The sequence below is a fragment of the Eumetopias jubatus genome, unplaced genomic scaffold, assembly GCF_037043125.1.
Source record: "Eumetopias jubatus isolate StellerSeaLion01/CBP00866 unplaced genomic scaffold, mEumJub1_p1.0 scaffold_14, whole genome shotgun sequence".
NCBI lineage: Eukaryota > Metazoa > Chordata > Mammalia > Carnivora > Otariidae > Eumetopias > Eumetopias jubatus.
In genome coordinates, this window is record NW_028274820.1 from 9,848,095 (window position 1) to 9,912,184 (window position 64,090).

General features: G+C 39.8%; 1 protein-coding gene across 1 annotated transcript; it reads right to left on the reverse strand.

Moving 5' to 3' along the window:
• Positions 1-748: 748 nt before the first annotated feature.
• Positions 749-58,785, reverse strand: BLVRA (biliverdin reductase A). The gene is made up of 8 exons (XM_028108958.2): positions 58,529-58,785; positions 52,159-52,191; positions 35,411-35,532; positions 33,499-33,618; positions 32,268-32,365; positions 8,506-8,613; positions 6,419-6,590; positions 749-1,127 (listed from the first exon to the last, which is right to left on the reverse strand). Exons 2-8 carry the CDS (start codon positions 52,168-52,170, stop codon positions 869-871), a joined length of 891 nt encoding a protein of 296 aa, XP_027964759.1. The 5' UTR covers positions 52,171-52,191; positions 58,529-58,785; the 3' UTR covers positions 749-868.
• Between the last annotated feature and the right edge of the window lie 5,305 nt (positions 58,786-64,090).

Sequence of the window (64,090 nt, forward strand, 5' to 3'; positions counted from 1 at the left end):
CCTGACCACACCACTCCCCCTTTAAATAACACTCTTCAATGCCTCTGCACTGCCTAATAAATAAGACCCCAGCTCCTTCACCTGACTTATAGGGATCCCACAATCGGATTTACCTCTCTGGGACTCCCTCCTCCAGACACAATGCTCCAGCAACACTGTTCCAGGGTACTCACCAGGCTGTTTCTCACTTCCTTCACTTTGCTCAGGTCAGTCCTCTGCCAGAAAAGCCCTCCTCTGACCATTACACAGCTAACCTAGTTATCAAGATCTGGTTTGTAGGCTTTTCCCTCAACCTTCCTCCAGGTGACCGGGGGCATATCTCTTTTACCGGACCTATGACATTACAATGACTGGTTGGCGTGACTTGCTTCCTTTTGACACGGTGAGTTATCAAGGGCAGTGGCTACGTCTTACTCATTTTTAGAATCCCCAGCACCTACCATAGTCATCCAGTGAAAGTTTGCTGAGGGAAATAAAATTCCTTAACGCAGGGAGGCTCCAATACACTATTTTGCACGAGTGGGGTTTAAAGGCTGGTTCTGCTCTTTACTATCTGGGTGATTCAGACAAGATTTTCCAACGTACTAATGAAAACAAACCTGGTAATACCCATCTGATAGGGATGTTGGGAAGAGTAAATGAAATTAGGCATATGAAGCATTTAGCTCAGTTCAACCAAGCGTAGTTCTTTCCTCATCCCTACAACACCTGCCCCCAACTCCCAAATATCACTCCCAACACAGCTCGGGACAGTAAACAAAGCCTGTTTACCCAGGATATGTTTAATTGTAAGAATCGAGATAAAGGTCAACTCTTAATAAAAAGGAAACTATAGTCCCATCTGAGAAGTGCCGCGTGCATTCTTCTCTTACTTCTTTGAGGAGCAGTACTTCTGGATTTCTTCTGCGAGCCACAGGCAATGCAGGATGCGCTTCTGTTCAGCAGCTAGTTCCTTTTCAGAGAACTGGCCCAGGAGTTTCTGGACAAATATATTTTGATCTTTCAGAAAAATATTCTTATTGACTCCGACATTTGGCATATTCTCCAGAGACCCAGATTTAAAATGGAAGCTTAAATGTCGGTTCCGTTTTAGACCGGGCCCTTTCTCTTCAATCCATGTGAGTGGACTGTGAAGACAAAAATCATAAATGTCAGAGATTACAAGGAGGGCAAGCGGATGTTTGCTGGCACCCGGGAATCTGGTAACAGGCTTTCATTGTGCACCCATCTTCCCTGAAGCTGCTGCTCAATGGAGTGGCTCAGGTGGCATCTTGACCTCCACCAGCCTCCCAAAGGCCTTGGGTGATTGTTCCCAACTTTACTGCCAAACAGTCCTTCATCAAATTTTGCCATCAGGCAAGGGAATTCATTCAATGATTTTTGTGGGAACATCAGTTTGTTTGTTTTTTCCTTTTGCGACTGGCTTATGCATAACTTTTTAAAAAAGTTTTTATTTTAATACCAGTTAGTTAATATACAGTATTAGATTAGTTTCTGGTGTACAATATAGCGATTCAACAATTCTATACATCACCCGGTGCTCATCACAACATCCTTCATCCCCATCACCTGTTTAACCCATTCCCGCAACCCCCTTCTCTTCTCTTTCTCTCATTTGTTTTTATCCTGAGTCTCATAGATACAGAGAGCCAGATAAGGGCTACAGGCAATCCATGCACCACCTGAGATTTGTGTGCAAAACTGTTTTTTCCAGGTGTATGTGAATTTTAATGGAAAGAAGTGCTTTCATCACATTCTCAAAGAAGTCTATGAGTCCAACACACATGGCAGAAAACACCAGTGTATCCCTGCTGATTAACAAAGCACCGGTTTCTGTTTCAGAATCTGCCTCCCTCCAACTTCCTGCTAAGGTCAGCACTCACAAAAATCTAAAATCCAAATAGGACAGGCTCCACTTCTGTAAAGTCCCTCCTTTCTCTAGGATTATCTTTTCTGTCTTTTTAGCAGGTCAGAGCTGTGGTATCTGCTTAGTGAAACGTGGAGAATCCTCCTAGGTAGGCTCTGACCTAAAGTAAGAAGCTTCATTGAATAACATGACAGAAAAAACATAAAATCTGCTTTTAAAAATACATTCTAAAAGCAATACGGCATTGAATTTAGGGATGTTCTAAATGAAAAAAAATTCCGCAGTTCTTTCACCTAAATAAAAGAATCTTCAACTTGAGACAATCCTTTCGGATTTTTGCCTATTGGCATACAAATCAAAGTATAGGTAATTTTTGATTATGCTGCTTTTACTTATTTTAAAATATCTGTATGATCCTATAGTGTTGTTTTATTTTTGTCTGCATACCATGCACAATTGATTATATAATTTAATATTTTATTATTGCCAAATATTTAAGCCTCTTTCCAATTTTAAATTAATATGGGTACTCTGCATTCAACATTTCCACACATATATACTCGCGTATATAGTTTTCCCCTCTTCTTCTTAGAACAAATTTCTGGCTTGTGGTTGGCCTCTGGCTACCTCTCTTTGCTTTCCCCTCCCTTTTCTTTTCCTAAAGGGATGAGTCAGGGTGAAGGACAGAGCAATTTTGTTGGACTATTGTGCTAACTGATAAAGTTTTCAGTGTGAACACGGAAGGTGTTAAATCTTGAGTACACTTAAAGTTCTCTAGCCTTTTCCTCCCCTGCCACCATTCCTCAAATTTCCTCTCTCCTGTTCCTTTGGGCTGCAACAGGTCAGGCCTGGGGTGGGCAGGTTAGACCAGTGTCACTAAGGAAGAAGGGAAGCTACCTTTTGGGTTTTTCTGCCTCTAGACTGATGGTCCCTGATCAAGCTTAAGATTTAGGTGTGAGGTTACAGGAAAAGGACCCAAGCAGGTCCCTTAAGAATGTTTTGGGTGTTGGAGGGAGCTCAGGGCTGCCTTCAACCTCGGTAAAGGAATCCTCCCCTTTGGCTAACCTAGCTTACCAAGACCTACACTAGAGTGTGGAGGTGTATGTTTAAGAGGAAAAGATCTGAAGTACATAAAGGGGGAGCCATGCCAATAGCCATATATGTAGGGAGACATCAAGGGAAATGCTGATAGAATAACTTCCTTATTTTGTGGTCCTATCTGCTAAAAACTTGAAAAGTCCCAGTTTCCTAACCTCCTAGTCATGTATTTAAGTGAGGATATTGAATGTTGGCACTTTACTGCCAACTGAATGGAGTAGGGCTGAGGATGGCCCTGGTCCACTCAAGTTCTGAGCTTGGACAACACTAAGCTCCAGACATCCCAAACAAAAACACAAGCTTTAAACTCACAGACAACTTCTCCACTCTTCCTCTCTGTGAAACTTTCATTTGCAAATATTTGTATTTGCCAACTTGGGCATGGACTACCTACAAAAAAGGCCTTTTACTGCTCACCTTCTCCAGGGAGGTGTTCAGCCACATACACATCCCTAGTATCAGCATGTGTTTGCAAGCCCGGTGGAGGTGGTGATTTCTAACACTGCTCTCCCCAGGCCCTGAAGGATGAGCAGGCAGGGGAATGCATGGCTTCGACACTATTCCTAGAAGCTGGCTTCAACAGGAGAGCTGAAACTTGTAACTCTCCTATATACTGATTAGCCACGTAAGATTTGGATTAAAAAAGTATTTTTGTTATTTTTATAACGTGTGAAAACTGCTGGTAAGATGGAAACAACATGGGCTGGAGAATCAGCTACACGGGAATTTCCTGGATGACTTGGGATCTAAGACAGTGACACCTGCCTCGCCGGCAGGTGAGAACCACCATAAGGGAAAGACAAGGCCTGGTGTGTTTTCTAGGATACAACTCTCTTGTGCCCTTCCCATGCACTTTTGGGGAGAAGCTGTGACAATCTGGGGACAGGAGACAGGCTGCCTAAGTGTGATTCTCACACAGTTCGTGCCCTTAGCAAGTTTCTTAACCGCTCTGAGCCTCAGTTTCCCAGGTGATAGTAATAACACCCACTTCAGAGAGTTGGTATAAAGATTATGAGAAAATCCTTGTTAAAGGGCTATGTGCCTCACACATAACAAGCACTCAATAAACATTCACTAACCCTAGCATTGGCACAACGGGGATTCAAGTAATGATCTCGGTCTTGCTAGTCCTTTCATTGTAACTTTTCAAGATCATGCCTCCTCTCCTCCCCGACCCCAGCTATGGTTCTGCTGTATTCTACTGTGTTGTTTGAAGGTAGTTATAACTTAAATTGTGTCTGGAAACAACTGGCAGAGTTTCCTAATGTGTAGTAATAACCCTAGAAGGACATCTTCTTGTAGCTTTAAGAAAATGTGGCCTGCAGACTGAGACAAGGTTTGGGGGAGAGAGAAAAGCAGCCCACAGATCCCAAGCATTCCTCCCGGGTACTGTCAGAAGCCAAGACTGCATTCACAGGATAAGATAGCTTTTCTTTATCACAGGGCACACTACACCAAGGGCTGTGTAAGCCAAGCAGGGACCCATTTGCTTTGAAGAACTGCAATTCAGCCAAGTTTTCTATCCTGGAAGTTATTAAAATGATTCATGTATGAATGCGTGATAGCCTGTAAATCAAAAATTCATATTCAGGTCAGACAAAGAATCTAAGAGACAGTAGTTAAATTAGTAAACTACTAAAACGAAGGTGTTCAATCTATCTAAAAATTTTTGGTTATGACTCAGATTTTTAAAAATAAACGATCTTTACAAACTCGTATCAAAAAGTTGGTCTCACTTCTTAAATATTCATTTCCATGGCTAGTTTTGTTTAACTGAGGTATAGTTGACATTTAACATTGTACTAGTTTCAGCCCACAGCTAGTTTTTTTTTTTTAAGATTTTTATTTATTTATTTATTTGAGAGAGAGAGCGTGAGCAGGGGAAAGGGCAGAGGGAGAGGGAGAAGCAGGCTCCCCACTGAGCCAGCTGGGAGCCCGATGTGGGGCTCGATCCCAGAACTCCAGGATCATGACCTGAGCCGAAGGCAGATGCTTAACCGACTGGGCCACCCAGGCACCCAGCCCACAGCTAGTTTTAAAAGCACACAGGCTTTAAAACATTTCATAATGTGATGACAAAAATTAACATTAATGCTGTTTATTCACTGCTTTAACACTGAATACAAATAAGTTTGAGATATTCAAAATACTCTGATCCACCTAAACAGTGAACATGAATAAGAAGTGTATCACTTTCCCTATGCAGTTGTGGTCGTGTGAGATTAAAAGTACAATCTGTGAAGTAGAAAGTATTATATGAAATTAAGAATTTATTATAATATGATGTTTGCCATCTGCCCCAACCCCTCACCTGATGCTTGCCTCCCCTTTGCAATAATGCAAGTCAGTCTCTGCTTCCCTCACATCTTGTTTCCTGTCTGACTCCTACTCAAATTTCAAGACTGAGCAAAGCACCTTTTCCTCTGAAAAGCATGACCTGACCTCTCCAGGTTCCCCTTTCCTCTGCTCCTGCAGCACCTTGAGCGACCTTTAGCTCTGCCTACAGGAGACTGCACCTGTCTGTGGGGATGGTCGGACCATAGCTGCAATTCTAACACAATGCTGGTGGTCAGAGCCAGGGTCTACCAGTGCGATTCCTCCAAATGCAGCACTTCGAAGCTCTGCATACTTGACCTTCATCTGTGACTTCTGCCTTTCCCTTGCAAAGAGGAAACTCCTCAAATGGTCATAGATCAGGCTTCATTCAGGAACTCAAATACTTTTCTCTTTTTGTAAATGCCCACCTGTTTCTTTTATTATCAAGAGACCCACCTACCTGGGAACACATATAGAAACACCACAAAACACTTGCTGTTTTAAATATTTTACAGAGCCTAAGTGCTTTTTAAGGAAAACTATGAATGTGCTTTTGTTTTAAAAGCCTTGGTATAAAAAATAAAGAATTAGAACATTTTGGGAACAGTATGACAGTATGATATAAAACTGAGAAACAAAACTTTAAATTTTGGTCACTGAGGGATGAGATAATTGGCCATGTGATAATAAACAAGCAGGGTAAAATGTCAACGGCAAGATCTGGGTAGTAATTTGGGTATGCACGGCAAAATTCTTCCAACTTCACATACTGTATGTCTGAAACTTTCATAATGAAATGCTGGAAAACATTCGGGTCACGGAGGTAACTGGATTTCTGCTACCACCTCTGGTACTGCTTACTTGTGTGGCTTACACAACCTGCCCAAATTCTGTAAGCCTCTATTTACTTCCTGGCAAGGGGCTCATGTTTGTCTTATTTACCTTCCAAGCTGCTGTGAGGATGAAATGAAGCAACATAAGTGAAATCGCAGCACCTCTTCTGTCTACAAAAGCAGACAGCCCTTCCAGAGTCGGGGGTGGGGGGAGTTTAGGCCCTCTGGGCTTTGTCTAGATTCTCCTTTGGGAACACAGGACAATGTCTTCAAGTTTCCTGCTCCTCAGTTTCTCGCAACCTACCGTTTGTTCTCTGTCTCCAAGCACACAGTCATTTTCATATATTGATCTTCCTTTCGCTCTTCCAAAGTGGCGGATACAAGCGAGAGCTCCCCAAACAGGGAGACCAGCCAGGTCAGGCGAGAAATGCCACTAAACGCAGGGAAGCCAAACCGCTCTTCTTCTAATGGGCTAGCTGCGGAGAATCACAAATACCATGGGAACTGGGAAGTAAGGTGGAGGGCAGAGGGAGCTTGTGGGCAGGGTGGCTGTGGTAGGGTGACCTTGCCTCCCCACGTGGTGTGCAAGATGACTCCGAATATTTAGGTGCCTGAATGGAAACTCTCATAAAAGCATCTCTCTTTTTTCTTGTTTATTTAATTCAATTTTGTTAGGAAAATAAGACCTTTTATTGGAAATAGTAGTCCATCTAGCCCACAGGATAATAAAAATATTTCAGGCTTCTAATATATATATATTAGATATACCCATATATGATGTATAGTTTACGTATAGTAAACACATGTACACTTATATATACAAACATCAACACCGTCTTCAGTCAGTGATTTAAAGAAGTCTTGTGCAAGAAGAAGAATCAAGGTATTTCAGCCCGAGTCTATATTCTGATAAATACCGTGTAACTATCTGTGTAAATGACAATAGGCTGAAGGCCCCGTGAGAGCTATGAAGGAAACAGCAATGCCTCCAAACTATGTCAATATCAATGGAAGTGATACAGTGTCGTGTTTTCTCAGTCTTCATAATCTCCTATATCAAAGCACATTCAAAAGAATATTTGTGTGAGAAATACGTGTGGTCAAGATATTGCTCCTGACTGTCCCCGGCCCAAATTTTAAACACAATCCAAATTTAAAAGACTACATACCTGTTACATTGTTTATAAGCCAATGATTTCTTATAAATTTGATACTGACTTCAAATTCATAATTATGCCTATGCTTTAAAAAAGGTTAAGTTATAAATAAAAGCCAACAAAATTATAAGTCTCATAGGCAACATGGTTTGGAAGTGCTAGGACCTAGGTATCGAACTCACAAAAGAAAGGTTTCCCCTCGGCCGATTACTGTTTGCTCTTATTGTTCAGAGAGGACACAGCGGCCATCAAATGTCTGAGCCATGAAGTCAGAGGCCTGAGCTCCAACCTGGCCTGGCCACTTGGCTGTTTTTGTCAACTCTGTGAAGCTACTCACATCTCTGATCTTCCTTTTTTTCCTGTATAATGGGGGTATAAATACACACTTTATAGGACTGTCCTATGAATTAACATGAATGAGTGCATGTCACATACTTAGCACAGTTCCTTGTATAGATTAGTGGTTATTATTTGTTACAACAACCCTATCATCAGTTTAAAGGATGAAGGTGGATTTCGAAATGATGTTCCACTGTTATTTCCTGGAAGTTCATGAGATGAATGGTTTTGCCACTTAACAATGCCTGGCTACGTCAGGGTTTTGCTTTCATAAGGAGAGCCCTCAGGAGAGGTGGCCCAGATACCCTAGCCAAATAAGGAGTCCATACAAAGGTCACCCCAAGAGCAGGAGCCTCAAGGATGCTCATTTCCTATTGCTAATGGAGCTACTCAAATAATGACCAATATAAATAATCAGATATACAGTAGGTCAAATATTCTGGCTGCAGCCAATGTCCTCGTTAACTTATTGGAGGAAGAAAGGGGCTATGCATATTGTTTGCTCTGCAAAGAGGATAAAAATGTTCTCTCCCCAAGAACCTGTCTCAGTCCATTTTGAACCTCCTACGGAAAAATAATCTCCAATTTGTTAAGATTTAATAAGGAAAATTCTACACCTAATAGGTTGGGATGGAAGCATTAGTAAATTTAAAATCTCTAACATACTTTTTACCTAAGGCCCACAAAAGCACTTAAATCTCATTTGAAGAAAGAAGAAAAATAGGTATTTTTATTGTTTGTGGCAGCATGGGCAGATAATATTAAATTGGCCTTCAGTCCGAGAGTCTTTAGCGACAATGAATCCAAACTAACATCCTAGAGAACTAGGAAAGAACCCAGTTAGCCTACCAGCCTCCCCCGTTCCACATGACCTGCGATCCCACCTCAAACTGACCTGTGAAGAGAAGAGAACCTTTCAGCAGGTCTTTCCCCACCACTTCTTTTTTCAGGAATGCAAACTCCTCCATCAAGAGTTCAACATGCTCCTCATGCAAGACCTTCCCTGTCATGACAAAAAATGGGGGTGAAAAAGGCAGTCATCATCAGCTGTGTATAGATGTGCATCCCAGATTCCAGGTCTGTCTTCCCCCAGCACAGGGTACAGAGGCCGCAGAACCACCCGTGGTACCCCTGCACCCTTACATACCCCAGCTGAAGGTGGTGCCAGGGCCAGGCTTGAAAGAGAAATCAAAATCTAAGAAAGCAAGATGGCATCCACCTGCCCCAAAGGCAAGATGAGATCAGGGAAGTGTCTGAGCCGAGTGTTAAGTTCTCTTCTAGCCAGAAGGGGACAGCACAGCATAAAAATCTAAGAAACACGAAGACTAGGAACTGTGGGGACTGGAGAGGAGCTAAAATTAGACTATTTCAAAGAGCTGGAAGAACCAAGTGATTTTTCTCAAATTACCCAGGTTGAAGGGAAGACAAACAATATATTCATAACCAAAATTTTGGATTATAAAATAAAGCTGTTAAAAAGTTTTGCTCTGGTGGCTTTTTCCTATTAGGCTAGAAGTTTCACAAAGTACCAGAACTATTTTCCCCCCTCTTTGATAGCTCTTTATTTTCAACTAGTCTCACATGTCTATTTTTCTCATACACATTCCCCCCATACTACTGACCTCTTTTGTTTTGTCCACAAAACAAAAACAAAACCACCAAGAAAAACTTAAAGTACAATTAAAGCTCTTTGGTTCAAGTATGCTTTGCTTAGCGTTTCCCTTTTAATTTATTTTTATATTTTTATGGCTTATTTACTACTTGTTATAAGTTTGTACCCTTAAACTTTATAAATATTACCCCCACACACATCCTATCCCTTGTTAATCACCATTTCATTGGGTTTTTTTTACAGGTTTGACTTTCTAGACTCCACATATTAGTGATATCATATAGTACTTGCCTTTCTCTGACTTATCTTACTTAGCATATTCTGCTCAAGATATACCCATGCTGTTGTAAATGGCAGGACATCCTCCTTTCCCGTAACTGAATATTCCACTTCATGTATGTACCACACCTTTTTAAAATATTCATCTGTTGATGGGCATTTGGGTTGTTGCTATTGTGAATAATGTGGTGATAAATGTGGGAGGGCATATATCTTATCAAAATCCCATTTTCATTTTCTTTGGATAAACACCCAGAAGTGAAATTGCTGGACTGTATGGTAGACCTATTTTTAATTTTTTGAGGAACCTCCATACTGTTTCCCACTAACAATGTATATGGACTATCCTTTTCACCTTTTACCAGCACCTGTTGTCTCCTTTTTTCTTGCCATTCTAACAGGTGTGAGGTGATCGTAACTCATTGTGGTTTTATTTGCATTTTCCTGATGATGAGTGACATTGAGCATCTTTTCACATGCCTGCTGGCCATGCTGATACCCTCTCTGGAAAAAATATCTATTTAAGAACTATTTTGTGATTAAGTATAAAGTGTGTTTAAGATCTATACTTTCACATAAACACAGAGGGAAATCTGGGACACTGGGAGGTGCTCCTGGGATATTGGCCATTGTTTATCCCAGCTTCACAGAAAACTGCAGAATGGGGTGGGCTTGCTCTTGCACCTTATGAGTAAGCAGGCACATCGCCTGAATCTCCACAGAGTTAGGTGTGTGGGAGAGTGAGATTCCTTCCGCCCACTACCTAGCCCATGAATATGGCAAAGAAAGCTTCTTACAATAAACAGAAGCTTCTCCCCTGTGGTGGTTTTATCCATATTTACATGCCTATGAGGGGACTTGGGCATCTGGGAAGTTGGACCATGCTATATTCTCTCCAGAACTAGTTATATATTTCCATTTCTATATTTCCATATCCCTGGTCATTAAAGAACTTTTTTATCTTTCAGATCGCCTGAGTAGCTCAGTTGGTTGAGTGTCTGACTCTTGATTTCAGCTCAGGTCATGATCTCAGTGTTGTGGGATTGAGCCCCACATTGGGCTCCATGCTCAGCGCAGAGTGTGCTTGAGATTCTCTCTCCCCACTTCGCTGCCCTCCCCCCCAACTCATGTTCTTTCTCTCTCTCTCTAAATAAATTAATTAATATCTTGAAAAAAAGACTTTATCAAAGATGTGGTACACACACACACACACACACACACACACACACATATATACACACAATGGAATATTACTCAGCCATCAAAAAGGATGAAATCTTACCATTTACATCGACATGGATAGAACTGGAGGGAATTATGCTGAGTGAAATAAGCCCATCAGAGAAAGACAATTATCATATGGTTTCACTCATATGTGGAATGTAAGAAACAGCACAGAGGACCATAGGGGAAGGGAGGGAACACTGAATGGGAAGAAATCAGAGAGGGAGACAAACCATAAGAGACTCTTAACTATGGGAAGCAAACTGAAGGTTGTTGGAGGGGAGGTGGGTGGGGGGTGGGGTAACTGGGTGACCGGCATTAAGGAGGGCACATGATGTGATGAAAACTGGGTGTTATATGCAACTGATGAATTACTGAACTCTACATCTGAAACTACTGATGTACTATATGTTGGCTAATTGAATTTAAATAACAAATAAATAAATAAAAGCCTTTACCTTTCAACTGAATCTTTACTTATTTTTCTATCATTCACTCAATGATCTATTGTGATAAACACATGTGGTAACTACAGCATACATACATACACACAGATTCATATACACATATTCCTAGATCTCTTTATTGATCACACCTAGAGTACAAATCTTGATATCAAAATAGAATTTATTGCACTGATGCTGGGAACCTAAACTGATGCAGCCACCATAGAAAACAATATGGAGTTTCCTCCAAAAATTAAAACTACCACATGATCCAGCAATTCCACTACTGGGCATTTATCCAAAGCAAATGAAAACACTAATTCAAAAAGGTATCTGCACCCTCATGTTCACTGTAGTATTATTTACTAAGACAAGGCAACAACCTGTCAACTGATGAATGAATGGACAGAGAAAATGTGACATAAATATACAATGGGATATTATTCAGCCATAAAAAAGAAGGTAATCTTACCATTTGCAACAAAATAGGTGGACCTTGAGGGCGTTATGCTAACTGAAATAAGTCAGAGAAAGACAGACAGCACATGATCTCACTTATATGTGGAATCTAAAAAACAAACAAACAAAAACAAAAAACCCCAGCAAACTGACAGATACAAACTGAGCAGATACAGAGAACAGGTTGGTGGCTGTAAGAGGTAGGGCTAGGGGCTGGGCAAAATAGGTGAAGGTAGTCAAAAGGTCCAAACTTCCAATTATAACTGGAATGATAATGTCATGGAAATATAATGTACAGCATAGTTACAATAGTTAGTATTGTACTATATACTTGCAAGATGCTAAGAGAAGTGATCTTAAAAGTTCTCATCACAAGAAAAAAAAACTGTGTGGTGATAGGTGTTAACTTATTGTGATGATCATTTTACAATATATATAAATATGGGATAATTACACTACATACCTGAAACTAATATAATGTTATGTGTCAGTTATATTTCAATTTAAAAATTAAAAAAAAAAAAACATTCACCACTAAATGAACCTTAGCTCCTTGGAGAAATGGCTAAGTGCACAGCTGAGGCAGAGAAAGCACACAATGAACACAAACCAGTTTATGCCGGAAAGCAAGGAACTGCTCAAAGAATAATGGAAATACGATTAAATGACACAAGAGCTAGCAATAAAAAGGTCCCCACTAATCATATATGAAACAATTTTAATATCAAAATAAATAAAGTAGATTATAATACATTTAATTAAAAAAAGAAGCCATGAATCAATCCATACTGATATAAATTCATAAATGAATAATCAGAAAGTGTGATAAATAATGGGTATTTATCAAGTTTCAAACTACCTCCCCACAAAATAATCATTAATACAAAGTGGGAAAAAGTAACTTTCAGTGTAGAAACCTGGCAGACACCACCTTAATCCTAGGATATAATTATGAATGGACAAGTTGAATTGGATGCCACTTCTTTCACTTAGAAGAACACAGCATCAGAAAGATGGCGGAGGAGTAGGGGACCCTATTCCAACAGTCCCCTGAATTTAGCTGGATATCTACCAAACCATTCTGAACAGCCACAAAATCAGCCTGAGATGTAAGAATATACATCGGGATCTCTACAAGCAGAAAAACATGACCTGTCCCCAGGTATGAAGCGCGGAGCTGTGATTCTGCGGGCAGACATTGGAAGATAAACAGAAAGGGGAGGGAGCCGCCATAAGCTGGCGCTGGGAAGGTGAGATAACACGGGAATGCAAAAGCATCCTGCACTGGGGACCGGGCACAGACTCACAGACGGGTAGCAGCAGGGAAAGGACTTTAGTCCAGCCCCCAGACAGGATCCAGGAGCTGCAAGTGCGCACGCACGAACCAGGGGTGGCTCATGGTTTTAGAAGCACAAAGGGCAGAGATGTGCCTGGCCCTGGGATCGACCTATGGGAGTATTGCTGTGGGGCACACAACAGGGGAGGCTAAGGTTTTTAGCAGTGCAGACAGACACAGAGACTATGAGTCCTGGAGAGCTGAGTGGAAGAGCAGACTGCAATTACTCTGTTCTGAGACAGAGGTTTAGATGCAGTTACTTCTGCTCTGACTCTCGTAGGAGACGTGGAAAACCGCCAGGGAAAGCCGCAAGAGAACAAAAGCCCCAAAAACCAGTTTTAACTGATTTAAAACTCCTCCTAACAGGGGGCAGGACAACTCTGCCCAAGCAGGGTTGCCTGAGTAACATCGCGGCAGGCCCCTCCCCCAGAAGACAGGCTGGAAGAACAAGAGGCAGACAGCCCTAAGGTCCCTACAAAACAGGTGCATCTTGCTTGGGTCCTGGTTAATACTTTGGATTCTGCACATTCCCTCAACCACACCTCAACAGAATGACTAAGAGGGGGAAGCCCCAACAAAGAAAAGAATCAGAGACTGTGGCTTCTGCCACAGACCTAATGGATACGGATAAAAGCAAGATGTCAGAGAGAGACTTCAGAGTAGAAATTATGAAGTCAACATCTAGGTTTGAGAAAAATATTAGCGACAGTATAGAATCTCTAAGGGCAGAAATGAGATCTAATCAGGCTGAACTTAAAAATGCTATGAATGAAATGCAGTCTAAACTGGATACTCTGACTGCCAGGGTAAATGAGGCAGAAAAATGAATTAGTGAGCTAGAAGATAAGATGACAGAAAAGAAGGAAACCGAGGAGACCTGTGAAAAACAGATGAAAGCCCAAGAGATCAGACTGAGAGAGGTTAATGACACCATGAAACGTTCCAATGTCAGAATACTGGGATCCCTGAGGGGGTGGAGAGACAGAGAGGTCTAGAAGATATACTTGAGCAAATCGTAGCTGAGAACTTCCCTAATCTGGGGAAGGAAACAAGTATTTGTGTCCAAAGGCAGAGAGGACCCATCCCATGATCAAAGAGAACAAATCAATGCCTTGACATATAATAGTAAAACTATCAAATCTTAAATCCAAGGAAACAATCCTGAAAGCAGCTAGGGGGAAGAGATTTCTTACGTACAGAGGGAGGACCATCAGAATAACATCAGACTTGTCTACAGAGACCTGGGAAGCCAGAAAGGGCTGGCAAGACATATTCAGGGTACTAAATGAGAAGAACATGCAGAATACTTTATCCAGCAAGGCTGTCATTTGGAATGGAGAGACAAGGAGCTTTCAAGACCAGCAGAAACTGAAGGAATATGTGACCACCAAGCTGGCCCTGCAAGAAATATTAAGGGGGGGGTTTCTATAAAAGAAGAAAGACCCCAAGAGTAATATAGACCAGAAATTTACAGAGACAATCTATAGAAACAAGGACTTCACAGGCAACATGATGGCAATAAAATCGTATCTTTCAATAATCACTCTCAACGTGAATGGCCTAAATGCTCCCATGAAATGGCAAGGGTTGCAGACTGGATACAAAGACAGGACCCATCCACATGCTGGCTATAAGAGACTCATTTTGAACCTAAAGATACATCCAGACTGAAAGTGAGGGGATGGAGAACCATTTTTCATGCCACCAGACCTCAAAAGAAAGCTGGGGTACCCCAAAGATACAAATGTAGGGATCCAATGGGGTACGTGCGCCCCGATGTTTATAGAAGCAATGTCCACAATAGCCAAACTATGGAAAGAGCCTAGATGTCCATCAACAGGTGAATGGATAAAGAAGATGTGGTATTTATATACAATATTATGCAGCCATCAAAGAAATGAAATCTTGCCATTTGCAAAGACAGGGATGGACCTAGAGGGTATTATTCTAAGTGAAATAAGTCAATCAGAAAAAGACAAGTATCATATGATCTCACTGATATGAGGAATTATTAATCTCAGGAAACAAACTGAGGGTTGCTGGAGTGGAGGGGGGTGGGAGGGATGGGGTGGTTGTGTGATAGACATTGGGGAGGGTATGTGCTATGGTGAGCGCTGTGAATTGTGCAAGACTGTTGAATCACAGACCTGTACCTCTGAAACAAATAATACATCATATGTTAATAAAAAAAAAAGGGGGGGGCGCCTGGGTGGCTCAGATGGTTAAGCGTCTGCCTTCCGCTCAGGTCACGATCCCAGGGTCCTGGGATCGAGTCCCGCATTGGGCTCCCTGCTAGGTGGGGAGCCTGCTTCTCCCTCTGCCTCTGCCTCTCTCTCTCTCTCTCTCTGACTCTCACGAATAAATAAATAAAACATTAAAAAGAAAGAAAGAAAGAAAGAAAATGATCCAGAACAACAAAAAAAAAAAAAAAAGAAAAGAAAAGAAAGAAAGAAAGAAAGAAAAGAAAGCTGGGGTAGCAATTCTTGTATCAGACAAATTAGATTTTAAGCTAAAGACTGTAGTAAGAGATACAGAAGGACACTATATCTTTCTTAAAGGGTCTAGCCAACAAGAAGATCTAACAATTGTAAATACCTACACCCCCAACATGGGAGCAATCATCTACATAAGCCAACTGTTAACCAAAATAAAGAAACATATTGATAACAATACATTAATTGTAGGAGACCTCAATACTCCATTTTCAGCAACAGACAGATCATCTAAGCAGAAGATCAACAGAGAAACAAGAGCTCTGAATGACACACTGGACCAGATGGACCTCATAGATATATACAGAACATTCCACCCTAAAACAACAGAATACTCATTCTTCTTGAACACACATGGAACTTTCTCCAGAATAGACCACATACTGGGTCACAAATCAGGTCTCAACCGATACCAAAAGACTGAGATTATTCCTGGCCTATTTTCAGACCACAGTGCTTTGAATTTTCAGACCACAATACTAGCGACAGTATAGAATCTCTAAGGGCCACAATGCTTTGAAACTGGAACTCAATCACAAGAGAAAATCTGAAAGGAATTCAAACACTTGGAAGCTAAAGACCATCCTGCTAAAGAATGTTTGGGCCAACCAGGAAATTAAAGAACTTAAACAACGCATGGAAACCAATGAGAATGAAAACACATCAGTAAAAAAACCTATGGGATACTGCAAAGGCGGTCCTACGGGGGAAATACATAACCATCCAAACCTCACTCAAAAAAGTAGAAAAATCCCGAATACACAAGCTAACCTAATACCTAAAGGAACAGGAGAAAGAACAACAAATAAAACCTAAACCATGCAGGAGAAAAGAAATAATAAAGATTAGAGCAGAGATCAATGAATTAGAAACCATAAATACAGTACAGTAGATCAACGAAACTAGAAGCTGGTTCTTTGAAAGAATTAATAAGATCGATAAACCACTGGCCAGACTTATCCAAAAGAAAAGAGAAAGGACCCAAATCAATAAAATCATGAATGAAAGGGGAGAGATCACGACTAACACGAAGGAAATAGAAACAATTATTAGAAATTACTGTCAGCGACAAATTAAGCAACATGGAAGAAATGGATGCCTTCCTGGAAACTTACAAACTACCAAGACTGAAACAGGAAAAAATTGACAATCTGAATAGACCAATAACTAGTAACAAAATTAAAGCACTGATCAAAAACCTCCCAAAAAACAAGAGTCCAGGGCCAGATGGCTTCCCAGGGGAATTCTACCAAACTTTTAAAGAAGAAATAACACCTATTCTTCTGAAGCTGTTTCAAAAAACAGAAACAGAAGGAAAACTTCCAAACTCCTTTTATGAGGCCAGCATTACCTTGATCCCCAAACCAGGCAAAGATCCCAACAAAAAGGAGAATTATAGGCCAATATCCCTGATGAATATGGATGCCAAAATTCTCAACAAGATCATAGCCAACAGGATCCAACAGTACATTAAAAGGATTATCCGTCACGACCAGGTGGGATTTATTCCTGGGATGCAAGGGTGGTTCAACATTGGCAAATCAATCAGTGTGATAGAACACATAAATAAAAGAAGAGACAAGAACCATATGATCCTCTCAATCGGTGCAGAATAATCATTTGACAAAATACAGCATTCTTTCCTGATTAAAACTCTTCAGAGCGTAGGGATAAAGGGAACATTCCTCAATTTCATAAAAACCATCTATGAAAAACCCACAGCGAATATCATTCTCAATGGGAAAAAGCTGAGAGCCTTTCCCTTAAGATCAGGAACATGACAGGGATGCCCACTCTTGCCATTATTGTTCAACATAGTAATAGAAGTCCTAGCATCAGCAATCAGACACAGAAAGAAATAAAAGGTATTCAAATTGGCAAAGAAGAAGTCAAACTCTCCCTTCACAGATGACATGATACTTTATGTGGAAAACCCAAAAGACTCCATCCCCAAATTACTAGAACTCATACAGCAATTCTGTAATGTGGCAGGATACAAAATCAATGCACAGAAATCAGTTGCTTTTCTATACACTAACAATGTAACTGTAGAAAGAGAAATTAGGGAATTGATTCCATTTACAATAGCACCAAAACCCATTAGATACCTCGGAATAAACCTAAGCAAAGACGTAAAGGATCTATACTCCAGAAACTACAGAACACTTATGAAAGAAATTGAAGAAGACACAAAAAGATGCAAAAACATTCCATGCTCATAGATTGGAAGAATAAATATTGTTAAAATGTCTATGCTGTCCAGAGCAATCTATACTTTCAACGCCATCCCGATCAAAATACCAATGGCATTTTTCAAAGAGCTGGAAAAAACAATCCTAAAATTTGCATGGAACCAGAAAAGACCTTGTATCGCCAAGGAAATGTTGAAAAAGAAAACCAGGGTGCCTGGGTGGCTCAGTTGGTTAAGCGACTGCCTTCGGCTCAGGTCATGATCCTGGAGTCCTGGGATCGAGTCCCACATCGGGCTCCCTGCTCAGCGGGGAGTCTGCTTCACCCTCTGACCCTCTTCCCTCTCATGCTCTCTGTCTCTCATTCTCTCTCTCTCAAATAAATAAATAAAATCTTTAAAAAAAAAAAAGGAAAGAAAACCAAAGCTGTGGGTATCACGTTGCCTGATTTCAAGCTATATTACAAAGCTGTGACCACCAAGACAGCATGGTATTGGAACAAAAACAGACACATAGATCAATGGAACAGAATAGAGAGCCCAGATATGGACCCTCAACTCTATGGTCAACTAATCTTCGACAAAGGAGGAAAAAATATCCAATGGAAAAAAGAAAGTCTCTTCAATAAATGGTGCTGGGAAAATTAGACAGCTACATACAGAAGAATGAAACTCGACCATTCTCTTACACCATACACAAAGATAAACTCTAAATGGATGAAAGACCTCAATGTGAGACAGGAATCCATCAAAATAGGCAGTAACCTCTTTGACATCAGCCACAGCAACTTCTTTCAAGACACATCTCCAAAGGCAAGGGAAACAAAAGTAAAAATGAACTTTTGGGATTTCATCAAGGTAAAAAGCTTCTGCACAGCAACAGAAACAGTCAACAAAACAAAGAGGCAACCCACAGAATGGGAGAAGATATTTGCAAATGACACTACAGACAAAGAGCTGGTATCCAAGATCATAAAGAACTTCTCAAACTCAACACCCAAAAAACAAATAATCAAGTCAAAAAAATGGGCAGAAGACATGAACAGGCACTTCTCCAAAGAAGACATACAAATGGCTAACAGACACATGAAAAAATGTTCAAAATCATCAGCCATTAGAGAAATTCAAATCAAAACCACATTGAGATACCACCTTACACCAGTTAGAAAGGCAAAAATTGACAAGGCAGAAAACAAATGTTGGAGAAGATGTGGAGAAAGGGGGACCCTCTTACACTGTTGGTGGGAATGCAAGCTGGTACACACTCTGGAAAACAGTGTGGAGGTGCCTGAAAAAGTTGAAAATAGAGCTACCCTATGACCCAGCAATCGCATTACTGGGTATTCACCCCAAAGATACAGATGTAGTGAAAAGAAGGGGCACCTGCTCCTCAATGTTCACAGCAGCAATGTCCACAATAGCCAAACTGTGGAAGGAGCCGAGATGCCCTTCAACAGATGAATGGATAAAGATGTGGTCCATATATACAATGGAATACTACTCAGCCATCAGAAAGGATTTGCATCGACATGGATGGAACTAGAGGGGATTATGCTAAGTCAAATAAATCAAGCAGAGAAAGACAATTATCATATGGTTTCACTTATTTGTGGAACATAAGGAACAGCATGGAGGACATTAGGAGAAGGAAGGGAAAATGAAGGGGGTTGGAAATCAGAGGGGAAGATGAATCATTAGAGACTATGGACTCCGGGAAACAAACCGAGGGTTCTAGAGGGGAGAGGGGTGGGGGGGATGGGTGAGCCCGGTGATGGGTATTAAGGAGGGCACGTATTGCAATGAGCACTGGGTGTTATACGAAAACAATGAATCATGGAACACTACATCAAAACTAATGAAGTACTGTATGGTGACTAACATAAAAAAAAAAAAAAAGAACACAGCATTAGTTCTATAATATTTCTATGAAAGATGCATACCCTGAATCTAATCATGAAGACACACCAGACAAACCCAAAGTTAGAACATTCTACAAAATAACTGGCCTGTAACCTTCCTAACTACCAAGGAGAATAAGGAACTGTCCAGAGCAGAGACAATGTGATGTGTCAAGTGAAGACATTATGTGGTTTTAAACTAAATCAGTTTGGTATAAAAAATGTTGTTAGGAAAAGTAGGACAATTTGAATGGGGTCTGAATCTCTAATCTGAGGCTTAGATGATAGTATGTACCAATGTTAATTTCCTCAATTTTTTTCATTTTTTAAATTGAGGAGTAACAGTCGCATATAATTATATATGTTTAAAGTGTTGGTTTGATAAGCATATACATTGTGGGATGATTACCAAGAGAAAGATATTTAACACATCCATCACCTTGCACAGTTAACTCTGTGTGTTTGTGATGAGAATGTTTAAGGTCTACTTTCAGCAATTTGCAAGCATATTAATTATAGTTACATGCTGTACATTATATGTTCAGAACTTAATCTTTTTTTTTTTTTAAAGATTTTGAGAGTGAGCAAGAAAGAGAGAGAGCAGGAGCACAAGTGGGGGGAGGGGTAGAGGGAGAAGTAGAAGCAGACTCTCTGCTGAGCAAGGAGTCTGATGTGGGGCTCGATCCCAGGACCCCGAGATCATGACCTGAGCCAAAAGCAGATGCTTAACCGACTGAGCCACCCAGGTGCCCCAAACTTCATCTTTTTATAACTGAAAATGTGTACCCTTTGACCTATATTGCCCTATTTCTCCCTCCCCCAGCCAAGGCAACTATCATTCTAATCTCTGTTTCTATGAAATTGGCTTTTTCCCCCTTTTTTAAAAGATTCTGAATATAAGTGAAACCATACAGTATTTTTTCTCTGTCTGGGTTGTTTCACTTAGCATACTGTGGTTCTAGGTTCATCATGCTGTTGCAAATTGCAGGATTTCCTTCTTTTTTATGGCTGAATAATATATATATTATAAAACTCATTGCAGCATTATTCACAATAGCCAATACATGGAAACAACCTGAATGTTCTTCAGTGGGTGAGTGGGTAAAGAAAATGTGATTGATATATATGTAATAACATATATAGTATGTACAGATATACAGCCACATAATACATGTAATATATATGATATATATGCTATATTGATGCATAATATATAATTACATATTGTATATGGTTATATTTTATATCTATAATATATATTATTTATATGTTATATATGTAATATATCAGTTACATTTTCTACATACATACATACACACAGTTTGCAAATATTTTCCCCATTCTATAGGTTGCCATTTCAATTTACTGATTGTTTTCTTTACTGTGCAGAAGCTCTTTAGTTTGATGTAGATCTGTATGTTTATTTTAGCTTTTGTTGCCTGTGCAGTTGGTGTCTTTTCCAAGACAACAGTGCTAAGACCAAAGTCAAGGATTTTCCTGTTTCCTTTTAGGAGTTTTACAGTTTCAGGTTCTCTTTTTTTATGATTTTATTTGTCTTTGATACATGTCAAGATACTTTTTTGTGACTCGTGTAAGATAGGAGTCCAGTTTCATTCCTTTGCATGTACATATCCAGTTTTCCTAAAAGCACTGATTAAAGAGACTACCCTTTTTCCATTGTACGTTTTTAGAGTCCTTGTCAAAAATGAGTTGACCACATATGCATGGGTTTATATCTGAGCTCTCTATTCTGTTCCACTGGTCTATGTGTCGATTTTATGCCAGTACCATACTGTTTTGATTCCTATAGTTTTTTTTTTCTTTTTTAAAGATTATTTGAGAGAGCGAGCGAGCACGTGCACATGCACAAGTGGGGTAAGGGGCAGAGGGAGAAGCAGGCTCCCCGATGAGCAGGGAGCCCAATGCAGGGCTTGATCCCAGGACCTTGAGATCATGACCTGAGCTGAAGGCAGATGTTTAACTGACTGAGCCACCCAGGTGCCCCTTGATTCCTATAGCTTTGTATCAGAGGTTGTAATAACGAAGTGTGATTTTTTTTTTTTTAAGAGAGAAATTAAGCCAGCGGGGGGAGGGGGAGAGGGGGAGAGAGAGAATCTTAAGCAGGCTCCATGCTCAGCCCGGAGCCTGACACAGGGCTAAGTCTCATGACCCTGAGATCATGACTTGAGCTGAAATCAAGAGTTGGATGTTTAACTGACTGAGCCACCCAGATGCCCCTCCAGATTTATTCTTCATTCTCAAGACTGCTTTTGGTATTTGGGGTCTCTTGTGGTTCCACACAAATTTCAGAATAGTTTTTCTATTTCTGTAAAAAATGCCACTGGAATTTTGCTAGGGATTGCACAGAATCTGTAGATTGTTTTGGAAAGTATGGACTTTTTAACAGTATCCATCTTTCCAATACAAGAACATGAGGTATCTTTCCATTTATTTGGGTCTTCTTCAATTTCTTTCTTTTTTAAAAAAGTTATTTAAATTCCAGTTAGTTAACATACAGTGTTATATTAAGTTTCAGGTATACAATTTAGTGATTCAGTACTCACATACAACACCTGGGGCTCAACACAATTGCCCTCCTTAATCCCGGTCACCTATTTCAGCCATCCACCCACCGCCCCTCTAGTTACCATCAGTTTGTTCTCTATAGTTAAGAGTCTGTTCTTGGTTTGCCTTTCTCTTCTTTCCCCCTTATGACTGTTTTGTTTCTTAAATTCCACATATGAGTGAAATCATATGGTACTTTTCTCTGACTTATTTCACTTAGCATAAGACTCTTCAGCTCCACCCACATTGTTGCAAATCGCAAGATTTCATTCTTTTTGATGGCTGAGTTGTATATATACACATTTTCCTTATCCATTCATCAGGTGAAGGACCTTTGGGCTGTTTCCATAGTTTGGCTATTGTAGTTGATGCTGCTATAAACACTGGGGTGCATGCTGGATCTTCTTCACTCTCTTTCATCAGTGTCTTATAGTTTTCAGTGTACATTTCACCTCCTTGGTTAAATTTATTTCTAAGTATTTTGTTTTTAATGGTACTATAAATGGGATTCCTTTCTTAATTTCTTTCAGTAATTTGTTTAGTGTATAAAAACACAACTGATTTCTGCATGCTAATTTTGTATCCTGCAACTTTACTCAATTTACTAGTTCTAAACAGTTTTTTGGTGGAGTCTTTAAGGTATTCTGTATATAAGAACATGTCATCTGCAAACAGAGATAATTTCACTTCTTCATTTCTGATTTGGATGCCTTCTATTTCTATTTCTTGCCTAACTGCTCTGTCTACAACTTCTAGTACTATGTTAAACAGAACACAGTGGTAAGAGTGGGTATCCTTGTCTTGTCCATGATCTTAGAGGAAAAGCTTTCAGTGTTTTACCATTGAGTAGGACATCAATTAGCTTCTCAATATCACCTTCATTATATTGAGAAACATTCCTTCTAAACCTAAATTTGTTCAGAATTTTTATCATAAAAGAATGTTGAATTTTGTCAAATACTTCTTCTGCATCTATTGAGATGACGATATATTTATCCTTCTTTATGTTAATGTGATGTACCACATTTAATGATTTACATATGTTGAATGATCCTTGCATCCCAGGGATGAATACCAATAAATCATGGTATATGATCCTCTTAATATGTTCTTGAATTTGGTACTGGTATTCTGGTGAAGATTTCTGCATCTATGTTTGTCATGGATATTAGCCTGCAATTTTCTTTTCTCTTAACGTACTTGTTTGGGATGATGGAATTTTGGTAATGCTGACCTAGTAAAATGAGTTAGGAAGTGTTCCTTCCTCTTTAATTTTCTGGAAGAATTTAAGAATTAGTAAAAATTCTTTAAATGCTTGGTAGAATGTGAAACCATCTCACCCTGGACATTAATATGTTGGGATTTTCTTTAATTATTATTATTTATCTAATCTCCTTCCTCATTATTGGTCTGTTCAGTTTTTCTATTACTTCATGATTAAATCTTGATAGGTTATGTGTTTCTATGAATCTATCCATTTCTTCTAAGTTATCTAATTTGTTGGCATGTAATTGATCCTAGTAGTCTCTTATGATTCTTTGTATTTCTGTGGTATCAGTTATACTGTCTCCTCTCTCGTTTATGATTTTATTAATTCCAGTCATCTTTTTTTTTTTGGTAACCTTTCTAGCTAAAGGTTTGTCAATTTTATTTTTCTTTAAAAAAAAAAACTCAGTTTCACTGATCTTCTCCATCATCTTTCTAGTTTCTTTTTCATTTATTTCTGCTGTATTTTTATTATTTTCTTTATTATTTTCTTTATTATTTTCTTCTGCTAAGTTTGTTTTTCCTTTTCCATTTCCTTGAAATGTAAAGGTAGGTTGTTTGAGATCTTTTTTTTTTCTTAATGTAGGTGTTCATCACCTTAAACTTCCCTCTTAGAAATATTTTTGCTGGATGCGATAATTTTTGGTATGTTTCCATTGTCATATAACTCAAACATTTTTTAAATTGCCCTTTTGATTTCTTCTTTGATTGGCTGTTTTTTCAGAAGTGTGTTGTTTACGTATTTGTGAATTTTCCAGCTTTCCTCCTATTATTTACTTTTATATAATATTATGTGGTCAGAAAAGGTAATACTTGATAAGATTTCAATCTTATGAGATTTGTTAAGACTTGTTTGTGACCTAATAAATGATCTATATTCCACGTTCCATTCTTCTTGAAAAGAATGTATTTCCTGTTGCTGTTGTTTGGAATGTTCTTTATATGTCTGCTGGGTCCATTTGGTCTGAAGTGTGGTTCAAATCCATTATTTCCATATTATATTTCTATCTAGATGATTTATCCATCGTTGAAAGCAGAGTATTGAAGTCCCCTACTATTACTGCATTGCTATCTATTTTTGTCTTCAGATCTATAAATTGTCTAATATATATAGGTCCTCCAATATTGGGAGCATAAACTTACAATTGTTACAACCTCTTAATGAATTGATCCCTTTATCATTATATTATAACCTTCTTTATCTCTTGCTACATCTTTTCACTTAAGTTCTATTTTGTCTGATAGAAATATAGCTACTCCAGCTTCTTTTAGTTTCCATTTGCATGGTTTATTTTTCCATCCCTCCAGTTTGGGCCTATGAGTGTTCCTGTAGGCAGCATATAATTGGATTTTTTTTTTTTAATTCACTGAGCCATCCTATGTCTTTTAGTGGAGAATTTAAGTCATTTACATTAAAAGTAATCACTGATAGATAACACTTTTGTCTTTTAACCTATATGCTAAAGTTCAAAGTGCTAGAGTTCACTATTGCAGTATTCAGAGTACTTTGAATTTAACTATATATTTACTTTTGCCAGTGAATTTTATATTTTCATATATTTTCATGCTACTAATTAGCATCCTTTCATCTCAGCTTCAAGAACTCCCCCTTAGCATTTCTTGTAAGGTCTATGATGATAAATTACCCCAGCTTTTATTTGCCTGGGAAAGTCTTTCTCTTCTCTTCATTTCTAATGTCCGTGGTTGACAGTTCTGAAGTATTCTTGGTTGACTGTGTTTTTCTTTGAGCACCTGGAAGTCCTGCTGGGTTTCTGCTAGGAAATCTGCTGCGTTATCAGGATTGCCTTGTATGTGGTGAGTCTTTTTTCTCTTGCTGCTTTTGAAATTCTTTTTTTTTTGTTTGTTTGTTTGTTTTTCTTTGAGAGCTTGACTGCAATGTTTCTCAGTAAAGATCATTTTGGTTTAAGTCATTTTGGAGACAGTTGAGCTTCATTTCTCCCGGATGACCATATCTCTCCCAGATTTAGGAATTTTTAGCCATTATTTCTTTAAATGAGTTTTCTCTCCCTTTTGCTCTCCCTTCTCCTTCTCAGACTCCCATAATATGAACATTGTTTCAACTGATGCTGTCCTATAATTCACATTCACTTTCTTCACTCTTTCTCAGTCTAGTTTTTTTCTCCCCCCGTGATTGGATAATATCAAGAGATCTGTCTTCAAGTTCACAGATTCTTTCTTCTGCCTAATTGAGCTTGCAGTTGAAGCTCTCTACTGAATTTTTCATTTCATCCAACATATTCTTAAGCTCCAGAATTTGTTTCTTTCTTGTGATTTCTACCTTTGTTGAACTTCTCATTTTGTTCATGTATTGTTTTCATGAGTTCATTTACTATGTTCTCTTGACTCGTGCTGAGCTTCTTCCAAATGATTATTTTGAATTCTTTTTCAGGTAACTTGCAGATTTCTACTTCTTTTGGGTCAGTTACTGGAAAACTATTGTATTCCTTGGTGGTGTCATGTTTCTGTTTTTTCATATTTCTGCTGGCTTTTTCACTGATGTCTGTATTGAAAGAGCAGTCACCTTAATATCTTTCAGCAATGTTTTGCCATTTGTCATATATGGTCTCTATTATGATGAGGTAGTTTCCTTTTATTCCTAGTTTGTTGAGTGTTTTTATCATTACAGGGTGTTAAATTTTGTCAAATGCCTTTTCTGCATCAATTGAGATGATCACATGAGTTTTGTCCTTCATTCTGTTAATGCGGTGTATTACATTCATTATTTTCTTTTTTAAAAAATATATTTCTCTCTTTTTTTAAGATTTTATTTATTAATTTGTCAGAGAGAGAGAGAGAGAGCACAAACAGGGAGAGCAGCAGGCAGAGCATGCAGAGGGAGAAGCAGGCTCCCCAATGAGCAAGGAGCCCGATGTGGGACTCAATCCCAGGACCCTGGGATCATGACCTGAGCCGAAGGCAGATGCTTAACCAACTGAGCCACCCAGCCATCCCTACACTCATTATTTTCATGTGTTGACTCAATTCTTACAACCCAGGAATAAATCCCACTTGGTCATGCTGAATAATCCTTTTAATATGCAGGTGAACCTGGTTTGCGAGCATTTTACTGAGAATTTCTGCATCTGTAGTCATCAGAAAGATTGGTCTGTAGTTTTCTTGCAGTAACTTTGTCTGGTTTTGATATCAGAGCAATGTTGGCCTCATAAAATAAGTCTGGAAGTGTTCTTTCCTCTTTTTTAGGAACTTCTGAGGAGAATTGGTGTTACTTCTATAAATGCTTGATAGTATTCTCCAGTAAAGTCATCTGGTCCTGGGTTTTTCTAGTTAGGAGGTTACTGTTTCAGTCTCCTTACTAGTTACAGGTATGTACAGAATTTTATTTATGATTCATTTGGTATTCTGTATGTTTTTAGGAATTTATCCATTTAGTCTATAATATCCAATTGTTGAAGTATATTTGTTCATAGTAGTCTCCTGTAATACATTTATTTCTGTGGCATGTCATAATGTCTTTCACTTCTGATTTTATTTAAATCTTTTTCCTTCCTAGTTAATCTAGCTAAGGGTTTGTCAATTTTGTTAATCTTTTAAAAACCCCGTTAGTTTTAGTTCCCTTGATTTTTTCTATTGTTCTTCTGTTATTTATTTCATTTATTTCTATTCAATCTTTATTATTTTCCTTTTTTCTGCTAACTTTTGATTTAGTTCAGTCTTCTTCTGGTTCCTTCAGGTGTAAAGTTAGGTTGTTGGCCTGAAAGCTTCCTTGCCGTTTAATGTGTTTACCGCCATAAATGTCCTTCAGAGCAGTGCTTTTACTACATCCCATAAATTTTGCTATGTCGTATTTTCACTTTCACTCTCTCAAAATATTTCTAATTACCCTTGTGATTTTTTCCCTTCAACCATTGGCTGATTAAGAGTATGCTGTTTACTTTTCATGTATTTGTGGGTTTTCCAGTTTTTCTTCTGCTGTTGTTTCATTCCACTATGTTCTGAAAAGATACTTAGCATGATTCCAATCTTTTTAAATTTGTTAAGACTTATTGTGGCCTACATATGGTCTATTCTGGAGAATGATCTATGTGTGCTTGAGAAGAATGTGTGTTCAGGGGTGCCTGCGTGGCTCAGTCCAACTCTTGATTTCAGCTCATATCATGATCTCAGGGTTGTGGGATCAAGTCCCACTTTTGGGCCCCATGCTCAGCAGGGAGTCTGCTTGAGATTCTCTCCTTCTCCCTCTGCCCCTCCCCCTGCTGGTGTGTGCACACACTCTAATTAATATATCTTAAAAAAAAAAAAATGTGTGTTCTGCTATTATTGGATGTGTTTTGTATATGTCCGTTCAATTGGTCTACAGTGCTGTTCAAGTCCTCGGTTTCATATATTGATCTTTATCTGGTTTTCCTACCCATTACTCAAAGTGAAGTACTGAAGTCTCCTACTATTATTGTGCACCTTCAACAATGTTCGCTTCATATATTTGGGAGCTCTAATGTTAGGTGAACTGACCTTTTTATCATTATATAATGTCTTTCTTCATCTCCTATGACACTTTCGACTTAAAGCCTATTTTGTTTCATACAAGCATGACTTTTTGCTCTTTTCATTACCATTTACTTGGAATATCTTTTTCCATCTTTTCACTTTTAGTCCATGTGTGTCTTTGGATCTGAGGTCTCTCGTTGATAGTATATAGGTGGACCTTGTTTTTGTTTTTGTTTTGTTTTAATCCACTGAGCCAATCTAAGTCTTCTGATTAGGGAGTTTAACCATTTACATTTGAAGTAATCACTGACAGGAAAAAACTTACTACTGCCATTTTGTTAGCTGTTGTCCTACAGTATTTTGTCCTTCTTTTCCTCTCTTACTGTCTTCTTCTGAGTTTTGTTGATTTTTTTTGTGGTGATGTGTTTTGATTCCTTTCTCATTTCCTTTTGTGTATCTTCTCCAGATACTTTTATGTGGTCACTATGGGGATTATATAAAACATCTAGCTACAATAATCTATTTCTGTATTTCTATTTACAGTGTCTATCCATTTACAGAGATTTATAGTTATTTTTTATGCTGTTTTTTCAATTTTATACCAGAATTAAAAATGATTTATGGACCAACAAAATACTACAGGATTCTATATGTCTTTGTATTTACCTTTACCAGAGAGCTTTTTATTTTTGTATGCTTTCGTGTTGCTGTTTAACATACTTTTGCTTCAGTTTAAAAGATTCCCCTTAGCATTTCTTGTAGAGTAGGTCTAATGGTGATTAACTCCTTCAGCAAATGTTTGTCTGAGAAAGTTTTAATTTCACCTTCATTTCTAAAGGACAGTTTTGGTGAATATAGTACTGGTTGGCAGTTGTTTTCCTTTCAACAAATTGAATACATCATCCCACTCCCTGTGGCTTATAAGGTTTCTGCTGAGAATTCTGCTAATAATTTTCTAAGATCGCCTTTATATATGACAAGTCACTTTTTTCTTGCCTTTTTCAAGATTTTACCTTTATCTGTGATCTTGACAGTGTGATTATAATGTGTCTTGGTGTGGATTTCTGGAATTATCCTAGTTGGAGTTCATTGTCTTGAATTTGTATTCCACTTCCTTCTTCAAATTTGGGAAGTTTTCAGCCATTATTTTTTTCAAATAAGCTCACTAACCCTTTCTTGAACTTCTCCTTCTGGGACTTGCATAATACATATATTGATCTATTTTGTGGTGTACCATAAGTCCCTAAGCTTACTTCACTTTTGTTCATTCTTTTTCTTTTTGTTCCTTTGACTCAAATTTCAAATTACCCATCTTCAAGTTTACCAATTCTTTCTTCCACTTGATCAAGTTTACTGTTGAACCCATGCATATTTTTCAATCCAATCATTTTATTCTTCATCTCTAGAATTTCTTTTTTATTCCTTTTTATAGTTTACATCTCTTTGTTGATATATTTTCATTTTGTTCGTGCACTGTTTTCCTGATTTCATTTACTAGTCTGTGTTCTCTTTTAGCTGACTGAGCATTTTTTTAGAGTTATTTTGAATTCTTTGTCCAGTAATCCATAGACCTCTATTTCTTTAGGATCAGTTTCTGGAGATTAATTTTGTTCCTTTGAGAGTCCGATGTTTCCCTGTTCCTTTTTATGCCCTGTGATCATTTGTTGAGATCTGACTATTTGGAAAAACAGCCACTTCTTCCAGTTTTTACAGACTGACTTTGTGCAAGGAAAAGACCTTCACCAATCAGCCAGGCTAGCAATTCAAGGGGTCTCTCAAATCTTTTCTGGGGATGTGTCTTCTCTGGGATTATATGTGTAATTTCCAACTGAAAGAGGCTTGCCTCTGTTCTCAAAAACCTGTAATCTCTTGCTCACCTTGGTGTCTTTATGCAATACTGCACTCTCTCTGATGCTGTAAAAAGCCACAGTGCTTGCCTTGCTCTTAGCAGCCCCAACCTTGCATCTAAAGCACACTACTATTTCTTTCAGTACTCTAAGTCAGGAGAGGTAGAAATCAGTCCCTCAAGCACCCCTTGAAAAACCAGAACATTGGACACATGTTCCACTCTTGTCTTTTCATCCAAGGGAGAAGCTAAGAGTTGGGAGTTTTGTCCTGATCATACCATGCTGTGCCAGGGAGGGGAAAGGGCTATGATGAGCTAATGCATTGAACTTTCTTACCTGCTTCAATGCAGTTCTTCTTGGCTTTGTGTATGCCTGGGGTACTGCAAACACTTACATGGTTTCTGGAGTCCTCACAAAGGCAACATGGTCTACATATTGCTCTTAAGTCAGTGTCTCCATGGAGGAATGAGGTCCAAGGGCTTCCTATTCCACAATCTTGCTGACATTAGTCCTAAATTATCCATAACTTTTGCCATCCAAAATGATCTCTCTCTTTTTTAAAGCCATTTATGATCTCTACATATCCACCCAGATTCTGCTTGCTCATGGAGCTAACACCAAGGCTCTAATATAACACTGATCCTTATTATTTTTTTCTCATTTTTAAAAAAATTAACTAAAGTCCATATTTTATTCAGATTTCATTAGTTTATACCTAAGGCGCTTTTTCTGTTTCAGGATACCATATTACATTTAGTCATCATGTCTCCTTAGCCTCCTCTTAGGTTGGAAAGTTTCTTAAACCTCTTTTGTTTTTTAATGACCTTGATAGTTCTGAAGAGTATTGGTCAGGCATTTTGTAGAACACCCCTCAACTGGGATTTTTCTGCTGCTATTTTCATGACTGCACCAAGGCTATGTTTTGGAAGAGAAAAACTAAAGAGGTAATGGGCCATTCTCATCAGATTATATTGAAGGTACATCTTATTATCATGACTTACCACTGTTGATGTTAATTTTGATCAACTAGCTGAGGTAGTGTTTGGTTTCTCCAGTGTAAAGTGTACTCTTTTCCCCTTCTTTCTGTATTTACTCTGGAAGGAAGTCACTATGTGCAGGACTTTATCTTTCTGAAGAAACAGGCTGCTATTTTGTAGAGTGTTCCACATTCTAGTTTGCTTGATTTTTTTTTATTGTTATTATATATATTATATATAGCGTTATTTAATATGTTCCTTTATCCCTGTATTACCTGTAAATCTCAATTATATGGTTGATGCTGTGTATATCACATCAAATGGTTTGTGACATCAGATTGACCCTTATTAGCAATCTTTTGGTTAGGATGGTTAACAACAGAGTTCTTCATTGTAAAAGTACACTTTTTTCTTTGCAATTAGCAAGAAATCTATGGGATATTCTTTAGTATCTTGTTCTTTGTGTCCATGGACATCTGTGCCATGAGAAAATAATATACAAAGGTGATGGCCTCAAAGCTCCTCTCACTCACATCAATAATCATCTATCTGCTCATTCAACCAACACCTCCTGAAGGCCTACTCAGTTCTAGGCAGTGTTTAGCGCTGCAGCTTACAGAGGGGAGAGATGGGTTCTGTTCTTCAGCAGTACATCCCAGTGCTACAGAGTGCTACAAGAGTTCTAATAAAGTCTGATCAGTATACACTGGTGATAAGTGCAAGGTGCTTTCTTCGGTGATTTTCATGTAAGTGTTCACCATATTTTGCTTATATATTAAAGATTTTCAATAGCAAATGTTGAAACAAAGAGTTTGTCAGATCCTGTAATCCCTAAACATTCTAGTTAATTCTCACTGCCCCCATAAAGGAACTTGTGGAGGTACTGTAAAAACAAAAATCTCTGGAGGGCAGTATAGCTTAAAGGAACAATGTAGAATTCAGAGCCAGAAAGGACTGAATTCAAATCTCCTTCTCCCAATTCATAATCCTGTTACTAGCTTTGTGATCTGGCACCAATTACTTAACTTCTCTGAAGCATGGATTTGTTTACATAAGGAATTATGTAACATTCCTCTACATAAGCTCGAGAAAATACCTACTTCCAAGGGTTTCTAGGAGAATTAAATAAAATAACATACAAAGTGCTTAGCAGAGTTCCCAAGTCGCTGGCATATAGTAAATATTTGATAAACGATACTCCTCTTGAGAAACAACACAAACTACAAAGTGTGCATAGATAAGACAATCAATGACTCTGATTTGGACATTTTTCCATTAGCAATGTAGTATCACATGAATAACAGCAGAATAATATCATGACACTAGCGTAAGTCACAGCTAATTCAAATTTTTCATTAGAGTAAAAGAAAAGATAAGTCTCTAGCAAAAGTTTGCAAATTCCCACTCCTCCCTTCACCCTGTTGGCCTTCCACACACACCCGTTATGTGCACCTACAGTACGGGGGAGTGTTGGGGGGGGTGGGAGCCCATAGGACATATCTGACATAGGGTTAAGTTTTAAAGGCGTAAAGATGGTACCAGAGACATCTTACAGGCAGAAACTCTAAAAGAGGTTCTGTGTTCGACAGAATATACGTCACCTTTCTCCTCAGCCAGCTTCCACAGGTCCTGAGCTGCTGCCCAAGACAGTGTCATGGGATATTCCACAAGGACATGTTTGCCAGCATTAAGGAACTGCCTTTGGAAAAAAGAGAGAGAGAAATATACTTCAAGTAAGCTTCACTAAAATGCCCTGCATGACAGAGAACAGACTGTTATAAATGCATGTACGTCTCTGAGTCATGAAGGAATGCAGATGCGAATCAGGGCCAGAGGATGAGGAGGATGAACTGCACGTCCTGTTACTTTCTCCTATGCTAGAAGAGGCATTCGAGTTCTGTGTTAATTTGAACATTCATCCATTCACCTACTCATGTATTCAACTAGGTACTATTTGCCAGCTACTTTGGAGGAGAAACAAAGACATTAACCTGTAAACTGCCTGTTATCACGTGAGAGCCATAAATAAAGCCTACCAAACCCGTGAACAGCCAGCTCTGCCTGAGGCAGTCTGAAAAGATTTCAGTAACATCTGAAATAGGAGTAGGTGTTTTCCAGGCACAACATGCAAGATGAGGGTATTTCACTTTGGGCAGCATATGCAGAGGCCTGGGTGTTGGGAAGTGGCTGGAACTGCCTTGTTAGCTGCCAGGTCATGTGTGGGGCTCCTCCTTCCAGGCTCAGTCCCACCAAATGCATGAAGGGCTCTAGGCTTTGCATCTGAAGGTGGGCCAGGGGGACCTGTCACTTCTCTTGCTCTATAATGTCATCCCCCTCTTCGATGCCATCACTACCTTCCTTCCTCACTTATCTCATGGCGAAAACAGTTCATATTAAAGGAACTCTCAGAGATATTTAAAATGTTAAAAGCACAAAGGATAAAATGTTGGCAGCTGAGCCAAACTTAGAAAGGATTACAATTTGCCAAAGCACAGAAAAGATGCTGGCTCCACATTCTATTATGACAAGAGACAAGCACTATTCAAACTACTGTCAATACATTTTTTACAACGAATACACTTTAATTCCTTGTATTGTTTTAAATTACAGTGTACTAAGTAAATATCAGTTTTACATAGTTTTCATTTTCTTATACATTTATAACCAATAGTAAGAGTTTTGAGCATTTTGACATTTTTTTAAAGGTAATGCCTCCAATGTAATTTTTCCCTTCAATTATTAAAATTTCTTTGAGAGATTTCAGCTTGCCCCATCATTTTTATTCTCTTGCACTACTGGGCAAGGTAAGGACTACCTACATTGGAAACCCACCTGATATAGTCCTCATGGCTGGAGCTTTCACTGCAGATATAAGCAACATCAACCTCTTGACTGGAAAGAGCGTCTTCCAAAGAAATCTGCTGAACTTCCTCAATGTTCCCAAGCTCCCGTCTATTTGAGAATAAGAAAAATGCACCTCAAAAGTACACAGCATATCCAATAAATGAGCAGCATCTTTCTCCTCTCCTCCCAACGATGTCCTGATAACCAGCTTTTGGAAATGAAGACATTAATTCCCTCTCTCCCTCCCACTTCCAGGACATTTTCCACTACAGAGTGAGAAAAAACAGTCTCAGGGTTTAAGTCAAGAGACCCAGCATTGAGTGCCGACACTACTGTGAACGGCCTCTGTGATATGGCAGTCTTTGAATCACTACATCTCTAAAACAAAAACAACTGATCTCCTTTTATCTCATGAGAAGTGGTCCCTCTGATCACAGCCAGCTCCAAGCGTCTGGCCAACCACTATGACTACCAGACTTCACTCACAGTCTAAGAGAAGAAGCAAGACACACATGTAAATATATAACATCAATACAAGATGAACATGAGAAATGTTGTGTTTGGGGGTTCAGGTGGGTAATTCAATCTAATTTAGGGTTTCAGAGTAGGTTTCCTGGGGAGATGGTAGGACTCAGCAGGTAGGTCATGAGAAACAGGGTATGTGAGAAGGGGTGTGACACAGGCAGGGGTGCAGTAAAGCAGGGGGTATGAGCTGGCCATCTTCCCATATGACTTGAATAGTTTAGGGGAGTTACCACTACATCAGTCATGGCAGCCAGCTAGCAGAAGACTGGGGTTTAAGGGACAAGGAGAGGTCCCACTTCAGCCTTGAGCCCAAGTGCTGTGTTCAATCCAGCTTCAGGTAGGGGTGCAATGGGAGTTACAGTGCTGGTTAATAATAATTTTGATCTCCCATTTATGTCCAAGTCCCTTAGAATCTTACTGAGGGGAGAAGATTGACCAAGGGCAGACTCCTACCACTTCTGGGTCTCTCTAGTGCCCCAGATAGTCTATGTGGACCATCACAATAGTTATTCATGCTTTGTTTGATTTCTCTAAAGCACTAAAAAGCAGAGAGAGGCGCCTAAGTTGCTCCCCACCTTCTCTCCTCAGCCAACACAGTGCCTACAACATCTTGTTCACAATTACCACTCATAAATGACATTATATGGTGTTAGTTTGGTGAGTGGTGTATGTAAGGAAGTGGTGAGTGGTGGAGGAAGGTGCTGAGTGAGTGTGGGTCAGAGAAGAAGAAACACGGTGGGAAGTTTGGTTTTGATTGAGTTATAGCAGATAAATGAAGTTATAGGAAATAAAAGTGAGGCTCAAAGTTATCAAAGGGAAAAGGATACACGTGGCTTAGATGATGGGCTTTGGAATCAAATAGACCTGTGTTCAAATCCAGACTTTTAGACTTTCTAGCTGTGTGTCCATAGGCAAATTACATAACCTCTCTACCTCTCTGTGGCTCCCTTTCTTTATCTGTAAAGTGGGGTTGATAATGGTATCTATGTCAAGGCCATTGCATGGATGGCTAGCATGATAAGTGATATAACGATTAACTGGCACACACTGACAGCCTTCTTTCAGGCCGACCCACCATGTGTTCATTGTGCCCCTTTTGTGTAACCGTCAGGACCTGCTCTCATCTTCCCTGCCTCTGTCTTCACCGTCCCCTCGAGGCTGATTCGCTGTACATCCCAGCTGCAGATCCAGCACTCCAGCTCCCAGACCCATCCCAACTTGAGATCTTGTGGGGCTGACCCTGAGCACGGTTCTCTGGAATGACCCCAGAGCCGGCTCTCTCTCTCCTGGGTCTGGAGAATCTCTATGTCCCAAGCCCTAATTCACCACACTGGCCTTGCCATGAATTACAAGGCACAAGACAAATGCCAGCCACCTGGACACGAAGCCAATCAGGTTCAGGAAAGCCGAGGAAGCATGTGGATTCCGCAAGTCCCGGATCCGCACAGAGCCAGCTCTGCCAACGCCAACCACCACCACTCCGAACTTCCTCTCAGGCTGAAACACAAGGGACCGGGGTAGGATTTAAAGACAGTCAATGCCTCTAGCAGAGAACAGCAAAACCAAGACATGTCAGCAGGACCGGTCAGAGTCCAGACAAGGAAGGAAAGGAGCCAGCCCAGAACACACAAGAAGCCGTAGCACATAAGGGGGGGAAGAAGACAGCCCCTGACATGAGAGCTCAGGGAGAGGTCAGCTCCACCCGAGACATATTTCTACAGGAGCTCTGACTGTGTCATCCACAGAGAAGGCTCCTCACATTTGGCATTCCATTTCGACTGCCCCCTCTCCAAAGATGAGAGATTTTCCTCCTGAGGTCGTATCTCCGTACTCCCTGAATCCTTCCTCCAGTGGACACGCAATCTGATACAGCCAGGAGTCATTCAGGGCCACAGCTGCTTAGAGAGATGCGGGCACACAGGACCCAGGGCAAACTGTGAGCTGTCACCTTACTCAGACTCCCCACTACAGCTTTCTGAGTTCCAACCAACTTCACTCCCACCCTAGTGGCGAAGCTCACCCAGTATGCGGGTGTACTGCTGGCAGCTGTGTGCAAAGTGAAAAATCAAGTCACTATAGATCCAAATGGATAAAAATTACCTCGACACACCCCTCAAACCCAGTTCTCCTTGGATGTCTCTGAGCGTAGAAATGGGAATGTCATCTCGGATTCACCCCTTCCTGCCACCTGGGTTATCTGTCACCACTTCCCACCGATTCTGCCCCTTCCTGTGTCCACTGCTCTAGGGTTGGCCCAGGATTTGTTTGCCTAAATCACCAACTGGTCTGATTCCTTCTAATCTCATCCCTTCCACACATCATCCACAGGCCTGCTTGCCAAAGCAGTTGCTTAAGATAAAAACGAAGTCCCTACCCTGATTAAAGCCCTTCATTTTCCCAACAGTTATTGACTGTGTCCTCCCAAAATTCATATATTGAAACCCTAACCCCTAGTATGATAGTATTAGGAGATGGGGCCTTTGGGAGGTAATTAGGATTAGAGGAGGCCATGAGGAAGGAGCCCTCCTGAATGGGATTAGTGCCCTTAGACGAGTCACAAGAGACTTTGCTTTCTCTCTGCCCAGGTGTCAGCAGTCTGCAACCTGGAAGACAGCCCTACCAGAACCTGACCATGGAGGCTGATCTCAGACTTCTAGCCTCCAGTACGGTAAGAAATAAATTTCTGTTCTTTATGAGCCATCTGGTCTATGGTACTTTATCATAGCAGCCCAAACTAAGACACCACCTAAAGAGAAAAAAATACTGAAGTCCATGTTCTTTAAAAAAAAAAAAATACTGAATCATTATGCTGTACTAATATATTAATATTATCCTGAAACTAATATATTATTATATGTCAACTATATCTCAATTAAAAAAATACTTAAAGATGAAAAAAAAAAAGCCTCTCTGCCCCTTGGTGTTCATGGAACAAAAACATAAAAAAATTTTCATTCTCTACCCCAGCCCCTCACCCGAGGTATATTTCCTTCAGACTCTCCCATCTCAGTAAATGCCACCACCATCCACTCAGTTGCTCAGGTCCTTAAACTTGGGAGTTATCCTTGCCTTTTTTCTCTGTCCCACATTCCACACCCAATTCGTCAACAAATCGCCAAGATCCATCCATAAGCCTTCTATCTACTTCTGTCCATTCTTCATTGCTACCCCCTAATCCAAGTCACAATCTCATCCCTTGGACTGTTCTAGTAACCTTTATAACTCGTTCCCCTGCTTTACTCTTTGTCCTGTTCTGTCTATTCTTCATACAGCAGCAAGAATGATCTTTACACTAAATATGACCAGATAATAACCTGCCCCTCCCCACCTGCCTCTCAGCTTACAACTCTCTGGAGACCACCTATTATACTCAGAATTAAACCCAAACCACTTGCTGTGGTCTACAAAGGCCTTCGTGATCTGGCCCTGCCTATCTCTCTTAGCTCATCTCTCAGCCCTCTCCCTCTTGTCATACTGGCCTTTTTCCTGTCTTTTAGCATGTCATAGTCATTTGCACCTCAAGGCCCTTGCATGTATGGTTTACTTCAAAAAGTGTCAGGCTCCAGGGATGTATTGTGGACAGACCCTGCTCTTAACAGAGATTTTAAAGAAAGGAGAGAGCAAACAAGTCAACACATGAATTAAATATGAAAGTCTTGGGGTAACTGGGTGATGGACATTAAAGAAGGCATGGAATGTAATGAGCACTGGGTATTATATAAGGCTGATGAATCACTGACCTCCACCTCTGAAACTAATAATACACTATATGTTAATTAATTGAATTGAAATTTTAAAAAAGGCAATTTAAAAACAAGCAAGCAAGAAGGCCAGAATATTAAAATAAAAACAACCATTTTAGTTGACTATGTTAAAAAAAACAACAAAAAAAACATAGCTGTCTGGTATCTCCCATCTCTCTCTTAAAACTTTTCTTCTTTATACAACACTTATCATTTAAATATTTTAAAACCACTTTTGTCTATAAAATAAACAAAATAAATATTTAATAAGTAAGTAAGTAGGCAAATCTTTACCAAAGACTTCTTTACCAAACATTGAGGCCTTCCAAACGTGGCTCTGTCTACTTCTTCTGGTCACCTCTCCCACTGTGTACCTTTAGACTTCTCACTTTCCAAACAACTGGAAAGTATGAAAAACTTTGTACGTATGCTAACTTTAAGCCTTTGCAAATCCTGTGTCCCTTGAGCTCCTCCCCACTGCCCACCTGTACACCTTCAAAGCTTTCGAGACCTGGGCATCTTATGAAGCCCTTTCTGATGCTTTTGGTTAGATTATTCTTTGCATCTAATAAAATTCACCCATTTTAGTGTGCATTTCTATGAGTTTTGACCAACATACAGTCATATTACTACCATAAATCAAGATATAAAACAGTTCTATCACCCTCCTCCAAAATTACCTATGCTCCTTTGTAGTCAAACCCTACTCCCCACTCCAGGCAACCACTGTTTGCTTACTGTCTCAATAGTTTTGCTTTTTCCAGAAAGTCATATAAATGAAGTCATACAATATGTAGTCTTTCGAGTCTGGCTTCAACTTAGCATAATCAATTTTTTATCAATGTTGTTACATGTATCGGTGATTTCTTTCTTTTCATCACTGAGTAGCGGTGGTCCACTGTATGAATATACTGGTATGTTTATCCATTTGGCAAATGAAGAACATTTCTGATGCTCCCAGTTTGAATGAATTCATAATTCATTCTATTATGAATAAAGCTGCTATAGTCAGTCATTGACTAGTATTTGTGTAAACACAGTTCTTATTTAACTTGGGTAAATACCTGGGTATAAGAGTCGCTGGGGTCAGATGTTAAGTCATGTGTTTGAGACTTAACATTAAGTCATATGTTTGCTGGGTTATATGTTAAGCATAGATTTAACTTTATGAGAAACTGCCAAACTGTTTACCGACGTGAACCCTGGAATGACCATATGTACTATTTTGCATTCCCACCACCAAGGTCGGAGTTCTACATTCTCACCAACATCTGGTACTGTCAGATTTCTCTCTTCCTTTTCATTTCAGCCATTATATTGGTATGTTGTGGTATCTGTGGTTTCTACTTACATTTCCATAATGACTAGTGACGTTGAGGATTGTTTCACATGCTTATGTGCCATCTGTATATCTACATTGATGAAGTGTCTATTCAAGTCTTTTGCGATCTTCTATTGGGTTGTCTGTTTTCTTATTATTGAGTTTTTAGGGTTTTGTTTTTTTTTTTAAGATTTTATTTATTTATTTGACAGAGAGAGACACAGCGAGAGAGGGAACACAAGCAGGGGGAGCAGGAGAGGGAGAAACAGGCTTCCCGCGGAGCGGGGAGCCCAACATGGGGCTCAATCCCAGGACCCTAGGACCACGACCTGAGCCGAAGGCAGACGCTTAATGACTGAGCCACCCAGGCGCCCCAAGTTTTTAGGGTTTTTATGTATTTTTGATATTGAATTCATTTGTCAAATTTGTAATTTGCAAACAGCTTCTAGTCTGTAGCATGTCTTTTCGTTTTCTTAAGAATGTCATTTGAGGAGCTAAAGTTCTTAATTTTGATGAAGTCCAGCTTATCAAAAAAATTTGAATGTATCATTCTTCTGGCTAACACAAGGACACAAAGACTTTTCCCTATGCCTTCTTTCAGCAGTTTTATAGTTTAAGGTTTATAGTTTTAGTTACTTTATGTTCTAATTTGAATTAGTTTTTGTATATGGTGTAAGGTATGAATCAAGGTTCTTTTAAAAAATTTTTTAGGTAGAGAGGCAGCCTCTCGAACTGTATTCCACAGGCTCTATCAACTGCCTACAATGAGACAGAAGTGTGCCAGGCTTGTATGTAAATACACCCAGACTTCACACCCGGCTCATGTGCCATCTCCTCTGAAAGCCATGAAGAGTTTTTTTTTTCCCTCTTTGTATATGATATCCAATTGTTCCAACAAAAATTTATTGAGAAAAACTATTTTTTTTTCATTGAAATGCCTTTGCACCTTTGTGGTATTGTCTCAATTGTAGTTTTATAGTAAGTTTTAAAATCAGTTACTGTCAACCTTCCAACTTTTTTTTTCTTTTCCAAAATTTTAGTTCTCCTGCCTTTACATAAAAATTTTGAATCAACTTGTCCATTTCTACCAAAAAGATAAAATCTGCCAGGATTCTGAATGGGATCACACCGAATCTACAGATTAGTTTGGGAAAAAACAAACATCTTGGAATAGTGAATTTTCAAATTCATGAACATTGTATATATCCCCATATATTTAGGTCTTCTTTGATTTCTTTCATTCTATCACTTTCAGTGTATGAATCTTGTTTTGTTAAATTTACAGCTAAGTATTTTATGATTTTTAGTGCTATTGTAAATAGTATTTGTTTTTTAGTTTTCACTTCTAAATTGTTTATTGCAAATAATTATTCTTGTATATTGATTTGAGTCTTGTAAACTTGAACTAATCACTTCTAGCAGCTTTTTTTGTAGATTCTGTCAGATTTTCTACATAGACCATAAGTTAGACGTAAATAGAGATGGTTTCACTTCTTCCTTCTCAATCTGCAGTGCTTTATTCATATTCTTGCCTTATTGCACTGGGTAGTGCAATAAGGTTCCACTATGACAGATTAGTGAGAGCAGACATTCTTGCCCACTTTCTAATCTTAGGGGGAAAACACTGGGTCTTTAACATGAAAAATGATGTTAGCTGTATTTTTTTTTTGTAGCTACCCTTTATCAGGATGTGAATATTTCCTTCTATTCATATCTTGCTGAGATTTTTTAAAAATATAAATGGTCTAAATTTTATCAAACGCCTTTTCTCATTCTATTGATATGATCATTTAAACTTTTCTTAAAATCTATTAATATGGTAATACCTTTTTCATTCCTAGGATAAACTTCACCTGGCCATAATGTATTACCCTTTTTATATACTGATAAGTCTATTTGCTAAGATCTTATTAAAAATGTTTGCACTTATGTTCATGAGAATTACTGGTCTATAATTTTCTTGTAATGTGGAATGATTCCTAGGATAACTGATTTTATAAAAGCATTGCTTTTTTTTTTTAAAGATTTTATTTACTTATTTTTGCGAGAGAGAGAGAGAGCGAGCACATGAGCAGGGGATAGAGGCAGAGGGAGAAGACTCTACTGAGCAGGGAGCCCAATGTGGGACCTGATCCCAGGACCCTGAGATCATGACCTGAGCTGAAAGCAGACCCTTAACCGATTGAGCCACGCAGGCACCCAAAGTATTGCCTTTTATACTGCATGTATAAAATGTATCAGTTAATTCCACTAAAGAGCTGTCTTTTCTTTAAGGTACTAACTCCAATAGATGAGATACATGTCCTTAAAATAGGTGTCCCTTATCCAAAAAAAATAAGATCACTGATAAGATTCTTGGTTTATGGCTAGATAAGAAGCTACTAGCATATTTAAGGGAAATAACAGTCTTCATTAGAAACTATGATATGACCCATTTAAAACCTTCAGAATAATTCATAAAAAGTATATTAAACTACACACTGAGTGGTTGAACTAACTATAGATATTATACATGAAGCAGTTCTTTTAAGAAATTAGACCATAAATATGTCTGTCTTGGTATAATATATATAATTGAAATGAATAAAGTTTGGAAGACCAATGTTCTGTTAGAATCTTTAAAAATCACACATTTAGTAATCCATTTGTGCTTACAATATTCATATGTATAAGCTTAAATTTTAAAAAACCTCTGTACATGAGAATAAAAAAGTTATATATTTATACATATATTAATATATAGGAATGCACTATTGTTTAAAATCCTCTCCTAAAGTCAAACCCTCCTCTTCAGCTGCAACAACTTTTCATGCCTAACTGTTGACATGTGGAAGCCCCTCTGGTGTTAGTGAAGTACAGGAGGCAGTGATAAAAGACCCAGCTAAAGCCATTAATCCAGGTCTTTGAATTGACTGATATCTTCATTTGCACTTCCTCCCCCCAACCAGCAAGCCAATCAACCATAAAATGATCCATTTCCTCACATTTAGATAGTTTACTTGGTTTTTATTTTTTGCATTTCCAATTAGTACCTTTATTTTGTGATCACTTTTTTTAATTTAAATTCAATTAGCCAACTTACAGTACATTATTAGTTTCAGATGCAGTGTTCAATACTTTATCAATTGTGTATAACATCCAGTGCTCATCACATCATGTGCCTTCCTTAGTGCCCATCACCCAATTACCCCATCCCCCCATCCCCCTCCCCTCCAGCCACCCTCAGTTTGTTTCCTATAGTTAAGAGTCCCTCATGGATGTATCCAAAAGAGAAAGGACCCAAGTTAATAAAATCATGAATGAAAGGGGAGAGATCATAACCAAAACCAAAGAAATGGAAACCATTGTTAGAAGTTATTATCAGCAACTGTATGCCAACAAACTAGGCAACCTGGAAGAAATGGATGCACTCCTGGAAACTTATAAACTACCAAGACTGAAACAGAAAGAAACAGACAATCTGAACAGACCAATAGCCAGCAAGGAAAATGAAGCAGTAATCAAAAACCTCCCAAAAAACAAGAGTCCAGGGCCAGATGGCTTCCCAGGGGAATCCTACCAAACATGTAAAGAAGAAATAATACCTATTCTACTGAAGCTGTTTGAAAATCTAGAAATGGAAGAAAAACTTCCAAATTCATTCTATGAGGCCAGCATTACCTTGATCCCATAACCAGACAAAGACCCCGTCAAAAAGAATTACAGACCAATATCCCTGATGAACATGGTTGCCAAAATACTCACCAAGATACTAGCCAATGGGATCCAACAGTACATTAAAAGGATTATTCACCACCATCAGGTGGGATTTATTCCTGGGCTGCAAGGTTGGTTCAACATCCACAAATCAATCAATGTGATACACTACATTAATAAAAGAAAGGACAAGAATCATATGATCCTCTCGATAGATGCAGAAAAAGCATTTGACAAAGTACAGCATCCTTTCTTGATTAAAACTGCACAGTGTAGGGGTAAAGGAAACATGTCTCACTATCATAAAAGTCATCTACAAAAAGCCCACAGGAAATATCATTCTCAATGGGGAAAAACAGAGTTTTTCCCCTAAGGTCAGGAACACAACAGGGATGCCCACTCTCACCACTGTTGTTCAACATAGTACTAGAAGTCCTAGCCTCAGGAATCAGACAACAAAAAGAAATAAAAGGCATTCAAATTGGCAAAGAAGAAATCAAACTCTCACTCTCTGCAGATGATATGATACTTCATGTGGAAAACCAAAAAGACTCCACCCCAAAACTGCTAGAACTCATACAGGAATTCAGTAAAGTGGCAGGATATAAAATCAATGCACAGAAATCAGTTGCATTTCTATACACCAACAATGAGACAGAAGACATAGAAATTAAGGAATCGATCCCATTTACATTTGCACCAAAACCCATAAGATACCTAGGAATAAACCTAACCAAACAGGTAAAGGATCTATACTCTAGAAACTACAGAACACTTATAAAAGAAATTAAGGAAGACATAAAGAGATGGAAAAACATTCCATGCTCATGGTTTGGAAGAATAAACATTGTTAAAATGTCTATGCTGCCCAGAGAAATCTACACATTCAATGCAATCCCTATCAAAATGCCATCGACATTTTTCACAGAGCTGGAACAAACAATCCTAAAATTTGTATGGAACCAGAAAAGACCTTGTATCGCCAAGGAAATGTTGAAAAAGAAAACCAAAGCTGGGGGCATCACACTGCCTGACTTCAAGCTATATTACAAAGTTGTGATTGTCAAGGCAGCCTGGTACTTGCCCAAAAACAGACACATAGATCAACGGAACAGAATAGAGAGCCCAGATATGGACCCTCCTCAACTCTATGGTCAACTAATCTTCGACAAAGGAGGAAAGAATGTCCAATGGAAAAAAGACAGTCTCTTCAATAAATGGTGCTGGGAAAATTGGACAGCCACATGCAGAAGAATGAAACTGGACTATTCTTTTACATCATACACAAAAATAGACTCAAAATGGATAAAAGACCTAAAGGTGAGACAGGAATCCATCAAAATCCTCAAGCAGAATACAGGCAGCAACCTCTTTGACCTTGGCCAAAGCAACTTCTTGCAAGCAAAGTCTCCAAAGGTAAAGGAAAGAAAAGCAAAAGTGAACTACTGGGGCTTCATCAAGATAAAAAGCTTCTGCAAATCAAAGGAAACAGTCAACAAAACAAAGAGGCAACCCACAGAATGGGAGAAGATATTTGCAAATGACATATCTGATAAAGGGTTAATATCCAAAATATATAAACAATTTATAAAACTCAACACCCAAAAAACAAATAATCCAGTCAAGAAATGGGCAGAAGACACAAACAGACACTTCTCCAAAGTAGACATTGGAATGGCTAACAGACATATGAAAAATGTTCCACATTACTTGCCATCAGGGAAATACAAATCAAAAGCACAATGAGATATCACCTCACACCAGTCAGAATGGCTAAAATTAACAAGTCAGGAAACAACAGATGTTGGTGGGGATGCAGAGAAAGGGGGACCCTCCTACACTGTTGGTGGGAATGCAAGCTGGTGCAGCCACTCTGGAAAACAGTACGGAGGTTCCTCAAAAAGTTGAAAATAGAGCTACCCTATGACCCAGCAATTGCACTACTGGGTATTTACTCCAAAGATAAAAATGTAGTGATCCAAAGGGGCACCTGCACCCCAATGTTTACAGCAGCAATGTCCACAATAGCCAAACTATGCAAAGAGCCCAGATGTCCATCAACAGATGAATGGATAAAGAAGCTGTGGTATACACACACACACACACACACACACACACACACACACACACACACACAATGGAATATTACACAGCCATCAAAAAAAGGAAATCTTGCCAGTTGCAATGACGTGGATGGAACTAGAGGGTATTATGCTAAGTGAACTAAGTCAGTCAGAGACAATTATCATATGATCTTGCTGATACGTGGAATTTAAGAAACAAGGCAGAGGATCATAGGGAAAGAGAGGAAAAAGGGAAACAAGACAAAATCAGAGAGGAAGACAAACCCTAAGAGCCTCTTAATCTCACGAAACAAACTGAGGGGGAGGGTGGTGGGGGGATGGGGAGCTGGGTGATGGACACTGGGGAGGGTATGTGTTGTGGTGAGCGCTGTGTATTGTGTAAGACCAATGGATCACAGACCTGTACCCCTGAAACAAATAATACATTTATGTTAAAAAAAAAAAAATCCTAAAAGAAGCTGGAGAAAAAAAACACCTCACCTACAGAGAAAAACAAGAACTACATGCGACTTCTCCTGAGAAACCACGCATGCACAAAGAGAGGAGAGTGAAATATTTAAAGTGCTGAGAGGCAGACACTACCAACCTAGATTTCTGTTCCCTGTGAAATGATCCCTCAAAAGTGAAGTTCTCAGACAAACAAAAATCGAGGGCATTTGTTGTCATTACACTGTCTTGCAAGAAATGTTGAAAGAAGTTCTTTAGAGATAAGGAAAATAATATAGGACAGACACCCAGGTATACATCAAGAAAGGAAGAGCACCAAAGGAGGATTAAGTGAAGGTAAAATTATAACTTTTTATTAATTCATTTAGCTGATAACAATTTGTTCAAAATAGTAACAGCAACAAGTATTTAATTATGTACATTTATACATACGTATCTTATGTATTTATATGCTTATGTATGCTTACATATAAGTGAAGTAAATGACACAAAGCAGGAGAAGAAATAGGAATATTTTGTTAAAGTACTCACACCCTATGAAGTGGTAGAGTTGTTATTTGAAAGTGGACCTTGATTAGCTGTAAATGCATACTGCAAACTCTAGGGCAACCTCTAAAAAAGGTTAAAAAAGAAGTATAATCAATATGCTAAGAAAGGAGAGTAAATGGAATGATAAAATGCTCAAATTAAAACCAGAAAAAGAGTGGGAGACAAAAATAGGAACAAAGAACCAGGGCAACAAATAGAAGATAGCAACAAATATTAATCCAACGATATCACTTTGAAAATTAAATGGTCTAAACGCATCAATTAAAAGACAAAGACTGTCACAGTGGATTAAAAAATAAGACCCAATTAGCTGCTGTCTGTAAGAATTCCACTTAAAATATAAAGACACATATAGATGAAAAGTAAATGGCTGGAGACAAATATGCCATGTTAGTATTTTAAGAAAGCAGAAGTAGCTACACTAATTTCAAGGGCATTACATAATAATGGGGTCCAAAAATGTTAACCCTTAACATGTATGTGCCTAACAAGAGCATCAAACTACATGAAGCATCTATCTACCCAATGGATCTACAAGGAGAAAAAGATGAACCCAATATCATAGTTGGAAATTTCAACACCCCTCTATCAGAAATGGACAGATCCGGCAGGCAGAAAAGCAGTTAAGGACATAGCCGAACTCAACAATACCATCAGTCCCCTGGATATCACTGACATCTATAGACTATTTCAGCAACAGCAATACACAATCTTCTCAAGCTCACGTGGAACATTCACCAAGACAGACCACATTCTGGGCCATAAAACATACTTCAACAAACTTAAAAGAACAGAAGTGATGCAATGTCTCCTCTGAGACCAAAATGGAATTTAAACTAGAAATCAACAACAAAAAGATAACTGGAAAAATCCCCAAATACTGGTGGCTAAAACTTTGGGGGTGGGAACCAGCAAAAAGCAGAGCAAAGGACAAGAAGGAGCAGCCGAAAGAGGAAGATATGCAAGGTTATGAGGAGGCTGAAGGATACAGAGAGAGGAGCCAGGAAGGGGAGGGCAATGGATTTCTAGAAACCAAGATGTCTAAAGTTCCATTTTCAGTTGTTTGCTTTGCTCTGCTATGTCAAACCTTTGGGAAAATGCCGCTGAAGTACAGGAAAAGGAGCGGTTTCAAGACCGCAGTAAAAGGACACACATAAGGGACAGCAAAGTGACTCAAAAAGTAAGAGTGGGCTTGCTCCCATCTTTTGGACTCAGAGAAGCTGGTGTCTGGAGCTCCAAATCTGATCACAGAATTCAGAGGAAGTTAGGATTAAGAGAACATGTTCTGCCAACTTAGGGAAAAAACTGTTTTGAGATGAAAAGGGTAAAAGAAAACACAAAGGGCGCCTGGGGGGCTCAGCTGGTTAAGCATGTGACTCTTGATTCCAGCTCAGGTCATGATCTCAGGGTCACGGGATGGAGCGCCGCATGGGCTCTGCGCTGGGTGTGGAGCCTGTTTAAGATTCTCTCTCTCCCTCTACACAGCCCCCTCTCTCCCTCTGTAAAAAAAATAAAAATAAAACATAAAATCATTTTGGAGGAACTTCAGGGGATAAGGCGTGAGGCAAGTGCTGGACCACCATTCCGGGAGGGGGAAAAGGGGATTCCAAATAGTCAGGAAGAACAACCTAATGTTTTTCATCCACTGTTTACAAGGATCAGAAAGTTTAACAACACATTGGCGAGTGCAGAAAAACAGGTATATTCATACAATGCAAGAGGGAGAGAAAAATGGGCAACTTTTGTGGAGAGCAACTTGGAAATAACTTATGCAAATATTCTGTGGTCCAGTAAGTCCATTTCTAAGAATGTGTCCTACAGAGATACACAATGAAAAGACTTAGGTTTATTGCAGCCTTACTTGTAAGAGCAGAAAATCGAAAATAACATATACATTGTTAACAGCTGCTTGGTTATGTACATTATGGTATGCCCTTACAATGAAATAGTACACTATAGAAAAGAACAAGGAAGTTCTTTATGTATTTAAAGGGACAGATCTCCAAGACAGATTGTTGGGTGAGAAAAGCAAGACACAGATCGGTGTTCCAGATCACTTCCAGAAAGCAAGCCCCGAGAAATTTCACACAGCAGAAATGACATATGAACCGCATGGACAAGATTAGCTGAATATACACAAGAAGAGAGGCATTTACCAAGTCAGAGACATCAGGGCCTGCATGACCATTCTGCCCCCAATACCCCATGACTTGAGCAAGTTACTTAACCCTCATTTTCTTCAACTACAAAACAGAGGCAATAATAGCACCTTGCTCATAGGTGTCTTGTTAGGATTAAATTATGCACATCCTGGGATATGGGGCAGCAGATTAACTATATGTTTTATCTTGAAAACGTAGTGCTGAGTGGAACAAATAAGAAAGAGAACAAGATATGAACTGTAACACAATACAGTTATTGAAATTAAAAGTATACTACACCGGAGTTGCCAGGGGCTCGGGGTGAGGGTGGCTGTGACAACAAAGGAGCAAGAAAAGAAAGGAGTATTTTGGAGGGAGGGTCTAAATCCCAATTGCGGGAATGGTTAAACAAATTGATGCATGTGTTGTAATTCACAGAACTTGTGCACCAAAAAAACAATTTTACCGAATGTAAACATAAAGGGTATTTGTATAAAAACAGTAACATATACTTTGGGGGATACATGAAAACAAAAAGGTAATCATTGAATCCATTAGAACAGCTGTCTTTGGAAGGGTGAGAGCGAGGATGCAGACCAGAAGGAATGAGAAAATAAATACAAGAGAGGAGCCCTGCACACACCAACAAGGACCACATGCCACGAGCAGGGGCTGAGGAGTACCTTCTATGCCCCACAAGAGGGAGACAGAATACCCTAGAGGAGCGTAAGGAAAGGGAAGGAGAGTAAGTACAGGAAGTGAGCAAATGATGAGGAGGCAGAAAGTCAAGCAAGAAAAAGACAGATTTGGAGGGTACTATGGTCTCACCAGCAAATTCCATGAGTACAAGTACCTTATCTATATTTTTTTTACCATTAAAGCCATAAAGCCAAGTCTAAAGTCTGGAACAGTGTGTTGTTACATTTTAGTGACTAAATCAAGCAAATAGGATTTACAGCATGGAGTGTGGGAAAGGAGTGAGGAGGGTATCAAGCTTCCAGGCCCCATACCCAGATGGCGATGGTGCCATTCCGAGAAGCCGATTTGGGGCAGGTGAAAGACAGCGGGTCCAGGTTGGGTTGGGATGAGCTGGAGCACCTGTGTTAAGCGCTCAGTGAAGATGAGCAGTCAGGCTTCTCAATGTACAGATCTTGAGTAGGATCTGGTTGAACAAATCCATTTGGGACATTCCTAAGCATACGATTAACAAAAACTGGGGGATCAGATGAGCAGCCTAGGACAAATGAGTAGGAGGAGAAGTATCCCGGGAAACACACAGTTTTAAAAAGCAGGCAGAAGAGAAGCCTAAGAAAGACTGTGACAAGAAGTGAGCAGAGAGATAGGCAGAAACCTTGGGATGGCGTGGAAACACTTGAAGAACACGGCCAATAGGGTCAAATGCTTCAAAAAGGAAGTTTCCACCAAATTTGGCAATATAGATGCTACTGGTTACTTTCAATTGCAAAGTTTTGGTGGAACAGTGAGAACCAAGTCAGACTGCAGTGGGGCTGACATAAAAGGGAAGGGAGAAAGTGGTCACAGGCACTGAACGATGGGTGTTTAATGCAGAAGGGAAGTGACGATAGTTACAGGGGAACCGAAGGTCTAGGAATGTTTTCAAAGGTTGAGAGTAAAAAGCCATCAAAGGAGGAAGGGTCAAAATGATAGGAAAGCAGGGGTAACTGATGACTGACGGAACTGTCACCGGGCCAGGCTATATAAGCTTACTATTAACGCAAAGTCTCTAATTTTTCTTCAGAACTCCTAAGACCATGAGAATTTGAGTGAGTCGCAGGGGCCTTCACGTAAGGGGTCAGAGGCACCGGAAAGTGCTTAAAAGAAGTCAGCCCTGACGTGGGGAAGGCTAGGGGATCAGTAAGGAGGGAGGCTTACTTTTGACTTTTACCATTTTATGGCTTTTGAGCTTTGTGTGTACTGACATTATTACCAAAACAATTTTCTAAAAATTATTATTTAAGATGAATTTCAGTAAGAAAGAAGCCCGACTGCAGTAGGTTCAGAATGACTTTGGAGAGAGGAAAAAATGGAGAAGTTACCTATGCACATCTCTTTCAAGAAGCCTCCCTGTGAAAGACACGAGAAAAATAGGATGACAGTAGCTTGACAAAATGTCATGCGTTGTTTTGTTCGGAAGAAAGTAAGAACTAAAGCACTCTGAGGGGCGCCTGGGTGGCTCAGTTGTTAAGCAGCCGACTCTTGGTTTCAGCTCAGGCCATGATCTCAGGGTCGTGGGATCAAGCCCCATGTCAGGCTCTGTACTCAATGGGGAGTCAGCTTGAGGATTCTCCCTCTGCCTCGGCCTCTCCCCCGACTTGTGCTCTCTCTCTAAAATAAATAAATAAATCTTTAAAAAAAGAAAAGCGTTTGGAGATATTAATCAGAGAGAGTCAGGAGAAATGAGGTTAACAATGCAGCTGGTAAAGGAGATAATTAGGGAGGCAGGGTGAGGTCTGAAGAGGCAAGAGAATTTGAAATTCAGAGTATGGACAGGGGTTTCTAGGGACACTGGTTGCGATAGGTCCACTCCCCTTTCTTCTTCCTCTATACAGCCCAGGCATAGGGGGGAAGCTGCTTCAGGGTGGGCCTGATTTGTCTAAGCCAATTGGCAAAATCTCGGCTCCTCTTAATCCAGTAATTAGTCCAGGAGTGGACATGTGACCCAATTCTTGCCAATAAGACCTAAGGTGGCATTAGGTGCGATTTCAAAAAAAAAAAAAAAAACAAAGAGGTTCCTACTTTTCTGAGAGCTGCAGGGAGCTCTCCTTCTCCTGCTCAAAGTGAATGAGGAAGCATGTAGCCCCAACTGTTGCTGGCAGCCATCCTATAACCATAAGGGGAACTATCTCTAGGAGAAAGCTAACATTTGGATGAAGAGCAGAGAGACGAAATGATCCTGGATCATCAAGATCGCCAAGCCACTGGATCAGCCGGCCCTGAAGCCTGCCGTCCGTTTGGACTTCCAAGATAAAAAACACATTACGTTGGGTTTTCCTCTACTCACAGCCTGGAGCCCTCTCACTGATAAACATCCCTTCCACTGTGACAAGAGGAGCAAGACACATGGGAAGGCAGGAATTGAGAGAGATGATGTCTGATGGTTCTCATTTTTCTCTGTAAAGTAAAAAGTGTTCCAGACGCTAAGAGTGAGGAGGGAGCAGGGAGGCAGGAGAAGGCTGGACCTGGCCATTCAGGGCAATGGGGAAGGGGGCTGCATGCAGCTCCGTGGAGGACAGGCGGGCTGTGCTGAGCATGCACATGCGGGTCTGGAGATGTGTGCCAGCTGCAGACACATGAAGCTGTGCCACCTACCCAAGACCACTGTCCTGGGGTTGGCACGGTAGGTCAATGGAACAAGAGGAAAAGCAGATGGGAACATCAGACCGAGAGTGGTTGGAGAGATGGACCCTGGGGTTTGGCTGGACTTGGAGAGGAGTAGAGGCAGGAAGGAGCTGATCAGTCAGGAAAAAACAAAAGGGCAAAGTGACTAGAAGACGCAGCAGACCAAAGAACAGGGACAGTAGAACTGAGAGCCCCTAGGAGACAATGCAGAGAAATGTCCTAATAAGCAGAGGTTAAGTCCCCAGAATAACACAAAGCAAGGCTCTAGGCCCAGCACCCGTACACCGTGCTGCCCACTCCAGCCCCAGCCCTTCAGTGTTGTTTCAGGATTAACTGCAATAGGTAAATTCTAGTCTAACTGAAGCTGAACAGACACAGATAAGAACTTGGAAAGGGGGGGCGCCTGGGTGGCTCAGACGGTTAAGCGTCTGCCTTCGGCTCAGGTCATAATCTCAGGGTCCTGGGATCGAGCCCCGTGTTGGGCTCCCTGCTCAGCGGAGAGCCTGCTTCTCCCTCTGCCTCTGCCTGCTGCTTCCTCTGCTTGTGCTCTCTCTCTGTCAAAAATAAATAAAGTTAAAAAAAAAAAAAAAGAACTTGGAAGGGCCTAATTCTTCCATTATCACCCAGAGCCATGTGCACATCGGCAGGCTGGAAGGGAAATGTTTTCAAGTTTGTGCCAATGTTTTTGAAAGTTCTGTAGGGAGAGGAGACACTCTGTAAAGGAGAAACGAGGAGCACTGCAAGAAATGCATTCCTTAAACCAGCCCTTTTAAAGAACTCACCTCGGCATTCATCTTGATCTCCTACTTCCGTGGCTGTGAAGACAAAAGCAGAGGTCAGGACCCTGAAGACACCCGCCCCAGATGCCATGCAGACACTCCCCTTTGCCATACCACTTTCTCCCACACTCTTGTTTTTTTTTGAAGATTTTATTTATTTTAGAGAGAAAAAGCGAGCGAGTGGGGGAGGGGAGGAGAGAGAGAGAGAATCTCAAGCAGACTCAGCAGAGTGCAGAGCCTACCAGGGAGCTTGATCCCCCGACCCTGAGATCATGACCCAAGCCCAAACCAAGAGTCAGACGCTTAACCGACTGAGCCACCCAGGAGCCCCAGATCTGCCCTTCTTTTACAGAGACAAGCAAGGCAGTAGGAAATACACACTTCTTTCCTTTTTTTTTTCTCCTAGCTGACTTTCCAGAGGACTTAAACATATTATGTTAAAAGTACAGTTTACTCTGAACCCATAGCATTAAGGAGGAGGGAAGAAGGAGCAAACAGGTGAGCAGGAGTCAGAAGAAATGAGGAAAAAGGGAAGGGAAGGAGAAACAGGAAAGAGAAGGAAAAGAAATAAGAAACGAGTAGGGAATAACAGTGGTTCCAAACTTCAATGTACTCCAAGGACTGCTTGTTGAAAATGCGTATTTCTGGCTTCTACCCCCAGAGATTCTGATTCAGGAAGTCTACAAGGCAGGGGAGGCTGAGAATCTGCATTTTCAACAGGTGTCCAAAAGATCATGTGCACGTGGTCAGACAGCCACACCTGGAGAAACACTAGAACTGAGAGTAGAACACAGAGGCCCATAAAAATTCACTTTCTCATTCATTTTTCAAGGCTGTTAGAATTGCCACTTTATCTCAACTAAGACTAGGGCAGGCAATGGCAGGGTGACTGTGTGACTAGAAGTGACAGAGAAAGAACTAAAGCCTCTCCAGCCCTCCGACCCAAGTGGGATGTCCAGGAAGCCAATGCAGATGCTGCTCGGAGCTGGAGGAGAGGGAGGAGGGCCCTCCAAGTCCTCTGGGAAGGGAAGGCTGTGGTGGCCTCGGTCCTTGGACCCATCCCTGCATTTGAGCTCATTCTCCTTCAAAATCTAGAAAGGGTTGGACATAGTGATGATAACCATGAACAAGAACAATGAAATAAGTGACACCCATTATTAAAAACAACAAAGAGAAACAAACAAAGAAAATTGACCCTCGACAATCCTATGAACATCTGGGATGGTCACCTGGGCTGTGTGTTGAAAATAACCCATTTTCAGTAATTCCCCTCCCTTCTCTCTTCTCATTCCTCCTTTGTGCTTTGAGATTGGGTCTCATGACCTAACCTAGCCGGCTCACGGGCTGTCTTTCCTTTAATAACCCAGAGCCTTTTCATGTTTTCTGAAAAATGTGAAAAAGGGAACTTGTAGAAGACAAACCCTAAAAAGCAGGGGGTAACAAAGCGGGTAAGCTTTCCTCCCAGACCTCAGGAAGTCAGTATGGGTATGTCTTCTCATGCATAAAATATCTTGGAAGGACAACCAAGACACTGACAGCAAAGCCAGGGGGAAAAGCTACAACTAAGCAAGGATGTGTGTTAAGTAGCAGCCTGGACCACAGTGGGTCCCCAGAGAACACACCCTGGTTGCTCTCCCATGCAGATGCCCTACGCAAAACTCTACTGTGTTTTACTCATATTTTTAAGAATTTTGATTCAAGCCTCCCTTAGAGCTTACATGTGGGTGGGCAAGTCAGATAACAAAATGTACAGATATGAGGTTAGTAACAGTTGTGAGCCTACTTCTATTAACACGAATCCATAGACCCTTGGCAAAAAAGCTAACGCTAATTCTATTTTACAGACGAAGCACCTGAAGTTCAGTGTGGGCACCAGCATTTGGTCTCACAGTCTAGGCCCTGTAGCACTGCGTGGTAATTTTCAGACTTTGTGGTTCTACAGCCAAACTCCAAAGTACTCCGGGGACCTTTACAGATCCCATCTGACACTCCCTCAGACAACTACTATGACAAACAGAACTGGTGTTGGCCCTGCATCAGTCATGGGCGAGCCAAGGGATCATGTCCAAACAGGTTCCTCGTCTGTAGGCTGAATGAGTGGACTTCATCCCTAAGGTCTGTTCCAGCTCTAAAAGGCTCTCTGATTCCCACAAAAGGAAATTCAGGCGACTTTTAAAACAAGGAGAACAACGCTCAACCTCACTTATGATCACAGAATGCAATTATTTCACAAAGGTGCTCTATGAGACTGCCAGAGATCAAAATGTTTGCCACAGTGCAGTAGAGAAAGGGTGGGGAAGAATACACTTTCTGACATTATTGGGGGACTACAGATGGGTATCAGCCCTGTAAGAGGGCAGTATGCAACATCTATTACAATTCCAAATGCATACAACCCCTGACCTAGCAATTCCACTGCTTCTAATTTGTCTCCAGCACCCAAATCACATTCAAAAGAGATCATTAAATTGCCCTGAGTCTTTTGTCCTTGTAGAAACATTGCTACTGCTTGCCTTTCCTTTCAAACGAGAACTTCCAGGAAAGTTTTCCTATGAAAAATGTCTACAAAACATTGTTTATAAACCTTACTGCTTTCCCACAGAATCTGGGAAAGCAAAACAAAGAATGATGTGGAGAAATGCACACGTGGGAGACAGAATCCCACTTAGGAACCCTAGCTCATTAGGCATCAGTAGTCTACTACCTGGGATGAATTACACTCTCATGTATAAAGCACGTTCAACTGGGGTATCCTGGCCAGATCCTTCGACTGGGGTATCCTTCCATGCTCTCTCCCTTCCAGTTTTCAATTCCTCTTATAAGAAAGATGGCACTGCCAAGAGGCACAACCCCAGACCAGGCGAGATCTGGCTCTGCCTTTCTATACTCTCCCTGCTCATCACCCAGTTCTCTTCCCCCCCACTGTCCTGCCAAGACGAGTTAAAGTTTGAAAAGAACCCAGGGAGAATTTTATTCTATATTTTAATATATTCTTAAATATCTAAGACGTAACCCTATAGCAAGAAGATTTAGGTCTGTTCATTTGTTTATTTCAAGGGTTTAATATTTAACTGGTCAAACACTAAAAGCCTTTAAGTTTCTGACTGCCAGTATCATGTTTAGAAACAGGTATAGACATTTTATTTCCTTTTAGATTTTTAACTTTTTATTTTTGTATTTTAATCCATCTAGGCTGTATTTTGGTGTATGGCATGCGGTAAGACTCTACCTGTACTTTTCCCCCAAATAGTTGAGTTGTTCCCAAATAATTAATGGACTATTTCATCATTTCCCCCAATGACTCGTACATAAGATCTTATGGTTATTCTTTTTTTCACTTTTTCTGCTGTCTTGGACCTTTATTCCCATGCCTATGTTGTTTACATGACTATGACTTAATATGTTTTGTTATCTGATAGTTCAAGTTCTCTCATTAACTTGCGCAGTACTCCTATCTATTCTTGCTTGCTCGAACTTCCAGATTAATTTTAGAACATCTTTGTTCAGTAAAAAAAAAAAAAAAAAGAACAGTTCCACTGAGACTGTGCCTATAACTGTATCAAACTTATAAATTAAATTAATGTGAATTAATAGGTCTCCCCATCCAGAAATATATGGTACTTAAAAAAAATACAAAACAGAAGAATCTTGAGTTAGTTCCTGAATTACCAAATAATAACAAACGATAGTTCAGCCTGCAGTGGTTCACTAGACAGCTAAAGAAAAAAAGCCAACACTTTTGCATAAAAAAAAAAACCTGCTTAAAGCAATTTAAAGTAGCTTTCTCCTTTCCCCACATCTACTGTAGCAGGTCTACTAAACAATGCTGGGGTTTGAGCTTTGACCCCAAAATGTGATGCACTCAGACAAGCTATCACTCTGGCGGATAACAGCCTGCCTGTGACTCAAGAACAGAATTCTATACCTGGCATGGGCACCCACTACCAGTCTGACCAAGGCCAAGGTACATGTGTTGGTTTCTGCACCACAAAAAAAGGAGAGGGGGCAAATGAACTTAGACATACTTAGATGACCCCTACGCTCTCTTTCAGTGCTGACATGCTGTAAATCTAACCCACTTTACTTCTGTGTTTTTGTTCTCTTTTGGTTTAGCTTCCTCAGTGTTTGTCTTGGTTAACTGGAGGTTATTAACTTCTTTTCTGGTTCTCTCAAAGGCACAGACACATATAAACTGGGACAAGGCTCCAGTTATCAGAGCCAGGGAAGCAGCTGCCATTGAAGTTAAAACACACAAAAGGGCTGAAGAGGTAAAGCTTTCCTGAACACTCTCTCCAAACCTGAGCCACTCTCTTCCTCTCCCCACCTTCTTTTTAAAAAAAATTTTTTTTAAAGATTTTATTTATTTATTTGACAGAGAGAGACACAGCGAGAGCAGGAACACAAGCAGCGGGAGTGGGAGAGGGAGAAGCAGGCTTCCCGCCGAGCAGGGAGCCCGATGCGGGGCTCGATGGATCGTGACCTGAGCCGAAGGCAGACGCTTAACGACTGAGCCACGCAGGCGCCCTCCCCACCTTCTTGCCACTCCTAACTGCTCTATGTTCGTCGTATTCCTCCTTATCGCCATTTCGAAACCTTCTACCTTTTCTTGAAAGTACCATTTTTGTAGTCCTGATGTTGACTAATACAGATTATTTGTGGTGGGTTTGTTTTTTTTTTAAGATTTTATTTGTAAGTAATCTCTACCCCCAACATGGGGCTCCAGCTCCCAATCCCAAGATCAAGAGTCGAGTGCTCCACTGACTTAGCCAGCCAGGCGCCCTTATTTGTGGTTCTCTGTGATCTGCCAATTCTGTTTTCTATTGGAATGGATGATAAAGCACTACTTATTGGGGGAAAAAAGTGATCTTGATAGATATAAAAGGAAAAACTGAGGTAACAGGAGTCAAAATACTCTTATTAAGGAATAACGTCTAGTGTACTGAAATTTATGAGGGTCTGTCCGTGTTTTTTTAAAGTGACTTAATTAATTCAAATAATTGCAAATAATGTGCAACTCAGTTTCAAAATTGGGTTGAGATCAGGATATTCTGGGGCCCATAGGTGTTGTTAGACATTGATCCCCCAGCTTTCTGGGGGATCAATTCTAGGAACGTTGGTTCCCTGTTACTTAAAGACCAGTTCTTTCTGCAGGAGAGAGCTACAGGACACCATGAACTGCACAGCATAACTGACAAGTGGGGGAGGGCCAGTGAATACAAACCTTCCACACAGGCAGAAGAACACGCAGCACTAACTTTTGTTTCTAACATTTTAAAAGCTCTTATAAACAGAGAACAAAGTGGTGGTTGCCAGAGGGCCGGCGGGGAGAAGCCTCTAGCACGCTTTACTTTCCAAATGACCAGAACTATGTAACTAACCAAGTTCACCTGCCTCGAAACAAATCTGAGACCCAACTACAGACCTGCACTGTCCTATAAGGTAGCCACTAGACAGATATGGCTATGAATATGTTAGTTAATTAAATATAGGACATTTCCATTATCACAGGAAGTTCTATTGGACAGTACTGACATACTCTTTTTTTTTTTTTTTTTTGCCCGGACTTATCTTCTGTTCTTACACGGTCTCTGCTCCCAGTATCTAGGTATATATATATATATATATATATATATTTTATATTTATTTCTGACCATGCTATGCGATTTTGTTGTGAACTACCTTAATTCCTTTGTCGAACAATTCAGGGTATCAGGACTTGGGAAGATCTGTGTATATATTTAACCCTGTCGTTGCTGGGAGCTCAGCCTTAGTTTTTCAGAGTGCACTTAATTCATGTAACCCTCACAAGGGTCTATGAAATACCTATATTTTCCAGTTTCCCAAGAGGAAAGCGCGGCCAGGATAGATTTAGGGACTTGCGCAGGATTCGTAGTCGACGAGCAGAGCCCCGGCCCCGAACGGCTCGCGTGGACCGAGTTGTCAGCCCACGTTCGAGCTGCCGCGACCGAACCACTGGCTCAGCCCCAGCCCCAGCCCCTTAAGACTACGCCGTGCACGTACACAGCACCTGCCGACTTACGCCTACATTGCAACTGAAGCCATAAACACTTTTAAAATAAAATACACATTTAATTTTTTTAAAACAGTCTCGTGTTTTGCTTATCTGAGGAAGCCCCTTCCCGGGAGAGCTCGCCGCGATCCCCGGCCAGCCAAGCCTCGGGACTGCCGGCTCCCCCTCCAGGCCCAGCGGAGCGAGGGAGGAGCGCCCGGGCTGAGTCCCGGGTTTAGGCCTTGGGCCCGAGACCGCAGGGCGGAGCCCGGTCTCCCGCGGGCCACGTTTTCCAAGCTCCTGCCCCCAGGTTTTATAAAGGCTGGCCGCCACCCCCGCTCACAGCCGCGCCGTACGCCTTACCTGCAGCTGGGTACAAAGCGCCAGCTCCCCGCGCCGTCGCCGTGCGGCCCCCTAGCCTGCCGCTGAGGCGGACGCCGGCTCCGATTGGCCGAGGCGCGCGAGGGCGGGGAGAGCGCCAGGGGGAAGTGAAGGGAGGGGCCCTGCCTCAGGCCCCCCAGTGGGAGAACCCCGCCCCAGCCTCCAGGGCTGGCTTCGAACCGACTTGACTGACGAGAGACGCAGAGGGAGGAGGAGAAGGCCTTAGGCCCTGGTCCAGACGTGTGAGGCCTCCGCGCGGGGGGCGGGGGCAGGGGGCAGGGGGCGGGGTGGAGGGGGGGTCAACCGTGTGCTCCGCCCCTCTGCTGGGCAGCGCTCCCACGTGAATCCGCTCGGTCCTTTTTGGGTCCAGATCGAAGAGGCAGCTAAGCATTTTTTTGTTTTGTTTTTTTTCTGTTTTTTCTTTTTCTGTCGGTGTGGTAACATACACATAACGTAAAAGTTACCGTCTTAATAATTTTAAGTGCACAGGTCAGGGATATCAATTACATTCGCATTGTTGTGCCGTGATCACCACCATCCCTCCCCTGTGTTCGTTTTGTGAAACTCAGACTCTCTACTCGTTAAACGGTAACTCCCCCTTATGCCCTGGCGAAGTATGCTTTTTGTCTTTATGATCCCATTGCTCCTGAGTACCTCCTGCAAGTGGAATCATACAGTATATGTCTTTTATGGCTAATTTCATTTGGCATAAGGTCCTCGAAGTTCATCCGTATCGCCTTATTGCAGAATTTCCTCCCTTTTTAAGGCTAAACATTTAAGTCTTGTCCATTTCATCCATTGATGGGACACTTGAGTTGCTTCCACAGTTTGGCTATTGTGAATAATATTGCTATGAAAAGGGGTGTACAAATACCTGAGACCCTGCTTTCGATTTTTTTATTTACATCGAAAAAATATATAAGTATATATATATGTATATATATATGAAGTATATGCCCAGAAGTGGAATTGTTGGATCATATGGTAATCCTATTTTAAACTATTTGAGGAACCACCCTACTGTTTTCCATAATGACTCTACCATTTTACATTTCCACCAACAATGTACAAGGGTTCCCATTTCTCCACATCCTCACAAACACTCATTTTCTGTCTTCTTGATGGTAACCGTCCTAATGGGTAGGAGATTGTATCTCATTATAGTTTCAATTTGCATTTCTCTAATAATATTGAACAACCCTTTCGTGAGCATGTTGGCCATTTGCATCTCTTCTTTGGAGAAGTATCCAAGTCATTTTGAATCTGGTTGGTTGGTATTGAGTTTTGGGAGTTTTCTATCTATTCTGGATATTAATCCTTTATTAGATATGTGATTTGCAAATATTTTCTCCTATTCTGTGAGTTGCCTTTTTACTCTCATGATAGTGTCTTCTGATACAAAGTATTTTAAAAATTTTCATGGAGTCGATTTCTCTAATTTTCCTCTTGTTACCTGTTCCTTTAATGTTATATCAGAAATCATTGCCAAATCTGATATCACAAAAATCTGTCCTATTTTCTTCTAGAAATTTTATTGTTTTAGGTCTTATTTTGGTCCTTGACCCATTTTGAGTTAATGTGGACATCCAGTTTTCCCAGCACCATTTGTTGAACAGACTGTCCTTTCCCCGTTGAATGGACTTGACATTCTTGTCAAAAATCATTTCACTATGCATGTGAGGGTTTATTTCTGGGGTCCTTATTTTATTCCATTAGTTGATATATCTGTCTTTTTTGCCAGTACCACACTGTTTTGATTGCCTATAGCTTTGTAATCAATTTTGAAATCAGGAAGTGTGAGTCCCCCTCCTCTCTTGTTCTTTTTCAAGATCGATTTTGCAATTCATGGTCCTTTGATATTCCATGAATTTTAGGATGAGTTTTGCTATTTCTGCAAAAAAAAAAGTCATTGGAATTTTTATTGGGACCGAACTGAATCTATATATTAGTTTGGGTGGTATTGACATTATAATGAGATTACGTCTTCTAATACATGAACATGGGATGCATTTCCATTTATGTCTTCTTTAATTTCTTTCAGCAAGGTTTTATAGTTTTCATTGTGCAAGTTTTTCACCTCCTTAGTTAATTTCTAAGTATTTTATTCTATTTAATGCTGTTGTAAAATTATTTTTGTCATTCTTTTCAAATTATTCATTGTTAGTGTATAGAAATGCAAGTGATTTTTGTGTGTTGACTTTATCCTGCTACCTTCCTGAATTCACTTATTAGTTCTAATAGTTTTCTGTAGGGTTTTTAAATTCTCTACATATTAGATCATATCATCCATGAACAGAGATAATTTTACTTCTTCTTTTCCAATTTGGGTTTTCATTTCTTTTTCTTGTCTAAATGCATTGGCTACCACATTGGGCTCTGTGCTGTGTGTAGGGTCTGCTTGGGATTCTCTTTCTCCCTCTGCTTCTCTCTCTCTCTAAAATAAATTTTTAAAAAGCTAAAAATAACTAACTAAATAAATAAAAATAAATGCATTGGCTAGATCTTCCAGTACTATGTTGAATAGAAGTGGTGAAAGTGGGCATCTTTGCCTTGCTCCTGATCTTACAAGAAAAGCTTTCAGCCTTTCACCATTGAGTATGATGTTTGCTGTGAGTTTTTCATATCTGACCTTTATGATGATGAGGTAGTTTCCTTCTATTCCCAGTTTTTATCATGAAAGGGTGTTGAATTTTGTCAAATGCTTTTCCTATTATCAATTGAAGTGATCATGTAGTTTTTTTTTCCCTTGAGTCTCTTGAGGTGGTACATTAAATTTATCACTTTTCATATTGAACCATCCTACTTGGTCATGGTGTATATCCTTTCAATATGCTGCTGAATTCTGTTTCCTAGTGCTTTGGTGAGCATTTTTTCATCAAGGCTAATAAAGGATATTCATCTGTATTTTCCTTTCTTATGGTGTCTATATGTGGCTTTGGTATCAGGGTGATACAGGCCTCATAGACTGAGTCAAGAAGCATTCCCTCCTCTTCAATTTTTTGAAAAATTTGAGGACTGGTACTAGTCCTCTTTCAATGTTTGGTAGAATTCACCAAGTGAAGCCAGCAAGTCCAAGGTTTTTCTTTCTGTGGGGATTTTTGATACTGATTCAATCTCCTAACTAGTTATATGGATCTCTTCAGATTTTCTATTTCTCCATGATTTAGTCTGGTTAACTTTTGTGTTTCTAAGAAAATGTACATTTCATCTAGGTTATCCAATTTGTTAGTGTACAATTGTTCTTAGTATTCTTTTATAGTCCTTTTTATTTCTGCAGAATAGACAGTAATGTCTCTACTTTCATTTCTGATTTTAGTAATTTGAGTCTTTTTATTTTTTTCCTTAGTTCATCCAGCTAAAAGTTTGTCAATTTTGCTGATGTTTTCAAAGAATAAACTTTTGGTATCATCCATTTTCTCTATTATTTTTCTCTTCTCTCATTTATTTCTGCTCTAAGCTTTTATTATTTCCTTCTTTCTGCTAGCTTTGAGTTTATTTTGTTGTTCTTTTCTAGTTCCTTAGGTTGTAAAGTTAGGTTGTTGACTTGGAATCTTTTTTTATTTTTATTTATTTTTTATTTATTTATTAGAGAGAGAGAGCACAAGAAGAATAAGCAGGGAATTGGCAGGGAAAGGGAAAGGGAGAAGCAGCCTCCCTGCGGAGCAGGGAGCCAGACGTGGGGCTCAATCCCTGGATCCTGGGATCATGACCTGAGCCAAAGGCAGACGCTTAATGAATTGAGCCCCCCAGGCACCCCTCCTTCTTTTTTTAAATATAGTGTTTTTAGCTATAAATTTCCACCTTAGTGCCATTTTTACTGTGTACCATAAATGTTGTCGGTTTTTTTTTTCATTAAACTTTAAGTATTTTCTAATTCCCCCTGTATTTTCTTCTTTAATCTACTGGGTATTTAAAACATGCACTGTTTAATTTCCACAATTTGTGAATATTCCAGTTTTGTTTTTGTTATTGACTTCTAATTTCATCCCATTGTGGTCAGAGAAGATACTCTGTGTGATATCTATCCTTTTAAATATATTGAGACTTAATTTGTGACCTAACATGGTCTGGAAAATGTCCAATGTGCACCTGAGAAGAATGCATAATCTGTTATTGTTGAGTTGAGTATTCTGTGTATGCCTATTAGATCTAGTTGGTTTATTGTGTTCTTTAAATCCTCTATTTCATTATTTATATTCTGTCTGGTTGTCTTATCCATTATTGTGAGTGGGGTATTAAAGTCTTCAACTATTATTGTACAATGTCTGTTTTTCCCTTCAATTCTGTCAGGTTTTGCTTCATATATTTTGATGGTCTGTCACTAGGTACATGAATGTTTATAATTATTATTTATTCTTGCTGTATTGAAACTTTCATTAATATATAATGTCCATCTCTGCCTCTTGTAAACTCTTCTGATTTAAAGTCTATTTTGTCTGATATTATCACAGCTACCTCTGCTTTCTTTTGATTACTATTTGCATAGAATATCTTTTTTCCGTCCATTTACTTTTGACCTGTTTGTGTCTTTGGTTCTTGTCTGAGTCTCCTGTAGAAAGCATGTGTTTTTTATCCATTCTGCTAATCTCTGTCTTTTGATTGGAGAGCTTAATCCATTTACATTTAAAGTAATTACTGATGAGGAGGGACTTACTTCTATGTCACTTACTATTTCTTTTCTACATGCCCAGTAGCTTTTTTTGGTCCCTCATTTCCTATAACTACCTTCTTTTTTTAGTTGACTTTTGTAGTGAAATGTTCAAATTCCATTCTCATTTCTTTTGTGTGTATTCTACAGCTATTTTCTTTGTAGTTACCATGGGAATTACATTTAACATCCTAAAATTATAACACTGTAATTTGAGTTTCTATCAGCTTAACTTCAATAACGTACAAAAGCTATTATTTACAGTTCTGTCCCCCCTTCCTTTTGGTTGCTGATGTCACAAAATTATTTCTTTATACTTTGTGTGCCCTAAAACATAAACTAATGATTTTTAAAATGCATCAGTCTCTTAAATTGTCTAGAAAATATGACTTAGACTTACAAACCGATGTTAGAGTAATACTAACTTTTACAGTAATAATATACTTTCTTTAAATATATTAGTCTCTTAAATCATATAGAAAACAAAGTACAATTATAACCCATTGTTACAATAATAGTAACTTCTATAATTTTGCATATATTTACCTTTATTGAGATCTGTATTTCTCTCTATGGCTTCAAGTTACTATCCAGTGTCCTTTCATTTCACTTTGCAGGACTCCCTTAAGCATTTCTTGCCAAGTTTGTCTGGTGGTTACAAACTCCCTCAGCTTTTGTTTATATGGAAAAATATTAATTCCTCTCTCATTTTTTTTCTCTCTCACTTTTGAAGGACGATTCTGTCAGTATTCTTGGTTGAGTTTTTTTTTTTTTTTTCTTTTAGCATTTTGAATATAGCCACCTACTACCTTCTGGCTTCCAAAGTTCTTGATGAGAAATCTGCTGATAATTTTATTGAAGATTCCTTGTATATGAAGGTTCACTTCTATCTTGCT

Bases quoted from the DNA above. Each gene is read 5' to 3' on its own strand.
- BLVRA (XM_028108958.2), bottom strand. The intron at 32,366-33,498 runs GTGGGTTTCCAA...TTTTTTCCAAAG, and splicing joins AGCCATGAGGACTATATCAG to GCAGTTCCTTAATGCTGGCA. The intron at 1,128-6,418 runs GTAGGTTGCGAG...TTGTCTTCACAG, and splicing joins TTGGAGACAGAGAACAAACG to TCCACTCACATGGATTGAAG.